Raw genomic sequence first — 71817 nt, 5'->3', positions numbered from 1 at the left:
GAAATGTCAGAATAATAGTAGAGTGATTTATTTCAGCTTTTATTTCTTTCATCACATTCCCAGTGGGTCAGAAGTTTACATACACTCAATTAGTATTTGGTAGCATTGCCTTTAAATGCTGTAACTTGGGTCAAACGTTTCGGGTAGCCTTCCACAAGCTTCCCACAATAAGTTGGGGTGAATTTTGCCCATTCCTCCTAACAGAGCTGGTGTAACTGAGTCAGGTTGTAGGCCTCTTGCTCGCACACACTTTTTCTATAGGATTTAGGTCAGGGCTTTGTGATGGCCACTCCAATACCTTGACTTTGTTGTCCTTAAGCCATTTTGCCACAACTTTGGAAGTATGCTTGGGGTCATTGTCCACTTGGAAGACCATTTGCGACCAAGCTTTAACTTCCTGACTGAAGTCTTGAAGATGTTGCTTCAATATATCCACACAATTTTCCTCCCCTCATGATGCCATCTATTTTGTGAAGTGCACCAGTTCCTCCTGCAGCAAAGCACACCCACAACATGATGCTGCCACACTCGTGCTTCACGGTTGGGATGGTGATCTTCAGCTTGCAAGCCTCCCCCTTTTTCCTCCAAACATAACGATGGTCATTATGGCCAAACAGTTCTATTTTTGTTTCATCAGACCAGAGGACATTTCTCCAAAACGTACGATCTTTGTCCCCATGTGCAGTTGCAAACCGTAGTCTGGCTTTTTTATGGTGGTTTTGGAGCAGTGGCTTCTTCCTTGCTGAGCGGCCTCTCAGCTTATGTAGATAGGACTCGTGTTACTGTGGATATAGATACTTTTGTACCTGTTTCCTCCATCTTCACAAGATCCTTTGCTGTTGTTCTGGGATTGATTTGCACTTTTCGCACCGAAGTACGTTCATCTCTAGGAGACAGAACGCGTCTCCTTCCTGAGCGGTATGACGGCTGCATGGTCTCATGGTGTTTATATTTGCGTACTATTGATTGTATAGATGAACTTGGTACCTTCAGGCGTTTGGAAATTGCTCCCAAGGATGAACCAGACTTGTGGAGGTCTACTATTTTTTTTTCTGAGGTCTGGGCTGATTTCTTTTGATTTCACCATGATGTCAAACAGAGGCACTGCGTTTGAAGGTAGACCTTGAAATACATCCACAGGTACACCTCCAATTGACTCAAATTATGTCAATTAGCCTATCAGAAGCTTCTAAAGCCATGACGTCATTTTCGGGAATTTTCCAAGCTGTTTAAAGGCACAGTCAAATGAGTGTATGTAGACTTCTGACCCACTGAAATTGTGATACAGTGAGTTATAAGTGAAATAATCTGTCTGTTAACAATTGTTGGAAAAATTACTTGTCATGCACAAAGTAGATGTCCTAACTGACTTGCCAAAACTATAGTTTGTGAACCAGAAGTTTGTGGAGTGGTTGAAAAACGAGTTTTAATGACTCCAACCTAAGTGTATGTAAACTTCCGACTTCAACTGTAGCGAACACTGCAATGCAGTGCTTTAGACCGCTGTGCCACTCGGGGTTTCCTGAGTTGTCTCAACTCTGATCCACTGATTACCTTTGTGTGACCATGCATGTCCATGCCTTAGTGTCTGTCTGTTTTCCTCAGGTGCATCAAGCCCAACGATAAGAAGGTAGCCCACATCTTCACCGACTCGCTGGTGTGTCATCAGGTGCGTTACCTGGGCCTGGTGGAGAATGTGCGCGTGAGGAGGGCTGGCTACGCCTTCCGCCAGCCCTACGAGTCCTGTCTGGAGCGATACAAGATGCTCTGCAAGAAGACCTGGCCCCAGTGGAGAGGACCCGCCAGGTAGGACCTCTGCTCTGCCTGAACAGAAATGCTGTATTTATTATCTGCCTGTTCAGAATATTGTATTTACCATATGATAAACCTAGAGCAAATATATTTACCTCACTCTTCCTCATTCAAATCAAGGAAATAACACCCTTTTTTAATCAGCAGTTGTCACAAAGTGATATTACAATAAAGATCTGAAGATCTGTCATTCTATGTTTCTCGAAGTTGTGGATGAGCAAGGACATGGATAATATACATCTCAGTTTTTTTTCACCATGTATCGTCAAGACTGGACTGTAGCATCGGGTAAGACAAAGGAGGGAGGGGTGTGTCTTTGTAAACTGCAGCTTGTGTGCTATCTCTGTTAGAATACCACATGATAAGCTGCAGACCATAATGTTAACCAAGAGTTTTCATCTATATTTTTCGTAGCTGTCTATTTACCACAACAAACTAATGCTTGCACGAAGACCTCACTCAATGAGTGCGTCGCTTCTCGTGGACGGTGATTTTAGTGCAAGGAAACTGCATTATCTCATTTTTACCAGCATGTCACCTGTGTAACTAGAGGTGACAAAACTCTATCACTTTTACTTCACACACAGAAATGCATACAAGGCTCTCCCTCGCCCTCCCTTTGGCAAATCTGACCATGACTCTATCCTCCTAATTTCTGCTTAAAGCGAAAACTCAAACAGGAAGTACCGGTGACGCGCTCAATACGGAAGTGGTCTGATGAAGCAGATGCTAAGCTACAGAACTGTTTCGCTAGCGCAGACTAGAATATGTTTCGGGATTCATCTGATAACATTGAGCAGTTTACCACATCAGTAACCGGCTTCATTAATAAGTGAATTGACAACATCGTACATACATATCCCATCCAGAAGCCATGGATTACAGGCAACAAATGCACTAAGCTAAAGGCTAGAGCTGCCGCTTTCAAGGAGAGGGACACTAATTCGTACGCTTATAAGAAATCCCACTACGACCTCCAAGCCATCCAACAGGCAAAGCGGCAATACAGGACTAAGATCAAATCCAACTACGCCGACTCTGATGCTCGTCGGATTTGGCAGGGTTTACAAACTATCACGGATTGCAAAGGGAAACCCAGCCACGAGCTGCCCAGTGATGCGAGTAAGGCTGTTGCGGTGACCTTATTACTGCCACACCAGTAGTCATGAGTCATGACCGCAGTCAAATTCCATGTGACCGCTGAGTCACACTAATCTCCTTTTGTGCACTCTGGACACGGGTTGGTAGTACCCAACTCACTAACGAGCGCCTAGTGGCCTGGTACTCAGAGCTCTATTGTCGCTCTAACCACTCTGATATCAATGCAAATGCAATCGAAAATCATATCAAACACTTATCATGAAAAGAGTGTCATGCTTTTAAAACTAACCATTAAGGTACATTTTTTGACCTCACTGTGATGATCAATTTGAAGAAAAGTTTATCAACAGGTTGAAACTGAGTGGAAAACATGGTCATTGTGCATTTTGTTACAAAGCCAAACAATGAAATGGACAGCACTTTCTAAGGTGATGATTAATTCACAGCATTTAAGACGTTGCACGTAGAACACCCATATGCATATTACAGCTTATGGATAGGCACATATATGAGCCCAAGCCCTTCTTTTTCAAACAGTAAATAGCCTATAGTCGCATCATGCAGCCCATATACATTTTGATTTCTAAGACATTGTAAGGTTTATCATTCACAACTGAATGAGTCAAATAACTCTAAATCTAGTGTATAGGACCTGTTTCAAATGATCACTTTTACACTCAATATAGGCACTTCATATGTGCACTCGCTCTGGAATGGGAAAAATATCCTTTATTTTTTTCAGCTAAGTTCAATTATAGTATTCTTACTATGAAATCATATAATATAAAATAATGGTATGAGACTTAGTGGTTTGTCCTTTAAAAGTTGCAGCGCACTGCGGCGCAGCTTGCATGGTGCCGCAGAATTCAATGGCATGTTATTTAAGTTTAACCACTGGTACCATTTAATGCTAGTTAGTGCTAGTTTGACCACCAGAGGGCATCTTTGAGAAGCATTTGATAGCCTTCAATAGCGGCTGTACTAGAGAATTGAATACCTTTTTTTGTAAGAACATAGTATATGAGACTGATTTTAAGAAAAGTTTCTATTCCAAGAAAAATGATAAGCCCTCTTGGTTTCCGTTAGAATGGAACGGAAAATATGGTTACACTATGAGCATAACATTTCTACACCCTAATTTTCTAATTCTAGTCTAACTAATACCCAAATGGAGATTCAGTGAAAATAAAAAATCTCATTGAATTATCAAGACCAGTCCCTGTGCTTGTCTCAGAGCAGCGTGAAACTGTGCTAAAATAGTTGTAGGCTATTGCTTAAAATCCTATTGCTTCTAACTTCAATATGCTCTTTAAATAAATAACACCTACACCACTTTAAACAGCACATTACTCAACACTAGTGAGACTCATGTCGCCTACGGTAGGCCTACAGTATATTGAAAAATATGGCATGACTCTCTGCCAATAATTACATATAGAGGATTGGAGGATATTTCTGTAATTCAGTGATATTTATTCCATAGTAATTCATTATGGATCCATAACTAAATAAACATCAGCATTTTGAAAGAGTATTTTTATTATTATTTTATTAACGAAAGCATAAACATGCCATTATTAGTTACATTGTTTTAGTTTGAACATGCAGATTGGCACTAAGACCAGAACAGCGGGAACGTTTCTCTAGTCAGCTCCATTATTAGTGCAATGCCCCTTAAAGTGTTGTCCACCCCCCTCCTCCTCCTCCCTTCCCCATGGACTAGGACGGTCTTCTGTGCGTGGCTCTGCGGCCCATCCCATGCCCCCTGTCCTCGTGCCTTGAACCTCGCGCACTTTCAGTGGATTCAGCTGGAGAACTGCAAGGCAATCCCATTGTGCGCCACTTGGGAGCAATGACCAATATACAGTGGGGCAAAAAAGTATTTAGTCAGCCACCAATTGTGCAACAGACAAAATGAGGGGAAAAAATCCAGAAAATCACATTTTAGGATTTTTTATGAATTTATTTGCAAATTATGGTGGAAAATAAGTATTTGGTCACCTACAAACAAGCAAGATTTCTGTCTCTCACAGACCTGTAACTTCTTTAACCTCTAACGAGTCACAAACCCGGATCCGGGATCCCCCCCATCAAAAAAGCTGACTAGAATAGCCTAGCCTAAAGCCACAGGGATATCATATAATCAAATGTTCATGAAATCACAAGTCCAAGACACCAAATGAAAGATACAGATCTTGTGAATCCAGCCATCATTTCCGATTTYTTTAATGTTTTACAGGGAAGACACAATATGTAAATCTATTAGCTAACCACGATAGCAAAAGACACAACTTTTTTTTCTCCACCATTTTTTTCCTGCATGGGCAGCTATCACAATTTCGATTAAATAAAGATATACAGTGGGGAGAACAAGTATTTGATACACTGCCGATTTTGCAGGTTTTCCTACTTACAAAGCATGTAGAGGTCTGTAATTTCTATCATAGGTACACTTCAACTGTGAGAGACGGAATCTAAAACAAAAATCCAGAAAATCACATTGTATGATTTTTAAATAATTAATTTGCATTTTATTGCATGACATAAAGTATTTGATCACCTACCAACCAGTAAGAATCCGGCTCTCACAGACCTGTTAGTTTTCTTTAAGAAGCCCTCCTGTTCTCCACTCATTACCTGTATTAACTGCACCTGTTTGAACTCGTTACCTGTATAAAAGACACCTGTCCACACACTCAATCAAACAGACTCCAACCTCTCCACAATGGCCAAGACCAGAGAGTTGGTAAGGACATCAGGGATAAATTGAGACCTGTACAAGGCTGGATGGGCTACAGGACAATAGGCAAGCAACTTGGTGAGAAAGCAACAACTGTTGGCACAATTATTAGAAAATGGAAGAAGTTCAAGATACGGTCAATCACCCTCGGTCTGGGGCTCCATGCAAGATCTCACCTCGTGGGGCATCAATGATCATGAGGAATGTGAGGGATCAGCCCAGAACTACACGGCAGGACCTGGTCAATGACCTGAAGAGAGCTGGGACCACAGTCTCAAAGAAAACCATTAGTAACACACTACGCCGTCATGGATTAAAATCCTGCAGCGCACGCAAAGGTCCCCCTGCTCAAGCCAGCGCATGTCCAGGCCCGTCTGAAGTTTGCCAATGACCAAGAAACAACTTCATAAGATGACAGTCTGATAACATATTATGGTATAGCATATGTTTTTTTTAGAAAAATGTGCATTTTCAGGTAAATCACAGTTCTACATTGCAGACTGCAATCTGAATAGCGTTGGAAGCAGCCGGAATAATTAGAGACCGACGTCAATTACCAAAATACTCATCCTAAAACATTTCTGAAAAAATACACAGCATACAGCAAATGAAAGCCCAACATCTTGAATCCAGCCATCATTTCTGATTTTTAAAATGTTTTACAGGGAAGACACTATGTAAATCTATTAGCAACCACGTTAGCAAAAAGACACCACTTTTTTTACTCCACCAGTTTTTTACTCCATCAGTAGCTATCACTAATTCGACTAAATAAAGATATATATAGCCACTAACCAAAAAACAACTTCACAAGATGACAGTCTGATAACATATTTATGGTATAGCATATGTTTTTTTAGAAAATGGCATTTTTTCAGGTATAAATCACAGTTTACCATTGCAGCCACTATCACAAAACTCACCCAAAGCGACTAGAATAACTACAGAGAGCAACGTGTATTACCTAATTACTCATCTTAAAACATTTCTGAAAAATACACAGCGTACAGCAAATGAAAGCCCAACATCTTGTGAATCCAGACAATATTTCAGATTTTCTAAGTGTTTTACAGCGAAAACACAATATATCGTTATATTAGCATACCACATGAGCTAACATCACCCAGCATTGATTCGAGGCAAAAAACGCGATAACGTTATCACCACCAAAATATATTAGTTTTTTCACTAACCTTCTCAGAATTCTTCAGATGACAGTCCTGTAACATCATATTACACAATGCATATAGAGTTTGTTCGAAAATGTGCATATTAGCATCACAAATCGTGGTTATGCTATGTAATCAGTCAAAACATGGCATGCATTCTGGCCGGCGCCATCTTGGGAGCACCTAAGTTTACGATTATTTATCGATTAGATTGACAAAAAAAATACAGTTGGACAGCTAATGAAAGATGCATTGTTATTAATGCAACTGCTGATTTAGATTTTTAAAATTAACGTTACTAGACATACAGTGTGCGTTACAGCCAGACTAGTGCCGCAATATTGTCCGAAAAATGCGTTTACATTTTTCCACATAAATACGGAATAAAATCATAAATAGTTCTTACTTGGACGAGCTTCCATCAGAATCTTGGGCAAGGTGTCCTTTTGTCCAAAAGAATCTTTGCTTGTTTGTAAAACGTCCACTTCAACTTCGGAACTAGCAGCTAACAGTAGCTACCCGGCACACACATGTCCAAATCCTCAAACGCAATACTACGAAAATTCCGAAAAAGCAATATACTCGCGATAAACTGATATAAATCGGTTTCAAATAACTTCGTTATGATGTTTCTAACACCTATTTCGAATTAAATCACAGACGGATATATCTTAGCCCGATAACAAGAGCTATTCAACATGCCATTCTGATGTCCCCTCTTGCGCCTTGGCGAGCGTCCAAAAGAACGTACATGTCACTCCATTGCCTTTTATAAACTCTGAGAAATACGTAGAGATTCCATTCCACTTCTCATTGGTTACTGACATCCAGGGGAAGGCGGTGCAGTTCATTTTGATCCATAGGGCACACACAGAGTTTTAAACTGATCCGAGATCAGAGCCTAGTTTCAGACCTTCGCATGTCCTGTCATGATTTTCGCTGTAGAAAGATTCTGGTTCACCCACAGACATAATTCAAAACGGTTTTAGAAACTAGAATTGTTTTCTATCCAATATAATAATAATATGCATATTGTACGAGCAGAATTGAGTACGAGGCAGTTTAATTTGGAGACGCAAAATGTCGAAGTTGAAACAGCACCCCCTGTAGTGACAAGTTAAAGAGGCTCCTCTGTCCTCCACTCGTTACCTGTATTAATGGCACCTGTTTGAACTTGTTATCAGTATAAAAGACACCTGTCCACAACCTCAAACAGTCACACTCCAAACTCCACTATGGCCAAGACCAAAGAGCTGTCAAAGGACACCAGAAACAAAATTGTAGACCTGCACCAGGCTGGGAAGACTGAATCTGCAATAGGTAAGCAGCTTGGTTTGAAGAAATCAACTGTGGAGCAATTATTAGGAAATGGAAGACATACAAGACCACTGATAATCTCCCTCGATCTGGGGCTCCACGCAAAGATCTCACCCCGTGGGTCAAATGATACACAAGAACGGTGAGCAAAAATCCCAGAACCACACGGGGGGACCTAGTGAATGACCTGCAGAGAGCTGGGACCAAAGTAACAAAGCCTACCATCAGTAACACACTACGCCGCCAGGGACTCAAATCCTGCAGTGCCAGACGTGTCCCCCTGTTTAAGCCAGTACATGGCCAGGCTCGTCTGAAGTTTGCTAGAGAGCATTTGGATGATCCAGAAGAAGAAGATTGGGAGAATGTCATATGGTCAGATGAAACCAAAATATAACTTTTTGGTAAAAACTCAACTCGTCGTGTTTTGAGGACAAAGAATGCTGAGTTGCATCTAAAGAACACCATACCTACTGTGAAGCATCGGGGTGAAACATCATGCTTTGGGGCTTTTTTTCTGCAAAGGGACCAGGACGACTGATCCGTGTAAAGAAAGAATGAATGGGGCCATTATCGTGAGATTGAGTGTGAACCTCCTTCCATCAGCAAGGGCATTGAAGATGAAACTGGCTGGGTCTTCAGCATAACAATGATCCCAAACACACCGCCCGGGCAACGAGGGGCTTCGTAAGAAGCATTCAAGGTCCTGGAGTGGCCTAGCCAGTCTCCAGATCTCAACCCCATAGAAAATCTTTGGAGGGAGTTGAAAGTCCGTGTTGCCCAGCAACAGCTGGCGATAACGATGTACCAAGTCTGGTACCAGTACCAAGTCTTTTGCAGTTATGTTAGCACAGCTGGACACTGTTGTTCTGATTTTAAAAAAGGCAATAAAACTAACTTTCTTCTGAAACTCGTCAGTCTATTCTTGTTCTGAGAAATGAAGGCTATTCCATACGAGAAATTACCAAGAAACTGAAGCGGCGACTCCAGGATTCTTATTTTTCTATTATTTTTCTCTCTGCGTTGTTGGGAAGGGCCAGTAAGTAAGCATTTCACTGTTTAGTCTACACCTGTTGTTTACAAAGCATGTGCTGTAAGTCGCTCTGGATAAGTGTCTGCTAAATTACTTAAATGTATTTAAAGGTATAACATCGATTCATATCTGATGTGGATTATATAAACAACAGCATGTGTGTGTGCCTACTATCCTCCTTATAAGGTGTGTAAGTGGTTCATGAGGTTACATGTTCATCCCACATGTTATTTCAGATATGGACTTTTATCATCTTAGAATGGCATTCTTTCTGAGAGTCTGCCCGTCTCTCCCTGCCTTAATTCATCTACTTCGTCCTCTCTGTGTCTCTCTCTCTCTCTGTGTCTCTCTCTCTCTCTGTGTCTCCGTCTGTCCATTTTTCTTATTCCCCTATCGTTTGTCCTTTCCCCTTCATCTGAACTATTCCCATCTTGTCCCTTTAATCATGTACATGTCAAAGTCCCACCATGTCTAATTAGTTAAGAGAAGGGTCGTAACAAAATAGTGAAGAATTGTACCTCTGTCTCCTGTAGGGACGGAGTGGTGGTGCTGCTGACAGATTGTTCTGTTCCAACTGAGGAGTTTGCCTACGGACGCTCCAAGATCTTCATCAGGAACCCCAGAACGGTAGAATAACATAACATTGCATAAGCATGCACAGTTGACCTGGAACCTGTCACTGTCTCTGATATTATAAATGGTACTACTTGATGTTTTTTTTAGTTTAGGGAGGTTTAGGGAGGAGGAGGGTTACTGCCAAGGATGTGACACAACTTTGAAAAAAGCAGCATGCTCTGTTATGGAAGTCGTAGATTTAGCCATAGATCATAGATGTGAGGATTTTTGGATGTTTATTTATTTTATTTAACCTTTATTTAACCAGGTAGGCTAGTTGAGAACAAGTTCTCATTTGCAACTGCGACCTGGCCAAGATAAAGCAAAGCAGTTCGACACATACAACAACAGAGTTACACATGGAATAAACAAACATACAATCAATAATACAGTAGAAAAATCTATATACAGCATGTGCAAATGAGGTAGGATAAGAGAGGTAAGGCAATAAATAGGCCATGGTGGCAAAGTAATTACAATATAGCAATTAAACACTGGAATGGTAGGATGTGCAGAAGATGAATGTGCCAGTTGTGATACTGGGGTGCAAAGGAGCAAGATAAATAAATACAGTATGGGGATGAGGTAGATTGGATGGGCTATTTACAGATAAACTATGTACAGGTGCAGTAATCTGCGAGCTGCTTAAAGCTAGTGAGGGAGGTAAGAGTCTCCAGCTTCAGAGATTTTTGCAGTTCGTTCCAGTCATTGGCAGCAGAGAACTGGAAGGAGAGGCGGCCAAAGGAAGATTTGGCTTTGGGGGTAACCAGTGAGATATACCTGCTGGAGCGCGTGCTACGGGTGGGTGCTGCTATGGTGACTAGTGAGCTGAGATAAGGCGGGGCTTTACCTAGCAGAGACTTGTAGATGACCTGGAGCCAGTGGGTTTGGCAACGAGTATGAAGCGAGGGCCAGCCAACGAGAGGCTTTTTTGTAAATGACATCGTCGAGGATCGGTAGGATGGTCAGTTTTACGAGGGTATGTTTGCAAGCATGAGTGAAGGAGGCTTTGTTGCGAAATAGGAAGCCAATTCTAGATTTAATTTTGGATTGGAGATGTTTGATGTGAGTCTGGAAGGAGAGTTTACAGTCTAACCAGACACCTAGGTATTTGTAGTTGTCCACATATTCTAAGTCGGAACCGTCCAGAGTAGTGATGCTGACGGGTGGGCAGGTGCGTGCAGCGATTGGTTGAAGAGCATACATTTAGTTATACTTGCATTTAAGAGCAGTTGGAGGCCACGGAAGAAGAGTTGTATGGCATTGAAGCTCGTCTGGAGGTTAGTTAACACAGTGTCCAAAGAAGGGCCAGAGGTATACAGAATGGTGTCGTCTGCGTAGAGGTGGATCARAGAATCACCAGCAGCGAGAGCGACATCATTGATGTATACAGAGAAGAGAGTCGGCCCGAGAATTGAACCCTGTGGCACCTCCATAGGGACTGCCAGAGGTCCGGATAACAGGCCCTCCGATTTGACATACTGAACTCTATCGGAGAAGTAGTTGGTGAACCAAGCTAGGCAATCTTATTAGAAACCAAGGCTGTTGAGTCTGCCAATAAGAATGTTGTGATTGACGGAGTCGAAAGCCTTAGCCAGGTCGATGAAGACGGCTGCACAGTAATGTCTCTTATCGATGGCGGTTATGATATCGTTTAGGACCTTGAGCGTGGCTGAGGTGCACCCATGACCAGCTCTGAAACCAGATTGCATAACGGAGAAGGTACGGTGAGATTCGAAATGGTCGGTAATCTGTTTGTTAACTTGGCTTTCAAAGACCTTAGAAAGGCAGGGTAGAATAGATATAGGTCTGTAGCAGTTTGGGTCTAGAGTGTTTCCCCCTTTGAAGAGGGGGATGACCGTGGCTGCTTTCCAATCTGTGGGAATCTCAGACGATACGAAAGAGAGGTTGAACAGGCTAGTAATAGGGGTCGGCACATGATTTTAGAAAGAGAGGGTCCAGATTGTCTAGCCCGGCTGATTTGTAGGGGTCCAGATTTTGCTGCTCTTTCAGAACATCAGCTATCTGGATTTGGGTGAAGGAGAAGTGGGGGAGGTTTGGGTGAGTTGCTGTGGGGAGCGTATGGCTGTTGACCGAGGTAGGGGTAGCCAGGTGGAAAGCATGGCCAGCTGTAGAAAAATGCTTATTGAATTTCTCAATTATTGTGGATTTATCGGTAGAGACAGTGTTTCCTAGCCTCAGTGCAGTGGGCAGCTGGGAGGAGGTGCTCTTATTCTCCATGGACTTTACAGTGTCCCAGAACTTTTTTGAGTTTGTACTACAGGATGCAAATTTCTGTTTGAAAAAGCTAGCCTTAGCTTTCCTAACTGCCTGTGTATATTGGTTCCTAACTTCCCTAAAAAGTTGCATATCACGGGGGCTATTCGATGCTAATGCAGAACGCCACAGGATGTTTTTGTGCTGGTCAAGGGCAGACAGGTCTGGAGTGAACCAAGGGCTATATCTATTCCTAGTTCTACATTTTTTGAATGGAGCATGCTTATTTAAGATGGTGAGGAAGGCACTTTTAAAGAATAACCAGGCATCCTCTACTGATGGGATGAGGTCAATGTCATTCCAGGATACCCCGGCCAGGTCAATTAGAAAGGCCTGTTCGCAGAATTGTTTTGGGGAGCGTTTGACAGTGATGAGGGGTGGTCGTTTGACCGCAGACCCATTACGGATGCAGGCAATGAGGCAGTGATCGCTGAGATCTTGGTTGAAAACAGCAGAGGTGTATTTGGAGGGCGAGTTAGTTAGGATGATATCTATGAGGGTGCCCGTGTTTATGGATTTGGGGTTGTACCTGGTAGGTTCAATGATAATTTGTGTGAGATTGAGGGCATCAAGCTTAGATTGTAGGATGGCCGGGGTGTTAAGCATGTCCCAGTTTAGGTCACCTAGCAGCATGAGCTCAGAAGATACACATTGATTGCCCCCCATCAGTCATATACAGTATGTAGTCATATACAGTATGTAGTCATATACAGTATGGCTAATCCAGTGGGCTCATGCTCTCATGTTTGACTGCATTAAAAGGCATCTGAGAGCAGGAAGTCATGCTCTGCTGAGGCCCTCTATACTAATTACAACACTTAACCAACATTCTGAGCACACATGGTTTCATTTATCAATTCTAGGGCTTACCTCGTTTAGTTGACTGGTCGATTGTTTGGTCGATAGGCTGTTGGTGGAACAGTGGCAAATATATACAAATAAAAAAAATATGGCACGAGACACCTGTCTGATTCATGCCTGTCTGAGTGGGCTAATCCATTGCGGAGGCTGCGGTGATGGCACACCAGCATCACCAGTAGTACATTTACCGTTAATTACCATAATTTCTAATATACAATGTTTGTTTGGTTATGATAATTTTTGTTCATGCGTTCAATATTTTATTACAGTCTTACTGTTGTCATTGTAGGAGTGGACATGTTGTTTGCAGAGTGCACAATCTAGGCTAAAAAGTTTTGGTTTATTTCATTCCATTTACGAGTTGTCAATTTATTCATTGTCTTTTGTTTGGAGTACTCCTGTCAGTCTTGAGTAAGAACACGCGTCTGATTACGCATAGAAGTAGACCTAGTCTACCTGCCCTACACGCAAATGTAGGCCTATAAATGTGCCCATTTACTCACAATCACTGTGGAGCTTTTCAAAGTAATTTCTTTCTTCGCATCAAACAGCTAGTAAAATAAGTCTGTTTTTACATCCGTTGATAATGACAGTAGTTCCTCAACGTAGCCTATTTGAAATATCTTTCCAATGCTCTACCTTTCGATAACCACTCGGCATGAAGGGGGAAAAAATGTCATGCTCGGATCCGGTGGAAATGTCATAAAATAGGCCTACCTGATTACTTCTTATCCCTTACACAAATAGCCTACCCCAATGTCTGTCTGTCCAAAGCTCGAGCAAGAGCTTTGGGCGGAACAAGTTGATACAATGTTTTAAGTTCCTGGCAGACAGGCCATGCGTAGCCAATGTGATTCATAGGATATTTATTTTTAAAAGGATATTTTCTACCTGCGTGCTGCAATGTTTTTATCTTTACATATTGGCAATGGCAAAGGAAGGCTCTTTTTCATTTATATAAAATTTTGATTAACCACATGACATTGATTTTGAAACATGAATACTTTATTGTACAGTACCAGTTGAAAGTTTGGACACCTACTCATTCCAGGGTTTTTCTTTATTTTGACTATTTCTACATTGTAGAATAATAATGAAGACGTCAAAACTATGAAATAACACACATGGAATCATGTAGTAACCTAAAAAGTGTTAAACAAATCAAAATATATTTTATATTTTTGGTTCTTCAAAGTAGCCACCCTTTGCCTTAATGAGAGCGTTACACACTCTTGGCATTCTCTCAACCAGCTTCCAGTCGCCTGGAATGCATTTCAATTAACTGGTGTGCCAATCAGTTGCGTTGTGACACGGTAGGGGTGGTATACAGAAGATACCCCTATTTGGTAAAATACCAAATCCATATTATGGCAAGAACAGCTCAAATAAGCAAAGAGAAACGACAGTCCATTACTTTAAGACATGAATGTCAATCAATATGGAACATTTCAAGAACGTTTCTTCAAGTGCAGTCACAAACACCATCAAGCGCTATGATGAAACTGGCTCTCGTGAGGACCGCCACAGGAAAGGAAGACCCAGAGTTACCTCTGCTGCAGAGGATAAGTTCATTAGAGTTAGCAGCCTTAGAAATTGCAGCCCAAATAAATGCTTCACAGAGTTCAAGTAACAGACACATCTCAACATCAACTGTTCAGAGGAGACTGAATTAGGGCTTCATGGTCGAATTGCTGCAAAGAAACCACTACTAAAGGACACCAATAAGAATAACAGACTTGCTTGGGGCAAGAAACACGAGCAATGGACATTAGACTGGTGGAAATCCGTCCTTTGGCCTGATGAATCCAAATGTGAGATTTTTGGTTCAAACCGCTGTCTTTTTGAGACGCAGAGTAGGTGAACAGATGATCGCATGTGTGGTTCCCACCATGAATAGTTGAGGAGGAGGTGTGAGGGTGTTGGGGTGCTTTGCTGGTGACACTGTCTGTGATTTTTTTAGATTTCAAGGCACACTTAACCAGCATAGCTACCACAGCATTCTGCAGGAATGTGCCATCCCATCTGGTTTGCGCTTAGTGGGACTATCATTTGTTTTTCAAACAGATAATGACCCAACACACCTCCCAGGCTGTGTAAAGGCTATTAGACCAAGAAGGAGAGTGATGGTGTGCTGCATCAGATTACCTGGCCTCCACAATCCCCCCCACCTCAACCCAATTGAGATGGTTTGGGATGAGTTGGACCTCAGAGTGAAGGAAAAGCAGCCAACAAGTGCTCAGCATATGTGAGAACTCCTTCAAGACTGTTGGAAAAGCATTCCAGGTGAAGCTGGTTGAGAGAATGCAAAGAGTGTGCAAAGGGTGCCTACTTTGTAGATTGTCAAATATAAGATATGTTTTGATTTGTTTAACACTTTTTTTTGGTTACTACATGATTCCATATACGTTATTTCATAGTTTTGATGTCTTCACTATTATTCAACAATGTGTAACATGGTAAAAATAAAGTAGGTGTGCCCAAACTTTTGACTGGGAAATGAAATTAAACTGTTCCACAAAAATGTGCATTTGAAAATCATAATTGGGACGCAGATCAGTAAAAACTGTACGATAACATGGCACTCTAAATGGAAAAGGTTGCCGAACGCTGGTGTAGCCTATTACCCGCAACTTCAGGAGCGTGAAGGCAGAATCTGAGAAGCCAGCAGCAGCGAGAGGAGGAGGAGGAGGAGGGTTGGGTCGGGAACAGTTTTTTTTTGTTCTGGTTAGGCTATATTGATTTCTGGCTTACCCTCTTTAGTAATTTGTCTGAATTTATTTTTATTTACAGTGCTTAAAGCATCAGACAAGCTCAGTAGCCTACATATTAGAGGTCGAGATTGATTTTTCAACGCCGATACTGATTATTGGAGGACCAAAAAAGCCTATACCGATTAATCGGCCTTATTTGAAATAATGACAGTTACTGAATGAACAATGAACACTTTTATTTTAACTTAATATAATACCTAAATAAAATATATTTAGTCTCAAATAAATAATGAAACATGCTCAATTTGGTTTAAATAATGCCAAAACCCAGTGTTGGAGAAGAAAGTAAAAGTGCAAATGTGCCATGTAAAAAAGCTAACGTTTAAGTTCCTTGCTCAGAACATATGAAAGCTGGTGGTTCAATATTCCCAGGTCTTCAATATTCCCAGTAAAGAAAAATTTGGTTGCAGTTATCATAGGAATTATGAGGCGTCGACTATTTCTCTCTATCATTTGTATTTCATATACCTTTGACTATTAGATGTTCTTATAGGCACTTTAGTAYTGCCAGCCTAATCTCAGGAGTTGAYAGGCTTGAAGTCATAAACAGCGCTGTGATCAAGCATTGCTAAGAGCTGCGGGCAAACGCAGTAAGGTTTGAATGAATGCTTACGAGCCTGCTGCTGCCTACCATCGCTCAGTCAGACTGCTCTATCAAATCATAGACATAATTATAGTATAATAACACACAGAAATACGAGCCTTAGGTCATTAATATGGTTAAATCCGGAAACTATCATTTCGAAAACAAAACGTTTGTTCTTTCAGTGAAATATGGAACCGTTACGTATTTTATCGAACGGGTTTCAACCCTAAGTCTAAATATTACTGTTACATTGCACAACCTTCAATGTTATGACATAATTACGTAAAATGTTGGCAAATTAGTTCGCAACGAGCCAGGCGGCCCAAACTGTTGCATATACCCTGACTCTGCGTGCAATGAACGCAAGATACAATGTTGCAAGAGAAGTGACACAGTTTCCCTAGTTAATATTGCCTGCTAACATGAATTTCTTTTAACTAAATATGCAGGTTTTAAAAAATATATACTTCTGTGTATTGATTTTAAGAAAGGCATTGATGTTTGTGGCAGGTACATTCGTGCAACGATTGTGCTTTTTTCGCGAATGTGCCTTTGTTACATCATCACCCGTTTGGCGAATTAGGCTGTGATTCGATGATAAATTAACAGGCACCGCATTGATTATATGCAACGCAGGACAAGCTAATTAACCTAGTAATATCATCAACTATGTGTATAACTAGTGATTATGTGAAGATTGATTGTTTTTTATAAGATAAGTTTAATGCAAGCTAGCAACTTACCTTGGCTCCTTGCTGCACTCGCGTAACAGGTAGTCAGCCTGCCATGCAGTCTCCTCGTGGAATGCAATGTAATCGGCCATGATCAGTGTCCAAAAATGCCAATTACCGATTGTTTTGAAAATTTGAAATTGCCCCTAATTAATCGGCCATGCCAATTAATCGGTCGACCTCTACTACATATAGTTGATTTTATTCAAACATATGGTGAGTCTATATAAAAATTTACACCAAACGATTGGTCGAAAGACCAGACAACTCTATTGACCAATTTTTTTGTCGTGGACAGCCCTAATCAATTCTATCCATTCTATGGCGACTCGGCCAGTAGCATGGGAAAAAAGGAACATTTAGGCCTATTTTCCATGGTAGCATGGGCTTTTAAGAACATGCAGTGGTGGGTGCAACAACGAAACCATGTCAGTCCAGGAGCCAGTCTAAACAAAGCTAGTAAAGCCTGATCTCATAGGGTTGTGTCCTTATCCTTGATCTACTGTACCTTCTTACCAGGTTAGCTAAGTATCTCCGACTCTGTTATAGTGAAGCTACAGTTCAGTCATGGTGGTGGTAGGATGGGGCCTAGTCAAGGTCACTAAACTCTCACCCGATAGGTCTCTGTCTGCAAAGGTATTTGAGGTGGAGAATGTGTTTGGGCAGCTATAGAAGCCCCTTATCATTCTAAAGATCTTGTGCTGTCTGCAAAACCACACAATAATGTCCCAAAATGACATCCTGTCTCAATGAAACAGGTTTTCTCATTCCTAAATTGTACAGACTATGCTGGTGTTCTTAGTATTCTAGTAGATGTTCATGTTCCTATCATCTTCTTGATGCCTTCTTCCTGTGTCCCCAGCTGTTCACTCTGGAGGAGAGGAGGAGGGCGTGTCTGGAGGACCTGGCCACCCTGATCCAGAAGATCTACCGGGGGTGGAAGTCTCGTACTCACTTTCTGCTGCTGAAGAAGAGCCAGGTGGTGGTGGCAGCCTGGTACCGCAGATATGCGGTGAGTTAGCTTGTCTCTACTATGCACACACAAACACATACAGAACGTCATGCCGGTTCAAATGTGTAAGATATGAGTGCATCCGTTTGTGGGAGCACAATCTGAACCAAATATAGCATGCATCGGTCAGAAAATAGATTTGAATGTTACAGATCGGCGGTTCACTAAAATGTTTTGCTCAAATTACTTCAGAAAATAGCATCTTTTGTGACAACTGCGTCCTCTCTCATGTAACCATGTTGACAGTCATTGATCTACAAGTCATTTTGCATGCCGAACAACCCTTGGTAATATCAGTAGCCTAGTCAAACTGCTCGCTGTGAACAGCTTCGTGCACTGACCAACAGGAGGTAGGCCTATTCTTGATCAGCGTTCAAATGTTTGTAAAATGGCTTGTGCAATATTAGGCTTTATTAGTTGAGTGGCAACCAATGTTATTTGCTTGGTTATTTTGTTCAAATGCACTGTTGAAAATTGTGTTTTATCGGAATAAAGGTAGCCTAAGCTATCGCCATGGACACAACTCTCATCTGGCTATAGGTAGGCTACATGCTGATCGGGGTTTAGGCTAAATTCAATTTTATTTTGATTGTTCAGGTTCACCATCAGCAGTAGTTTTGCTTGAAACAATCAGTGTATATGGTCATTTTTAGATATACAGCGTACAGATGACAATTTCATAAGGACAGAAATTGCTTTTGCTGCCCGCACTGCATGATCGAAGAAGAGAAGCTCACTCCAACTGAGTTGTCAAAACCATTCGATTATGAGACTGGGTGAAATCCAAAGTTCTGCTATATATTCATTGGCTATGTCAATGGCTATAACTGGTAGTGGGGTGGTAGAGGCCCAGTTTCCCTTATGGCTCCGCTCACTACCGTTCAAAAGTTTGGGGTCACTTAGGAATGTCCTTGTTTTTGAAAAATAAGCACATTTTTTGTCCATTTAAAATAACATCAAATTGATGAGAAATACAGTGTAGACATTGTTAATGTTGTAAATGACTATTGTAGCTGGAAACGGCTGATTGTTAATGGAATATCTACATAGGCGTACAGGGGCCCATTTTATAAGCAACCATCACTCCTGTGTTCCAATGACACGTTGTGTTAGCTAATCCAAGTTTATAATTTTAAAAGGCTAATTGATCATTAGAAAACCCTTTTGCAGTTATGTTAGCACAGCTGAAAAGTGTTGTTCTGATTTAAAGAAGCATTAAAACTTCCCTTCTTTAGACTGGTTGAGCGTCTGGAGCATCAGCATTTGTGGATTTGATTACAGGCTCAAAATGGCCAAAAACAAATAACTTTCTTCTGAAACTCGTCAGTCTATTCTTGTTCTGAGAAATTAAGGTTATTCCATGCTAGAAATTGCCAAGAAACTGAAGATCTCGCACAACGCTGTGTACTGCAAACTGTCTCTAACAAGAATAGAAAGAGGAGTGGGAGACCCCGGTGCACAACTGAGCAAGAGGACAAGTACATTATGGTGTCTAGTTTGAGAAGCAGATGCCTCACAAGTCCTCAACTGGCAGCTTCATTAAATAGTACCCGCAAAACACCAGTCTCAACGTCAACAGTGAAGAGGCGACTCCGGGATGCTGGCCTTCTAGGCAGAGTTCCTCTGTCCAGTGCCTGTGTTATTTTGCCCATCTTAATCTTTTATTTTTATTGGCCAGTCTGAGATATGGCGTTTTCTCTGCAACTCTGCCTAGAAGGCCAGCATCCCGGAGCGGCTCTTCACTGTTGATGTTTTTACTGGTGTTCCAGCTACAATAGTAATTTACAACATTAACAATGTCTACACCCTCTTTCTGATCAACTTGATGTTATTTTAATGGACAAGAAAAATTTGCTTTTCTTTCAAAAACAAGGACATTTCTAAGTGACCCCAAACGTTTGAACGGTAGTGTACATATTTTACACACACACGCACACGCACACACACAAGTCAGTACAGACAGATCCAGCACAGACAGGCCCAGCTCATGAGCTCCATCAGCAGCAGATTTTATTTAAAAATTGAAATTAATTCAACCAAATCGCACTGAATCGTTTGATACTAAAACGTTTCTTTCCTGTATCGTATCGGAGCCCATGTATCTAGATGCGTATCGAATCATCTTGAAATGAAAAAGATGTGCATCCCTAATATGGTGGCTATAGAACTTAGATGCCTGTAGTTCGAACTTACTTGTCAGTTGAGCTCAGTGTTTTTTTCCTTCCCCTGTTGCAGCAACAAAATAAATATCAGAAGATCAAGAGTGCTACACTAGTGATGCAGTCCTTCATCAGAGGGTGGAAGGTATGTCCATGTCCACATACCAGTCAAACACTATAAGAAAGCATGTTTTCCTGTGATAATGCTGTAGTAAAGGCATGTTTAAAAACTATGTTTTTTCTCCAGGCCCGCAACATCTTGCGGCAACTGAAATACGAGAAGAGATGCAAGGAGGCTGTGACTACCATTGCAGCGTACTGGCACGGGACTCAGGTACTGGCTCAAACACTACCTGATTTCAACATAATGATTAGACAATGTAAAGACAAGTATAGAATGATATTGGGAGGAAATGGATGAGCTGCTGATTATGGACATCCATTGCCTTTTGCTTTTACAAGGTTTATCTGCCATAAAGCCAGGTAAGGAAATACAGTATTATAAGACATGGCTCTGCTCAGGTCTCCCAGCTATACTGAGAGCTAAACTAGAGCAATTTCACAGCTTTTTCCTTCTGGTCTTCTACTGTCGCTGATCTTACCACCGCTGCTTTTCTCACACTCTTTTTCACTCTCTTCCTCCCCTCTCTCTTATTCTTCCCTCCTAACCTCTACTCTCCTCCCTCCATCCTCCCACCATCCCGGCCACCCCCAGGCTCGGATGGAGCTGCGGCGCCTAAAGACGGAGGCGCGGAATAAGCGTGCCGTGTCTGTCATATGGGCATACTGGCAGGGGACCAAGGTATTTAAGCCGGTTGCCGTTGTCGTGTTTTGCCATCCCAGCTGTCCGTCATACCCCATGTCCCACCCCTCTTGAAACTGACCAATTGAATAGCTCGTCATCGTCCCATTGGTCCACTAGCGTCCCTTACCAGTGTCTGGTGTTTGACTCATCTGTTTTATTGTCCCTTTAATAGGTGTCATTTGAGGGATATTGAGCGGCTAACCTTATACCACTAACATCTATTTAAACGTCTGTTTACTAGTCCTCTGTTACTGTTATGTAGCCTCCCTTACATTCTCCCTTTAGGAACAACTGCAAGTCCCACAACACAATACTCCTTTCCATTCCCATGTCTATGTCTGTTGTTTTCTTGATGTTTGTCATTGCATTCCTCTGTAATCTGTTTTTATGAGAGACATGACGGATAGTACATGATAATGGACGTACAGTATCCAATCAGAATGAATATCATGTGTTCACTTTGATGTAATAATTCTGAGGACTGTGCTGAGAATAGACTGTATTCCATGTGCCACTACAGAAACACAAAGAGCAGGGTTAGGGTCATTTCCACTTAAATTCCAGTCAATTCAGGAAGTACACTGAAATTCCAATTCTCTTCAATGCTTTTCAATGAGGAACATTTGGAATTTGGTTTATTTACTGAATTGATTTGAATTTAAATGGAATTGACCCCAATCCTGCTAGGGATCCTCAGATCATATAGCCTAATGGTCATAGCACATACCACCATTACCACTTTATGGACTTTTAAAGTGCTATATGTTTTAGAGGCAACATATAATCCTTTAAAACAGTCCATGCACAACATGTCATGTTTTATGGACATTTAACAACAAGGGATGCAGATCAACTCAGTCCTGCTATCCATTGAAAAACAACCTTTACAACTATTTTGTAACTGCATGATCTTATCTAAAGGCTTTACAGCCATACTCACCAGATAATCGTCAAAGACCATGTATTGCCACATGTTGCATGACCAAAGCAGTCGCGTGTGGCTTCATTTATCGACTAATCGTCCCATCTGATTGGTGGATCTAGTCTAGTTTCTTAGTCTGGGCAAAGCCCACTGTACTGGCACTGAATTGGAGTGGTGTCAGTGAGTTATGTGAGCTGTTGTACTAAAACAGACCATGCCAAGTAGTCACAAAGTTTAATGAATATAATCGATCAGATACTACACTGCTCAAAAAAATAAAGGGAACACTAAAATAACACATCCTAGATCTGAATGAATGAACTATTCTTATTAAATACTTTTTTCTTTACATAGTTGAATGTGCTGACAACAAAATCACACAAAAATTATCAATGGAAATCAAATTTATCAACCTGGCGGTCTGGATTTGGAGTCACACTCAAAATTAAAGTGGAAAACCACACTACAGGCTGATCCAACTTTGATGTAATGTCCTTAAAACAAGTCAAAATGAGGCTCAGTAGTGTGTGTGGCCTCCACGTGCCTGTATGACCTCCCTACAACGCCTGGGCATGCTCCTGATGAGGTGGCGGATGGTCCCTGAGGGATCTCCTCCCAGACCTGGACTAAAGCATCCGCCAACTCCTGGACAGTCTGTGGTGCAACGTGGCGTTGGTGGATGGAGTGAGACATGATGTCCCAGATGTGCTCAATTGGATTCAGGTCTGGGGAACGGGTGGGCCATTCCATAGCATCAATGCCTTCCTCTTGCAGGAACTGCTGACACACTCCAGCCACATGAGGTCTAGCATTGTCTTGCATTAGGAGAACCCAGGGCCAACCGCACCAGCATATGGTCTCACAAGGGGTCTGAGGATCTCATCTCGGTACCTAATGGCAGTCAGGCTACCTCTGGCGAGCCCATGGAGGGCTGTGCGGCCCCCCAAAGAACTGCCACCCCACACCATGACTGACCCACCGCCAAACCGGTCATGCTGGAGGATGTTGCAGGCAGCAGAACGTTCTCTACAGCGTCTCCAGACTGTCACGTTTGTCACATGTGCTCAGTGTGAACCTGCTTTCATCTGTGAAGAGCACAGGGCGCCCAGTGGCGAATTTGCCAATCTTGGTGTTCTCTGGCAAATGCCAAACGTCCTGCGCGGTGTTGGGCTGTAAGCACAACCCCCACCTGTGGACGTCGGGCCCACATACCACCCTCATGGAGTCTGTTTCTGACCGTTTGAGCAGACACATGCACATTTGTGGCCTGCTGGAGGTCATTTTGCAGGGCTCTGGCAGTGCTCCTCCTGGTCCTCCTTGCACAAAGGCGGAGGTAGCGGTCCTGCTGCTGGGTTGTTGCCCTCCTACGGCCTCCTCCACGTCTCCTGATGTACTGGCCTGTCTCCTGGTAGCGCCTCCATGCTCTGGACACTACGCTGACAGACACAGCAAACCTTCTTCGCCGGCTCGCATTGATGTGCCATTCTGGATGAGCTGCACTACCTGAGCCACTTGTGTGGGTTGTAGACTCCGTCTCATGCTACCACTAGAGTGAAAGCACCGCCAGCATTCAAAAGTGACCAAAACATCAGCCAGGAAGCATAGGAACTGAGAAGTGGTCTGTGGTCACCACCTCAAACCACTCCTTTATTGGGGGTGTCTTGCTAATTGCCTATAATTTCCACCTGTTGTCTATTCCATTTGCACAACAGCATGTGAAATTTATTGTCAATCAGTGTTACTTCCTAAGTGGACAGTTTGATTTCACAGAAGTGTGATTGACTTGGAGTTACATTGTGTTGTTTAAGTGTTCCCTTTATTTTTTTGAGCAGTGTATATCGGATACAATTAATTTCGGTGTACTTCAGGAAAACCTGGACTTTTGTACTAATGTTGCTAGTTCATCAAATCAAGCTTTATTTATACAGCACATTTCAGACATGGAATGCAACGCGTCACAGGAAAAATTAATAAAAACAATGAAAATAAAAACAAATATTTACTACACAACAAACATAAGAGGATAAAAAACTAAATAATATCAAAAATTGAACGACTAAAAAGCACCCTAAGGAAAAGCAAAGCTAAAAAGTGTGTTTTAAGATCTCTTTTACATTTTCCAGTTTTGTCCCCCCTCAGGATCTCTGGCAGGCTGTTCCAGAGGCTAGGGGCATAATAACTAAAGGCTGCCGCCATGCCTCTTGGTCCTAGGCTTTGGGTTAGGTAAAAGGCCAGTGCCAGACGTCCTGAGGGTTACATAACTTAAAAGCATGTCTGACATGTATTCGGGTGCACAATTGTGTATTGATTTTTTTTAAACAATAGAAGAATCTTAAAATTAATTCAAAACGCACAGGCAGCCAGTGCAGAGACCTTAAAACCTGTGTAATGTGTGCTCTCCGTTTGGTCTTGGTCAGTACCCGTGCTGCAGTATTCTGTATGTTTTGCAGTTGACCAGTGGCTTTCTTGGAGAGCATTACAGTAGTCAAGCCTGCTTGTAATACAAGCATGGATGAGTCTCTCTGTATCAGCCTGAGAGAGAAACGGCTGCATCTTGGCAATGTTCCTCAGGTGGTAAAAAGCTATTTTGGTCACATTGCTAATGTGTGATTCAAAATTGTGTTCAGAATCTAAAATATCACCTAGGTTTTTTTACCTGTTTTCTCTTTATTGACCGTGAATTAAAATGTGTGGCCAGAATTCTCTCTCTGCTTTAGCGCCAACAATAAGTACCTCAGTCTTGTCTTGATTTAGCTGGAGGAAGTTGTGAGCCATCCAAGTATTTAAATCACTAATACAGTCTAATAATGTATCTGTGGTGCTAAAATCCTCTGGTGACACAGAAATGTAAAGTTGTGTATTGTCTGTGTAGCAGGGAATGTCAATGCTGTGCTTTCTGATAACGCTGCCAAGGGTTGACGTATATAAACTGAACAGTACCAGACCCAAAATTGAACCTTGTAAAATGCCATGTGATATGTATTTTCTCTGAATTATGTTCACCAAGGGTGACAAACTCTTGACCGGTTAAATAGGTCCTAAACCAATTTAGAACTTGACTGGAGAAGCCAACCCACCTGTCCAGAAGGACATCATTTTCAACAGGGTTGAATGCAGCACTTAAATCCAAGAGCACAAGGAGAGCTGTTTGACATCTGTGGTGGCTCATTTACCACTTTAACTAAGGCAGTCTCTGTGCTGTGGTGGGCACAAAAAAACAGAAATTTGAAGAAAAAAATGTATCTGTTTGAAAACCAATTTCTCCATAATTTTGCTTAAGAATGGAAGGTTGGAGATTGGCTGAAAATTGCTGAGAGCTGAAGAATCTGGACACTTTTTCTTCAGAAGGGGTTTTACCGTAGCAGTTTTTAGTGCAGTGGGTAAAGTGCCAATGGACAGGGAGTGATTAACAATAGCTTGTACTTCTTCTGATATGCAATTAAATGTGGATTTGAAGAAGGTGGTGGGATAGGATCCAGAAGGCAGGTATTAGGCCTTAAGTTGTGATATCATTTTCATGAGCATGTCTGTCTGTGTCAAGCAGGGAAAATAAATCCGTAGTGCCTTTGTGTGGTAGGCTAGGAAACATATCATCAAACTTCTCATCAGGTCTTGACTGATACCCAGCCTAATGTTTATCTTATCTCTGAAATATGCTGCAAATTCATCTGATTTAGATAGGTTTGCAGGGGTAGGATTTATCAGGCCATCAATGGTCGAAGAGCACTCTCAAGTTATTCTGATTATTAGTGATCACTCAGTCATAAGCTCCAAATGGTATCTAATGTTTCCTCCATTGTCTTAATCTTTTAATCGTTATGCTACTTCATTGCCGGGTAGGCTACATATTTCTGTCCGTCTGCTTCTTATTTATACCAACACCTATCCCAATGGGTATATTCCTCCCAAAACACAATAAATCCAACCCCACCACTTCCCCAGGCTCGGAGAGAACTGCGGCATCTAAAGGAGGCGGCGCGAGAAAAGCACGCCGTGTCTGTCATTTGGGCCGGCTGGCAGGGGACCAAGGTATTTGGGAAGCAGCCTGTTAACAATATCCATCCATATCCCGCCGTCCGCCTGCCATTTCTCCATCAGATCCAACCAGACAGATGCCAGACCCCTGCATTAGCTAAACAATAGTCTGGAGAGACTGCGAATGTCTCTCTAGCTATCCTCCCCATTACCACCACCCATCCCATTTATATTGCATGACAAGGTGCCATACGAACCCCTCATCCAATGTCCCATTGCATGTTAAAACAGAATTGCGAGGGGGGTCACTTAGCCTACTGGACTGGAGCAAGACCCCTAAACACCCATGCCGGCTCTCTCAGCCAAGCTAGCTGCTGTTTAGTCTTTAATGGGTTAATGGAAGAGATCTAGAGATAGATGACTGGAGTTCTGGTGGCCCTTGGCTCTGGTAGTTAATGGACAGGCCTGAGCGCAAGGGCTACGGATGGGGGAGGGTTGGGGTAAGGGTAAAGATACAGTCACTTAAGCCTCTTTGCCACGCAGTCTGATGGATTATAGCTGATCCAGACTGACACCGGGAGGGGGGTGAGGAAGGCGGGGGGATGTTGACACGCACTAGACTGGCATCACACACAGTGTCTGGAACCTTGGATAAACTCTGCCTGCCCTACCCCAAACCACACACACACTCATACTCCGCTATCCTGGCTTTGAGTTCTTCTCCCTTGTTACCAAAGGTCAGGATGTTTGGGTGTGTTTCGGTTCCTCCCTGAGGCCCATGCCTCACCTTTTGCAACCTCTATCTGCAGGATGTCTGCTCTCTTTCTTTCTTTCTGCATGCTGTTCTCATCATAAATTGCATGCTACGCCTCCTTGCTTGCTGATTCCTTGAGGCTTGCAGTGATTTCTTTTTTTTTTTCAGTGTGCAGTGCAGTGTATGGAACGTTGGAGAGACCTGACGGACTTGTTACCTTGAGCTTTGTACTTTGCTCTTAGCCAACAGAGCCATGTCTGTTTCAATCAAAAATACTCTAGTTGATGTACAGTACATAATCAAACTACAGCATTATTATAATGTCTATTTCATGATAATTGCATTCTTCCCATGGTGGGTTAAATTGTCTTCAGGATCTTGGTAACTAGACAGGGCTCTTGTGTGACGTGTGTCCTCACACAGGGCAGTGTCTTCCTCCATATCAGTCTATTATTCCCTCCTTTCAATCGTCCGTTCCTTCCCTCTCTTTCCTCCGTTCTTCCCTCTCTTTCCTCCCTTCTTCCCTCTCTTTCCTCCCTTCTTCCCAAAAGGCACGCAGGGAGCTGAGGCGCCTGAAGGAGGAGGCCAGGCGTAAGCACGCCGTCGCCATCATTTGGGCCTACTGGCTGGGACTCCAGGTATACCTGCCCACTGCCCAGCCTTCTCTACCCTCCAGCCACCCTTCTACCCTAACCAACCACCCCTTACCCTCTCAGCCACTCCCCGGTCTTTGGTGTTGGAGGGGTAGACACACTTCACAGAACCAGCATGCAGTCAGCCTCAGCCTATCATACCTCGGGACCAACCACACAGTGATGACACAGTTCATGCAACTCCAGAGTGACTGTTTTGCTATCTGGACAGTCCAGTACCAAAGGATATGCCCTCCTTCCCTCCCGTCCTGTATCCCTGCAGTGACACACATTACGTTATTAAGATGTACAATGAGGTGTAATGTACGTCTATCCCGCTCTCTCCATGAGTCCAGCAGGGCTTTAGATAAGCTGGCTATGGCTGGTTATAATTCTTTCACAGATGCTCTTTTTTTTGTTTCTTTTTTTTGTTCTTTGCTCGTTCCTGAAGACTGCAGCCTCTTAACAGAGAGGTCAAAGGCACTACTGACCCTGACTGACATGGATGGATGTCTGTCTGTCTCTCTCTAGCAATTGTTGTATGTCCTGTCTGCATGATAAGCTGTGTAACCCTCAACATGTCTAACCCTCTATAGGTCTTGTTGTCTGATGCTATAGCTACTCCATTCTCCAGTCCTTTTCTCATGTATTACTGTAGTCTGAGTGGCCCCAATTCTCTCATCACATTAATCGACTGCACAATGTGCACGTCACCTTTGCACATCAGAGCAGCTCTCAGAACCTGTTAACCTGTCGACTCCAATCAGTGTGATTTTAAATTGACCACCTCATTATCAATTAACTATGTAACATCTCATTTTCAGAAAAAAACATTTAGGAGAAAATCCCATTCTGATTTGAGTTGAGTGCTCAACAGATTTTCCCTCCCTTTGTTTGTATGATGTTGCCTGGATTCATTGTAACTAACCACGTCTGCCTGTTGCTATAGTCATCACCACTGTAATCTTTTCTCTATTGGCCCCATGCCTCAAATCAGATCACTATGGGGATGGATGATTGACGGCCAGTTGTCTCCTTGGTTACAGGTCCGCCGGGAGTACAGGAAGTTCTTTAGGGCCAACGCTGGCAAGAAGATCTACGACTTCACCATCCAGAGAATCGTAAGTAGAAGCGTGAATGTAGCCTGGTGCCAGATCTATTTATGCGGTCTTGCCGAGTTGGCAAGTCCACACAATCAGATCTGGGACAAGGCTAGAATGAATTAGTCGTGTATCCCTTTAAGCACTGATGGGTAGTGTCCATTTGAATCACTAAGGGATGGTTTCCCGGACACAGATTAAGCTTAGTCCTGGAGTAAAAATCTCATTAAATGGAGAATCTCCATTGCACATGCTTCTCGGATTAGGCTTAAACTTTGTCCAGGAAACCAGAGTTGTATGTTCCTGAATGTCAACAGTAATCCAAGTCTGAAAGGGAGGTATTGAATATATGCCTGTCTCCCTCTCCCTCCAGATGCAGAAGTACTTCCTTGGTCTGAAGACCACTACAATGTCCCCTATGGACAACACCTGGCCGGCAAAGCCTTATGGCTTCCTGGAGGGAGCTCACACTCAGCTCAGGAGGATCTTCCACCTCTGGAGGGTTAGTTTGTTATTATCTTTGGCTGTTCTTTCAAGGGGTCATCACTGATCTTACAGGTTAAAGGGTCAAGTAGTTGTATATGCCACTACCCAGCAGGCACATCTGGTTGCTAGGATGTCATTATTAACAGATTACAACCTTGTTGTAAACTGGAACCAGCTTTGCCCACTGGCTTTATAGTTTATAGTTTGAGGGACATCAATACAACAAACTTCCCAGGGATTGATGTATCTTTTTAATTATCAGTGCAAGAAATACCGGGGCCAGTTCACAGAGGAGAAGAAGGCTGTGTATGAGGAGAAACTTGAGGCCAGTGAGATCTTCAAGGACAAGAAGGCTCTGTACCCCAGCAGGTATAACATATTTCCCTCCGTGATTCACACATTACATAATGTTTGACGTGAAGCTAATGTTGCAAGCAAATTTTACTAGCAGCCATTTTAGCTCCTTTTTCCTGAGTATAATCAATGCATTGCTGTGAGTTCCTCTCTGTTGCATCCTTGTATCCGTTAAAAGCGCTATATAAAATGCATTATTATTGTTTAGTGTCAGCCAGCCTTTCAAAGGAGACTATCTGGAGATCCAGAAGAACCCCAAGTACCAGAAGCTGAACAGTGCTGTGGAGGAGGTGCTACTGGCTGACTTGGTGAACAAGATCAACAGGGCCAACGGCAAGGCAAGTACCTTTCTCAAAGTACCTTACCTCAGCAAAATCTGTTCATGTAACTGTACTGAAGCCTGAGGGAGTCAACAGTCTAACAGGCCTGAACACAGTTCATATGGACCAAACTCTTCAGAGTCATAGCTTTATTATTAGAGGATATCTGTAACTATGCTGTACAGTAGTCAAAGGAAAACTAATGTTTTATATTTGACAGATTCAGCCTACATATGTTTTTATACCACTATCACCGTATAAATGCTCTGTTTTTGCTATTAATGAGTTTATACATGTATAGGTTATTGCTTTTATAATTAAAATTTTGCCATGGACTTTCTATTTCTCTACCGAAAATAGTGTTACCAAATTCTTGGCGTATTAAACCTAGTCTGTCCTTGTTACAGGGGTCGCCGAGGCTCTTCCTGCTGACCAAAAGCAACTTTGTCCTGGCTGACCAGAAGACGGGCCAGGTGAAGGCCAGCGTGCCGCTGCCAGACCTCGCCAGCGTGTCGGTCAGCACCCAGAGTGACGGCTTCTTCGCCCTCAAGCTCAAAGAGGTGATGGAGGGAGGGAGCCTCACTCCAGCTCCACTGTGATGCACTTACATATGGACATCATCCAGCTATCGAAAACGCAGTGGCCAAAGCTGGTTGAAATGAACCTGCTTTGCTTGCTGCATAAATCCACTGGTTGCAAACTGGTTCTAATGATGGAATTTCAACCAGTTTAGCCCCGCTGTGTATCTAATTATATTAGTAATGTCCTGATTCATAACTTTTAGTGTAACGTTAAGGGCTGACCATAGAAAGATTGGGTAGGCATATTGAGATTGAAATGACTAACACCCCTCTGTGTTTTTTACCCATAGGGCTCTGCTTCAGCTTCCAAAGGTGACTTCCTGCTGAGCAGTGAGCATCTTATAGAGATCATCACCAAGCTCCACCACATAGGGACCACTGCTGCAGACAGGGACCAGATCAACATTGACATCTCAGACGAGTAAGAACCGGAGACACGTCGCCGTATTGACTTTATGTTGCAATGCTGCTGTTGTTTCTCTTAGTCAAATCCTGGCCTGGTCCCAGATGTGTTTGTAATGTATTGCCAACTGCCTCTACTCATTGTTACGTTTACAAAAACAGATCTGAGATCAGGGTAATTAAATCCCATGATGTGATGTCAGATGGTTTCTTATCCTACTTCCTCTTTGTCTCTCTGGCAGGTTCCTGGTGCAGTTCAAGCAGGACAAGGTGTGTGTGAAGTTCATCCAGGGGGGGCCTAAGAACGGAAACAGTGCTGCCTGCAAACGCAAGAACAACCGCCTACTGGAGGTGTCTGTGCCATCACCATAGAGATGACATAGTCTCCTATAATACTTAGTTGTCATGACAGTTCACAATCAGGCCTAAACTCCAGCCCCCGCCCCCAATGACTGTGCAATTACTCTGCTTTTTGGTATTTGTTGTTATTTCCTATATTCAGAATCCTTGCATCACTGTAATATTTAACTGCGCTGACACTTTTGGTAGAGAGTGAAAGACCCATAGGATTGCATGGCGATAGGGTTATAAGAGAGAAAGATGGGGGAAAAGACTTTGTTTTACTAGTTTTAAAAGATGTGGGTGAAAGAAAGAAGTGCTTTCCTCTTGTCAATGGAGCACAAGATATCTCCAGTCAGATGATACTGATTGTTGAGCTTGGGAAAGCTAATATGCAGGCTGTGTGGTGTGGTATCAAGCCGTACCCATATTCAGAGATCTGTAAAGGGCAAAGAAAGAAAGTGCTGACAAGACACAGCCCTGCACTAGATTTGGGTCCTCATCGGTTTATCTGTTTGAGCTCTGAAATGGCAACTCAATAGACCAACGATGACCAGAGAGCTTTTAGGATTGCTCTAAAGTTTTCTCTGAAAGTTAAACTATGACTGCACTTGTAATGTTCACCTGGGTGAGTTAAAATTTGAAAAGATAGTGATTAATAGTCAAAATATTGTCTGGGTTGTTTTTGTTTTCCTTTGCTGACACCTACACAACTGACTACAGTGGGTGGTCAAGTACAAGAATCACACTTGTCAAATGTAATTTGCCAAGTGATCGATTGTCAACCACTTAGTATCCATAATAACTCCCGTGTGCCATTCAGCCGGCCCCTACTCTGTGAGGTGCCATGGCGTGCTGCATGTATCCATGTGTAGTCATCTAGTCAGGTCTTGGACGCTAACAAAAAAACAAAAAGTTGAATGGTCCCTACTCAGTTTATAAGTAAATGCCCCAAAAAAGTTGAAAGGGGGCCTCAATCAACCAGGACCAAGACTTTATTTGAAAACACTGCACACTTTTCTCACTCTCCAGTTGTCCTCAAAGTACTTTACATCTCTAAACTTTACCACAGGAATTGAGATGGACCCCAGGGTTCCCAAGTCTACCTTGACAACTATCCCAGATTCAATGCTGATCAGTCTTTTTAGAGCCACAAGGCTGCTTGTTTTCAATGGTCCTCTTGTTTGAAATTGAAGGGAAATGGAACTCTTTGCCTACAACGCTGCCTAGGCTAGGCTACACCATCTCAAGCATCCTTCCACCCTTTGGCATGAGAGTAATAAAATAGTAAGAGGATGCAGCATGGCAACAGATAGGACACAAGATTGAGTCCTACATTCTGTGACTGACATTTCTCAAACGTATGCTGTAGAGATAAACACTCACTCACTGACTGTATCATACACATCAACTGTAAATGCTCAAACAGACCCAGCATGGATGGAGTATGTACGGATAAATTATAGTATCCTCATGCTAGTTCTCTTATTCCTGTGCTGCAGAAATATCTATATGTATTTGCCATTGCAATGTGGGCTGTTATATATATTTTTTGTAGCCCCACTCTGGCTAATAATAAATGCAGTGTTTTTCTTGGGAGTGTGCGTATGGCCATGTAGTATATTCTTGGGAAGTTTTTTCAGAAATCTAGCAATCACAGCTTCACTGTCTGCTCTGCCTGTGTATGAATGTGATATACTTTACACACACACACACGCCAATGTCACTTAAGTGATTGCTCTATTTGGAGGTATATTTAATGATATTCTTTATCGGGATGTTTTAGTGGGGGGGTTTGTACTGTTGACTTCAAGGTTAAATCAATGGGTTCTCTGGTGGTGGCAATGTGGAGGTGGAAGCTCAGCCAAACTGCTCTAGATCACATACCTATAGATTACTGGTGTACCTTAAAATAAATAACTTTTTTACATGTTTTTGTAATTCCACAGGTGGACTTGAGGAATGATTGTTGTTTTTTCCTTCCACGGGGGAAGATGTTGAACTGAGTCAATGCATGTTTGTGCTTCTCAGTTCTGTACAGTTTGAGATTTCAATGCAGTTTGCTATAACCACCTCTCTGTGGTTGTATTTGAAGTAAAATAAGAAAATAAACTCAATGATGTATGCATTCTTGTTGTGTGCCTAATGTAACCTGCGCTACGAGATGGAGAACGTGGAAGTGTTTCAGTCCTCAATGTAACAAATTTACAAGTAATGCTTTTCAAATTAAAAAAGCAATAAATTGACTACTTTGTGATTTTGTTGGTTTTGAATGCATATGCGCATCAGTTCAGTTTATGATCTCTCAAGACAGATGTTTCCCAGTCAGCATTACCAGTCATTGGACCGTTGGAGGGGGGATACACAAACAAACAACATGTTAACTATCTTATATCCATCAAACTCAAGTAATACACTCTTTCAGAACTTTCGAGCTTATTCTAAACTCCTGTTATGCGTGTATTTTCACATATGTCCATCCACAATAGGCTATAGTACTTAAAGTGAACAGGACACTCACTGTAAACTCCACCACTTCATCCATTAGATCAAACTGAGATTACATGTATCACTAGTGTAAAAGGTGAGCAGCTCACCTGGTACACTGATAGCAAGGGGTGGGTGGACTAGACCAGGCAGCTACCCAAATGTTTTCCAACACATCTGGAGAGTTGTCCCTGGTTAAATTCTGCGGCTTGGGGAGACTGCCATCAGCAGTACCCTGGGAGCAGCCCTTGACAGATAATGCACAGATATAAATAGCCCACAATTATGGGCTGTTCTGGACCAAGTTCCCATCGTCTTGTAGTCTTCTACAGGCTGGGAAATGATGGTGTGGCCTATCCTTCTGTTGAGAAGACAACCAGCCCTCTGTGAGCAGGGCTAAGGGCAGACAGAACTGACAAAGCATCACATTGTGTCGACACATGTAGGCTACATGTGATCGACAGTGGATAAGAAATCAGAGCTCTCAATATAGAAATATAATCTATGAACACCATTGCAATAATTTGATTCATCCTCTTGTGTTTGAGTTTGGTGGTCTCTAAAATACATTTGGAACTAAATACCTGCATAATAGTATCACATCAGTGACGCTAATAAATAGACTTATGGGGCCCTCGGGGGTTTTCTGGGTTTCAGAGTTAAGCCTCTGGCGCCACTTAGTGGCATTCCAGTCAAGCAACCAGCTGAGATCGGCTACTGGTATTCTGTCTCTCCCTACTGGTGGGAAATATATCATTATCAAAAAAATCTATCTGGGGTAGATAGAGAGACGTGCTAGTTCAGAAGTAATCATGGCAACACGGTGGGGAATCTGCAGTGCAGGGAAAATCAGCCACGACTTTACAGTTGCTCTGAGGACCCTACCTCACGACGACCACCAGGTAAACGTTATTTGTGATTGGGAATGAGGAGGAATCCTAAAGCTCTTGCGCGATTAGGCTACTCGCTTATAAGCAAGGGTGAAGTGTATTTTTGAGAAGACATTTGGTATTATTGCAGAATAATTTAATGAATGTTTTACTCGTTAGTGACATCAGTGAGAAGAAAACATATTTTTTGTAAATAACTTCCATGTTTCCATGTTCTGTGGTTGCGTAATTGTCCATTGATTTCATGTTGTGTAAATCTTTACCGTAATTCTCCTAATACTGGGCCAATCAAATATGAATGTATGTTAAGTAAGGCACAATGTGTAATTTCAACTGCCTGACCCTGCCAAATTGAGGAATGTGGTGGAGAAAAAGCTAACACAAATGTTGATGGGATTCAAGTAAGAAATTAAAGGTTATTTAAAACGCTATTATCACTCTAAATACTATTACCATCTATGACCACTTTAGAAATAAGCGTTTTAAGTGTTATCCCCTAGGAATACATCTTGTTGTATATATTTTTTACAAAATAAATTATATTCAATTGACCTGTAATTGAAACAATGAAAATGGTTATCTTTTTCAGATTGTGGCTGTTGCTGCTCGGAATCTCCAGCATGCACAAGAGTTTGCCAAAAAGCACAACATCCCAAGAGTCTATGGGAGCTATGAGGAGCTAGCAAAAGACTCAGACATAGGTGGGTTCTATCATGAACTCCCTTACCCTGGTACAGATCTGGTTAAAAAATGTTACCTTGACTCATGCTTTTGACAAGAGATACTGTATAGCCAAGGTGTTTGACCATTTCAGGCCACAAATCATCTGTAACCTTGGGATAAAACCTGATAACCTATGTGGTATAGGCTTGTTGCTTTAAATTGACTGGAGCTGTAAACCCATGCTCGTACCCCTATCTTTCTTTGCAGATGTGGTGTATGTGGGAACCATCCACTCTCACCACCTGAGCACAGGTAAGCTCTTCTTGACCTCCCATAAGAACGTGCTCATAGAGAAACCCCTGGCCATGAATCTAAGAGAGGTACTGGAGCTCACCAACACAGCCAAGGAGAATGATGTCTTTCTGATGGAGGTACTGTACAGGGGGACACCTGACACTTTAAACATGTTCATACACGTTTACTCTAAAGCTCCTTCTGATCATATACTTCCACATACAGTACATCAACACTGACATATTTATACTGCGGTATGGTTTGTCCTGAATAATATATGTTAGGCTGACGTTCAGTACCAGTCAAAAGTTTGGACACACCTACTCATTCAAGGGTTTTTCTTTATTTGTACTATTTTCTACGTTGTAGAATAATAGTGAAGACATCAACACTATGAAATAACACATATGGACTCATGTAGTAACCAAGAAAGTGTATATCCCCCTTCATACACACCAGATAGCCTCTATCGTAGAGCACTATGGCAGTAGTGAAGCATTCCTCCTATATCCCCTTTCATACACACCAGATAGCCTCTATCGTAGAGCAGTATGGCAGTAGTGAAGCATTCCTCCTATATCCCCCTTCATACACACCAGATAGCCTGTATCGTAGAGCGGTATTGCAGTAGTAAGACATCCCTCTTATATTTACAGTGGCAAGAAAAAGTATGTGAACCCTTTGGAATTACATGGATTACTGCATAAATTGGTCATAACATTTTATCTGATCTTCATCTAAGTCACAACAATAGACAAACACAGTCTGCTTAAATGAATAAAACTCAATATTGTATTTTTCTTGTCTATATTGAATACACCATTTAAGCATTCACAGTGTAGGTTGGAAAAAGTATGTGAACCCCTAGGCTAATGACTTCTCCAAAAGATAATTGGAGTCAGGAGTCAGCTAACCTGGAGTCCAATCAATGAGGCAAGATTGGAGATATTGGTTAGAGATGCCCTGCCCTATACAAAACACTCACAAAAATGTTGTTTGCTATTCACAAGAACCATTGCCTGATGTGAACCATGCCTCGAACAAAAAAGATCTCAGAAGACCTAAGATTAAGAATTGTTGACTTGCATAAAGCTGGAAAGGGTTACAAAAGTGTCTCTAAAAGCCTTCATCAGTCCACGGTAAGACAAATTGTCTATAAATGGAGAAAGTTCAGCACTGTTGCTACTCTCCCTAGGAATGGCCGTCCTAAAGATCACTTCAAGAGCACAGCGCAGAATGCTCAATGAGGTTAAGAAGAATCCTAGAGTGTCACCTAAAGACTTACAGAAATCTCTGGAACATGCTTACATCTCTGTTGACCAGTCTACGATACGTAAAACACTAAACAAGAATGATGTTCATGGGAGGACACCATCGAAGCAATTGCTTCTTCAATGCAGCACGTCTGAAGATCGCAAAAAAGCACCTGGATGTTCCACAGCGCTACTGGCWAAATATTCTGTGGACAGATTAAACTAAAGTTGAGTTGTTTGGAAGGAACACACAACACTATGTGTGGAAGAAAAAAAGCACAGCATACCAACATCAAAACTTCATCCCAACTGTAAGGTATGGTGGAGGGAACATCATGGTTTGGGGCTGCCTCAGGGCCTGGACAGCTTGCTATTATTGATGGAAAAATGAAGTCCCAAGTTTATCAAGATATTTTGCAGGAGAATGTAAGGCTATCCCTCCGCCAATTGAAGCTCAACAGGAGTTTGGTGATGCAACAGGACAATGACCCAAAACGCAGAAGTAAAGCAACAACAGAATGGCTTCAACAGAAAACAAATACGCCTTCTGGAGTGACCCAGTCAGAGTCCTGACCTCAACCCGATTGAGATGCTGTGGCATAACGTCGTGAGCGGTTCACACCAGACATCACAAGAATATTGCTGAACTGAAACAGTTTTGTAAAGAGGAATGGTCCAAAATTCCTCCTGACCGTTGTGCACGTCTGATCCGCAACTACAGAAAATGTTTGGTTGAGGTTATTCCTGCCAAAGGACAGTAAACCAGTTATTCAATTCAAGGGTTCACATACTTTTTCCACCCTGCACTAGAGGTCGACTGATTAATCGGCATGGCATGGCCAATTAATTAGGGCCGATTTCAATAACAATCGGTAATCTGCCTTTTTGGACGCCGATTATTACATTGCAATCCACGAGGAGACTGCGAAGCAGGCTGACCACCTGTTACGCGAGTGCAGCATCAAAAGGACCTTGTTGCTGCAAGGAGTCAAGGTAAGTTGCTAGCTAGCATTAAACTTATCTTATAAAAAAACTATCAATCTTCACATAATCACTACACATGGTTGATGATATTACTAGGTTAACTAGCTTGTCCTGCGTTGCATAAAAATCTATGTGGTGCCTGTTAATTTATCATTGAATTACAGGCTACTTAAACTTCAACAAACGGGTGATGATTTAACAAAAGTGCATTCGCGAAAAAAGCACATTCATTGCACAAATGTACCTAACCATAAACATCAATGCCTTTCTTAAAATCAATACACAGAAGTATATTTTTTGGAAACCTGCAAATTCATTAGCAGGCAATATTAACTAGGGAAACTGTGTCACTTCTCTTGCGTTCAGTGCAAGCAGTCAGGGAATATGCTGCAGTTTGGGCCGCCTGACTCGTTGTGAACTGTGTGAAGACCATTTCTTCCTAACAAAAGACCGTAATTAATTTGCCAGAATTTTACATAATAATGACATAACATTGAAGGTTGTGCAATGTAAGAGCAATATTTAGACTTAGGTTTGCCACCCGTTCGATAAAATACGTAACGGTTCCGTATTTCACTGAAAGAATAAATGTTTTGTTTTCAAAATTATATTTTCCAGATTTGACCATATTAATGACCAAAGGCTCGTATTTCTATGTTTTCTATGTAAGTCTATGATTTGATATTTGATAGAGCAGTCTGACTGAGCGGTGGTAGGCAGCAGCAGGGTCGTAAGCATTCATTCAAAAAGCACTTTAATGCATTTGCCAGCAGCTCTTAGCAATGCTTGAATCACAGCGCTGTTAATGACTTCAAGCCTATCAACTCCTGAGATTAGGCTGGCAATACTAAAGTGCCAATAAGAACATCCAATAGTCAAAGGTATATGAAATACAAATGGTATAGAGAGAAATAGTCAACGCATCATAATTCCTATAATAACTACAACCTAAAACTTCTTACCTGGGAATATTGAAGACTCATGTTAAAAGGAACCACCAGCTTTCATATGTTCTCATGTTCTGAGCAAGGAACTTAAAAGTTAGCTTTTTTACATGGCACATATTGCACTTTTACTTTCTTCTCCAACACTGTGTTTTGGCATTATTTAAACCAAATTGAACATGTTTCATTATTTATTTGAGACTAAATTGATTTTATTTATGTATTATATTAAGTTAAAATAAAAGTGTTCATTGTTCAATCAGTATTGTTGTAATTGTCATTATTACACATATATATATAAAATTGTCCGACTAATCGGTATCGGCTTTTTTGGTCCTCCAATAATCGGTATCGGCGTTGAAAAATCATAATCGGTCGACCGCTACCCTGCACTGTGAATGTTTACACGGTGTGTTCACTAAAGACATGAAAACGTATACTTGTTTGTGTGTTATTAGTTTAAGCAGACTGTGTTTGTCTATTGTTGTGACTTAGATGGAGATCAGATCCATTTTATTCTGAAATCAAGGTCATTCCAAAGGCTTCACATACTTTCTCTTTCCACTGTATCTCCGTTATATCTCCCAGGCCATCTGGACTCGTTTCTTCCCTGTGTCTGTAGAGGTGGGCAGGCTGCTGGGCCAGGGTGAGGTGGGAGAGGTCCAGATGGTAAGGGCCGACCTGGGAGCCCCCCTCACACACATCCCTCGCCTGACTCATAGAGAGCTGGGTGGAGGGGCACTACTGGACCTGGGGATCTACTGCCTGCAGTTTGTCTTCATGGTGTTCAATGGGGAGAGACCGGAGTCCATCCAAGCCATGGGATACTGTATTGACACAGGTAATTGGTGGTATTCTGACTTGAGATCCACTTGCTTAACTTACATACCAGAGTCTCCCTTTTCAAGTCTCCAACTGAAATAAAGAAATTGTTTTGCTATTTCTAATGCTTTGTATTTGCACCTCCAGGAGTGGATGGAACAGTAGTTTTGGTCTTAAAGTTCTCTGGGAACAGAATGGCTGTGTGCACGTGCTCCATCACGATGATGCTGACAAATGATGCTGTTATCACTGGGACCAAGGGGACCATCAAGGTAGGAATTAGCAGACACACACAGAGGAAATACATTATTCTAACAAGTCACAGCCAGAGGAGGGTAGGGGAAGAAGTGCACACTATAGTTATTGATCTAATGATGAAGATTCTGAATAAATTAAACAAGTTTATGATTCATTGAAGAGCTGATTTTTAATGAACATTTCCATAGCCTCCTGAACAACTTCAATAACCTACTTATACTGAACGCGGACAGCTGATGAAACTGTGGGTTTGCACAACTGAAGATTTTCTGCACCAACAGTCAGAAACCGTCTCAGGGAAGCTCATCTGCATGCTCGTCGTCCTCAGCAGGGTCTTGACCTGACTGCAGTTCGGTGTCATAACCGACTTCAGTGGGCAACTGATCACCTTCAATGGCCACTGGCACGCTGGACAAGTGTGCTCTTCACGGATGAATCCGGGTGTCAACTGTACTGGGCAGATGGCAGACACCGTGTACAGCGTTGTGTGGGCGAGAGGTTTGCTGATGTGAACGTTGTGAACAGAGTGCCTCATGGTGGCAGTGGGGTTATGGTATGGGCAGGCATAAGCTACAGACAACAAACACAATTGCATGTTATCGATGGCCATTTTAATGCACAGAGATTCCGTGACGAGATCCTGAGGCCCATTGTCGTCCCATTCATCCACCACCATCCCCTCATGTTTCAGCATGATAATGCATGGCCCAATGTCGCAAGGATCTGTACACAATTCCTGGAAGCTGAAAATGTCCCAGTTCTTCCATGACCTGCATACTTTTGTCACCCATTGAGCATGTTTGGGATGCTTTGGCTCAACGTTTACGACAGCGTGTTCCAGTTCCCGCCAATATCCAGCAACATCGCACAGCCATTGAAGAGGAGTGGGACAACATTTCACAGGCCACAATCAACAGCCTTATCAACTCTATGTGAAGGAAATGTTGGTCACACTAGATACTGATTGGTTTTCTGATCTACTCCCCTTCTTTTTTTTGGTATCTGTGACAATCAAATGCATACGTATATTTATTCCCAGTCATGTGAAATCCATAGACTAGGGCCTAATTAATTCATTTCAATTGACTGATTTCCTTATATGAACTGTAACTCAGAAAAAATCTTTGAAATTGTTGCATGCTGCGTTTATTTTTTTGCTCAGTGTGGTTCAGTTGATAAGTTTGAGAGATTATTATTCAGAGTACCATAGTGTTTATCAAAACTTGTTTTTGATTAAGCACACCACCGTTTATTAGTATCATCAAACAAGCCTCTCTCTTCAATTCCCTATTGAGATCAACAAAGTGTGACATTAATGGCATATCAATGGCTTCAGAGAAAATATCATATTAGGTGTTGTTTCTATCTGAGGTCCCCAACCACATGTGGTGTCCTACGAGCCTGGAGGTGAATGGAGAGGTGACGCAATACCCTCTCCCTGAGCCCAGCCTTCCCCTCAACTTCATCCACAGTACTGGGCTGCGCTACGAAGCAGAGGAGGTCAGGCAGTGTCTGCTTAAAGGTATACTTTACACAAAGCAACGTGAACCATTGAATATTACAACACACCTTACTAAAATGAAAATAGAGTTTGCACCAAAAACAGCCCAAGCCGATAGGGGAAATGGTATGGGAATCTGCAGGTTTGAGACCGACTACATTGCAGTCAGAATTACTAATTTACAAATCATCTTGCATCCCAAATAACTGGTCATTATGTGATCAAGATTAGCGATTATGCACTTTGCCTTGCTCAAACACGCTGATTGTCTCCATCAGAGCTGAAGGAGAGCTCTGGAATGCCTTGGTCACACTCACACCTTCTCGCCGAGGTCATGGATGAAGCCAGAAGACAAGTGGGAGTGACATATAATCAAGACAGCATCCAATGAGAAATCATGCAACCCAAGTCCCCCTTTCTCAGTCATGGATGAACTCTCTACCGATGCTAGTCAGCAGGTGACTTCGGTCCAATGAATGCTATAGGTTATGTTGTTATGATGGTTAAACTAAGGGGGTGTGCTTGAGGCAGCTCCCTCTGATCTGCCTGGTAATAATGGGCTGTGTCCCAAATGACACCATATTCCCTTTATGGTGCACACCAGTGCATGAGTCCTGGTCAAAGTAGTGAACAGGGTGCCATTTGGGATGCAGACATGGTCTCAGGAGGTTTTAATAACTTATGAGGCTAATCGACCTATGATGTTTATTTCATGAGTACCAACCCATTCATGGTGAATTTTTTTTATGGATATGTGCCAGTTATGTTCAGCTTGTCAGCATCCATCCTACTGAGTTTGCTGTTTTACTTGTTTGACCTCAAGCGATTGGCCAGTCACTTAGTAGGTAATAGGTTACAACAGAACAGACTACGTGTTACCTTGCTAGTAAGAAAGAACATTGATCCCCAGATTGGAGTTGAGTGCGATACTCCTCATTCTGCTAATGTAACATAGGCTACCACCACTGCAGGGGAGATGATCAGCAGGCCTATTGCTTATTTCCTTATTTTTCTATAATTTTGGAAAGTGACTAACTATGGCCACAACATGGTCAAGGTCATCCAAGGTCACACAGAGGTTCTTAGCAGTCTGGGAGGTTGTGTCACAAACCGAGTCTCCGTGCCATAGAAATTCAGACATAAAACCAGACGTTTATTGAAGTTGTGTATTGATTGCATTGATGAGGACGCTCATTAAATAATTGTAAAGATATCCTCATTTGTTCACCTGTAAAAGAGAGATATGCATGTTTAGTGCTTCTACACCTGCATTGCTTGCTGTTTGGGGTTTTAGGCTGGGTTTCTGTACAGCACTTTGATATATCAGCTGATGTAAGAAGGGTTATATAAATAAATTCGATTTTTAAAATAAATTTTAGTCGGAACGTTGGTAATTGGTTTTGGAGCGTGGATGTTAATATAAGGATGTTGTTTTAAAGCTAGAACTAGCGACTACTAATGTAATGAAATGAGATCACCATTTATATGGATAAATAAATGTTTTACAATTAACGTTATTGAAAGAGCTGTTAGTTCCTGGTGCGTCTCCCACAAAGGTGTCAAATGTGCGAAAGGTTTATCCTGTGACGTGAGTACGGCAAAGTTGTAACGACCGGGGTGTAGTGGGTGAGAAGTCAGGCGCAGAAGCAGAGAGTTCAGGTTAGTGCTATACATAAGCCAACCCCACAAAACAAAGGGCGCACACCAAAACAAATGCCCCAAACACGGGGAACTTAAACAGTCCAGCAAAACCCAGAAAAATGGGAAACCCGTAACACACAGACGTGTACACACGTACATCAAACAATCCCGCACAACCAGTAGGCGGGCCTGCTGGTAAATAAAGCATGACTAATCAGCCTAAAACACAAACAGGTGAAACCAATAAACAGAAAGGGGAAAAAGGGATCAGTGGCAGCTAGTAGGCCGGTGACGACGACCGCCGAGCGCCACCCGAACAGGAAGGGGAGCCACCTTCGGTAGGAGTCGTGACAAAAGTTAGCTAATTCCCGGGGAAGACATGGTTGTATCACTGTGTTATTTATGCTTAAAGAATGGTTTAAACCACTTATTAATGTGTGGATACACAGGCATATTTAAAGCCTAAGTTATGTTTTGAATGACCTCGATTTGTGATTTAATTCAGTTCCCTTTGAATCAGCTGTTGTTTTCTCTAAGGAGAAAAGCATGCACACATTTAAAAACTATACGTTACTTATCCTTTTATCTATAAAATGTCTTGCACAACTAGCTAATTTTGGTTTGATTACTTTGCACATTTATTTTGGGATTCCACCCCTGTAAATGTGATTTGCCTGATGAGGCACGAGTGGTGTAATTTCATTGAAGTGCATTTGTCTCCACGTTTCCTCACCTCTGCTTCTCAATTACCTTTGACCTTTTTCAAAAGCAGGACAGGACTGAGGAGCATCGAGCAAAACCAATTGAGATTCTCCCAATAATTGTGCACTTGCTCCCCTGTAAGCAAAATCCATGAGTGGGGCGTGTACAAGTGCCATAGAATTAGGAGCAAGGTACATGCCTGCCAGGAGCAGAGCCCGAGACATATAAATACATTGAACTTATTAGTGCCAAAGAATTAGGAATTAGAACAATTTAATAGGATCTCTACTCTTGACTTTGCAGAATCTCTGCACACGACAGATTCTAGTGGAGCATGGCAACTGTCCGAAATGGGGAGAAAGAGGCTACCATGTGTAAGATTTAGCTGAACTTACTGGATATAAATTCAGAATAATCATTCATAATATTTTAATTGGGATTATTTTATCCTTTGCTATGTAATATTTCAACATTAGATAATTTTATGGTATTAATTCATGTTTTTCTCCAACCCTGTTCCCTCCCGGTGAAGTGTGAAAGGGATCCACATCATATCAACCATAGCAACCTACTGGGACATGGGGTGTTTCATCCTGCAAAAGGGTTGCTACAAGCATGTTGGGAACATAAGCAAGGATGGAACATGAGCTTTGGGTGGTTAGGTATACCCAGTTGAGGGAGTTGGGACTGTATGGAAGGGAGGTAAGCCCCAGTGTAGCTATTGTTGTAAACACAACATAGCTACTCCTGCCTCTAGTAGTAGAAGTGTTGGAGAGACTACTCAAAGATAGGGACGGGTTTGATTCAAATAAAATGTTATTGGTCACAGTGAAATGCTTACTTCCGAACCCATTCCCAACAATGCAGAGTTAAAAAGTAAGGCAAATATTTGCTGAATAAAAAAGGAAATAGTAACACAATAAAAACAGTAAGACTATATACAAAGAGTACCAGTACTGAGTCAATGTGCAGGCGTACGAGGTAGTTGAGGTAATTGAGGTAATGCAGTATGTACATGTGGGTAGGGGTAAAAGTGACTAGACCATCAGGATATGCAGTATAATAAACAGAGTAGTAGCATTGTGTGTGTGTTGGAGTGTCAGTGTAGTATGTGTGAGTGTTTGGGTAGAGTCTAAGCAGTGCAAGGGAGTCAGAGCCAAACTGTAAATAATAAAGGGGATCAATGTAAATTGTCCAGGTAGCCATTTGATTAACTGTTCAGCAGTCTTATGGCTTTGGGGTAGAAGCTGTTCAGGTACCTTTTGGTCCCAGACTTTTCGCTCCGGTACCACTTGCCATGCGGTGGCAGAGAGAACAATCTATGACTTGGGTGGCTGACACCGCCTGGTATAGAGGTCCTAACTAATTTTGTTTTGATCACTTTGCACATTTATTTTGGGATTCCACCCCTGTAAATGTCATTTGCATGATGAGGCATGAGTGGAGTAATTTCTTTGAAGTGCATCTGGGAGTTCTGCCTCAGTGATGTACTGGACTGTACGCAGTAGCACCTTGCTGATTTGTTTAAAGGTCCAATGCAGCCGTTTTTATCTCAAAATCAAATAATTTCTGGGTAACAATTAAGTGCCTTACTGTGAATGTTTTCAATTAAAATGGTCAAAAAGAAACTAAAATAGCTTCTTAGCTAAATGCAATTTCTCGAGCAAGAATTTAGCTGGGACTGTTTGGGAGTGGAATGAGAGAAGGGCCTCATTTGAAAAGCCTAATGGGAAGGATGTGTAACCTGAAAATTAGCTGTTATTGGCAACCTCGTAGTGTGGAAATATATATGAAACACAGGAAATTAAATGTTTTGACTGCACTGGACCTTTTAATAGACGTCTGGATACTGATGCAGATGGTTCAAAATACTGCACCGTAGAAATTTCCTACTGGGTCAGCATTTGTAGTGCAGGAATGTGGGGTTGCAGTCAGGAAATATATTATAGACAACCTGGCATGACAGAGCTGATGGCTGTACTGTTGGCCTTGGAGTTGGTGGAGGAAGTCAAGCCAGACAGAGTAGTTATTTGGTCTGACCAGTGGCGTGTATTCATGGATGCCAAGGTAAGCCAGGCTTCTCCCCCCAAAAAAGAAAAAAACATAAAATAATGTATCTTTCGTCTCTGTTTCATAATTTTCCATCAATTCACAAGAGGCTGAATGTATCTCACCGGAGAAAGCATCCTAGTGAGCGAAACAGCGGCCCCTTGTCCCTGTATGTGTAGGCCATCTATCTGATGCTGTCTGGTCCAAAAGAGTATGACATTATTGTCGCACGTTGCATTGAATGCAAGGGAAGCCAGCGAACATTTGGCCTCCCTTGATAAAAAAGTATAAAATAATAGCCAAACTGAGTGAGCTCAACTGTGAATGGTCCTGGTGCACCAAAAAAAAGTGTCAAGGGAAGCCCGTTTGGATTTGGTGTCATTCCTATCGCATTGAGAGCATATGTCATTGACAGAAACAACTTGAATTGTTGCATCTCATTGTGTTGTTGTCCTCCAGTGGCTAGCTAGCTAAAATGGGCCCTTTCGTAAATTAGCCATGGGTGGAGATTGGGATTTGGACTTGGGATTTTACTTAATTCTCCATACTGGCCAATGATTATAACGGCGATTCTGATCCAGCCATCAATTCATACATTGTGCCCCTGGCCTGAGAGGATGGAAGTTCAAAATGTAGCTAGATGTAGAAGGCTAATGTTAACTAGCTAACGTTGCCCATGAAAGGAAGTTAAGCTAGCAAGCAAGCATTTTAGCCAAGTAGCCTAGGACAACAAAAAAATACAAGCGTGTACTGTATGAGAGTGTGATAGACCATTTCGTCAACATGAAAGACTGGAGGATGGCATTGGCATTTCTCTACAAGTAGGGTGACTCAACATGTTTTTTCTACTTGCACAAACGCGCACACACACACAGAAATCAGAACCATGGACTGCCATCATATTTAGCTTATGTTGATTGGACTAAATTGTTTTTGGTATCTTTTAGTTGTCACTGTATTAGAATAAGCGTAGGTGATTTTATGATGTTGAAGTTGAAATAGTGCTGGAATAGTGGAGATAGCTCCTGTTTTCTTTGTGACTTGCGGTAACTCTCCGTGGTTCTAAAGCAATAGTTATTTAGTAGTCCCGGAAATGTCTGAAAACATTAACTTGCTTGACCTTGCAGTAGGTCATGTAACTGTTAGTTACATGCAATATGCTTTGTGGACTTCTCTGGACAGAGGTTGCTCTCAGGTTTTGTGATGAAACGAAGATGTGGTTTAATTTATTCTGACACTGTGTCTTGTTATTGTCTCAGCCTTTAGGCCTATATATCATGGTCGCAAGGCATATGAACTAACAGGTTATAGAGCAAACAACACAGGTTGTAATATGGCTTTTTTTTCTGGCTTCCCAGTGATTTTACCCACGCACCACTACTGGCTCTGACTCATGTGCGGTATTGATGAGTCTGCAGTCCTTTAGCTCACGTAGCAGACAAGACCTGCTGTATGAGGTACTACAAACCCATGGCCGGGTGAGACAGATGGACATACAGAGATTTACTTGGGTCCCAGCCCATGTGGGGTTGGAGGGAAATAAAGCAGCTGATGTACTGGCTAAATAGGCTGTTAGCGGTGGGGAGGTGAACGTTGAAGTTTCAATGAGCAAGGCAGAGGCAAAAGGCCTGATATGAACATTGGTGGTGCAGAATGGCAGGGGCAGTGGAATAGAGACAATAAGGGAAGGCATCTCTTCCAAATACAGAGAAGGGGAGGGTACAATTGTAGGATGAGACCGAAAAGAAGAGGCCATCTTCACTAGGCTTAGTAGGGTAGGACACAGCCAGCTGAACAAGTCATTACATCTAATAGGAAGGCATCCATCAGGAAGATGTGATTACTAACAGGAAATTGAAACAGTTGGACATGTGTTGGTACAGTGTGGGCAATATGAGAGGGAGATTGAGAGATGGAGAAGCTGTATGAGAGAAAGGGGGATACAGGATTTGAGTAGAAAATCAATAGATAGTTTCCAATTTTTTGTTTTATTTTTTAAGAGAAACCGGGCTGGCAGTGCTTTGCAATCGAGGGTGGTGCATTTGCCATACCAAGCATTGGTGCATCCAGTCAAGATGCTCTCAATGGTGCAGCTGTATAACTTTTTGAGGATCCGAGGATCCGAGGACCATTTTTTCAGCCTCCTGAGCGGGAAGAGGCGGGTGTGTGTGGACCATGTTAAGTCCTTCATGATGTGAACACCAAGTAACTTGAAGCTCTCGACCCACTCCACTACAGCCCTGTCTCCTGTCTATGTGGATGGGGGCGTGCTCTCCCCTCTTTCTCCGGTAGTCCATGATCAGCTCCTTGGTCTTACTGATGTTGAGGGAGAGGTTGTTGTCATAGCACCACACTGTCAACTCTTTGGCCTCCCTGTAGGCTGTTGGTGTTGGAGTGAACAGGGAGTACAGGAGGGGCCTAAGCACACACCCTTGAGGGGCCCTACGTGTCGAGGGTCAGCATGGCGAAGGTGTTGTTGCCTACTCTCAACACCTGGGTCCGTACCGTCATGAAGTCCAGGATCCAGTTACAGAGGGAGGTGTTCAGACCCAGGGTCCCTAGCTTGATGATGAGCTTGGAGGGGACTATGGTGTTGAACGCTGAGCTGTAGTCTATGAACAGCATTCACACATAGTTATTTCCCCTCTTGTCCAGGTGGGAGAGGGCAGTGTGAAGTGCAACTGAGATTGTGTAATCTGTGGATCTGTTGGGGCGGTATGCGAATTGGAGTGGGCCAAGGGTGTCTGGGATGATGGTGTTGATGTGTAGCATGACCAGCCTTTCAAATCACTTCATAATTACAGATGTGAGTGCTATAGGGTGATAGTAATTTAGCCAGGTTACCTTGGAGTTCTTGGGAACAGGGACAATGGTGGTCAGTTTTAAACATGTTAGGATTACAGGCTGGAACAAGGAGAGATTGAAAATGTCTGTGAAGACACTTGCCAGCTGGTCTGCGCATGCTTTGATAACGTGTGTTGGTCTGGCCCAGCGGCCTTGCGAGTGATAACCTGTTTAAAAGTTTTACTCACATTGGCACAGACACAGTCATCTGGAACAACAGGGGCTTTCATGCCAGAGTCAGTGTTGTATTCCTCGAAGTGAGCATAAAATGCATTTAGCTCGTTTGGGTGTTCTTCATCACTGGGCATCTTACGGCTGGGTTTCCCTTTGCAATCCGTTATTGTCTGCGAGCCCTGCCACATACGACATGCACCCTCTTCTTATTCTCAACAATTAGGTTAAGGTCAGGGTTAGCTAAAATGCACACACAAAAAAAATCTACTTTTGAAGTCAATTTGACAAAAGCTGTATCACATCTAGACACTAGGCAGGTAGCCTAGTGGTTAGAGTGTTGAGCCAGTAACCGAAAGGTTGCTTGATTGAATCCCTGAGCTGACAATGTAAAAATATGTTGTTCTACCCGTGAACGAGGCAGTTAACTCACTGTTCCCTGGTAGGCCGTCATTGTAAATAAGAATTTGTGCTTAACTGACTTGCCTAGTTAAATAAAGGTTACATTTAAAAATATATATATAATAATGGCTGTCAAGTAGGATTTAGTTCCTTCCTGTCGCTAGCCCACACTCCAGCACAGTAGGTGGCGTTAATGCACCTTTAATGAATGGATGCCAACCGCCCTTAAATTCCAAAAAAGAAGAAGAAGATTGCGCAGCCGCTTCACAGCCAGAGAATTCAGTTCAGTTCTGTCGCAGTAACGTTCGTTGTTTTTATTCGACTGTTTTTGAGAGTAAATTTGATTTCGGTAAGTAGTTTATAACAGTAATGTTAATTAACTGGCATGCTTTAGATAGTACCTAGCTAAATCAATCAGGTTTATTAGACGCCTGCGCACGTTTGCTAACGTGTTAGCAGCCATGCTCGCTAACGTTAGCCTGCTTACTCTGGCTAGCCACGTCGTTAGCTTCTCTGGCTAGCTAATTGTCAAGCATGCATGGCATGTAACGTTAGGTCTTTATAGTAGTAGTAACTAGTTAACCTTACAATATGTTACAGATGGTCTGTATTTGTTGATTTTTCAGGCCGATTATCAGTTAACTTTGTCAGTTACTTGCTAGCTAGCGAACTGGCCATAAATGGATTGTATTTCCGAGACCTGGGGACATAGCCAGCCGGCAGGCCTTACGCTTGATAACTAGCTAGCTAAGTAACGCGTTAACTACTTTTTCAACAGTTATCATTGCTGTCATTGCATGATCAGCCTATGATATCTATATATCTATTTGACTATCTAGCTAGGTAGTTACTTGTAACAAGCCATAATGTAGCCAACGTTAGCTAGCTAACTAGCTGATTATGTAAATTTAGCTAGCTAAAGTTAGTTGACTGCGGAGCCATATGGCTCTAAACTGGTTAACAGCAGTTGCCAACATTGTGTGCTATGGATCACATTGCCATGGGGGTTCTGACTTGTCAATTATTACACTTATTTCCCAAACCAACACCTGTCAATCCTACTTGTACATATATTGTGGTGTTAGTTGATTTACAGACAACTAGCTTATCTTTCAGCTATAATAATAATGTCCTCTTCTCATTCTCATTCAGGGTGTCTTTTATGAGTAATCAAAAGATTCAGAAGCCAACGCTTACAGGCCAGCGTTTTAAAACTAGGAAGAGAGGTGGGTGTAAACTGAATGTATTACTATCATGACTGGCAAAATTCTGTTATGATTTGTTTCCCTAATGAATGCATCGATCTTTCAACAGATGAAAAGAAGGTGTTTGACCCTACTCAGTTTCAGGAAACCATTGTACAAGGTCTGAACCAAACTGGCAGTGATCTCGACGCTGTTGCGAAATTTCTTGATGCCTCTGGTGCCAAGCTTGACTACCGCCGCTATGCTGAGACACTCTTTGACATCCTGGTGGCTGGCGGAATGCTGGGTAAGGATAGAATTGAATGCTGGGGAAGGATAGAATGGAAGAGAATGTTAGTGTAAGGTGCTGGCAAAATAAGGATAAAATGGAATGCTAGGTAAAGAGAAAATTGAATAGAATGGGGGGAAAATGTGTGTTTGTGTGAAAGTCTATAATAAGGGAGTGAACGTTATTTATATTGAGGGATACTTGGAGATAATCGGACCTCTGAAATGAAAGTGGATGGCCCTCCCCCTGAGGAAAATATTAGTGATGCACCGATATTACATTTTTGCCCGATTCCGATATTTTCCTTGCCAAAAAAACGATATTGATATTTAACATTTTTGCGGCCTTTTATGCCTTCTAGTTCAGTTAAATAGTTAATACACACACATGTGGATGCAGCGGTCTAAGGCACTGCATCTCCGTGCAAGAGGCGTCACTACAGTTACTGGTTCGAATCCAGGCTGTATCACATCCGGCCGTGATTGGGAGTCCCATAGGGCGGCGCACAATTGGCACAGCGTCGTCCGGCTTTGGCCTGGGGTATGCCGCCATTGTAAATAAGAATTTGTTCTTAACTGACTTGCCTAGTTATATATAGTTAGCTGTATGTTTTTGGGGAAGAACATTATTTGCATCCATGAGCTAGCTAGCTTTTTTTTAATGACCAGCACTGTAGGTGCGCGAGACAACTTTACCAGCATCATAGCATACGTATCGATGAATAGTTGTGACATCTGAAATACAAGCGATAGTGTAATCGATGTGTAATAACTATGTAAAAAATGTATGAACGCGTTAAATTATTATGTGAAGTGCAGTCATATTCAGGTCCTGATTGGTCAACAAGCTTATTTGACATGCATCTTTTTTGACATGCAAGACCCAAACGGCGTTCCATAGAAATCCTGGTTGAGAATGAAACAACTGAACAAATGAAGAGCGAAAGAAATAGGTTTTGATTATGTTTTACTGGTAATGGGGACATACGTAAATGCCAACAAAATAACATTTTGGTTAGTGTGGTGTGTGTAACCTTTATATAATTAGGTGTCATCATCTAAAATAAAATATCCCTAATTAGACAGTTGCTATTTGATTAATGGTGGTCGGACCCATCTATGTGAAGCTAGCCACAATAAGGATTAGCCACAATAGTGTACTTTGCGGTTAGCCTTTCAAATAAAAGTATGGCATAATTATACTATTTGTATTCATTTGCATCACTGTCAATGACTTACTTTTATTTTGATAGCAACCCGCAAATTCCACTATTGTGTCTAAGCCTTATTGTGGCTAGCTTCACAACACAGAACTCGGTCTGGTCGCGCCTCACTAAGCTGGCTGCTTATGTTAGCTTTGGGCAACAGGGTTAATTAGCTGGCTAGATATTTATTTTCATGAACTGAAGATCAATTTCAATAGGCAAACATGTGGCTACCTAGCTAATACTTACACACATAGATTCCTAAATCTTTTCTTAGAATAGTGAAAATGACTGCAGTTTCTACTGGTCATTGTTTTCAGGCAGGTTCTATTGGTGCTAGCTAGGTACCAAGCTAAAGCTAGCTACCCTAGAAGTTGCGGTCGAACAAATCATGCATTATTACCAACGCTTGTTTGCAGACTTTTTTTGTATAGCTTTGACAGTGCTACTGTATCATTTTTGACACGCAAAGACCCAAACGGCGTTCCATAGTATCAAGCTAATAGCAGTCACGCTATTACTGTGTAACTCCGGTAGGACCACATCTGAAAAATAGCGCCCTTGGTAGTGTGTATCAGTACTCGGCCAGTCGGCGAAAGCCAACATCACACACGACAGAGAACGGTTGATTGTCAAGGGCAATGAATTCCATTATCTTGGCTTTAATGGATTTCGCCTTTGAGTTGTCTCGCTGAAATTTTCTTACTCTTTCAAATGACTGCTCAGTTTGTTGACTGCTCGATCCACACAGTAGACTTTGTGGGCGTCGTCATGTCGGTGAACATATTGCGTTATATAGGTATGCACGGAAGCTTTGACATCGTTTTTTAACATTGAAACTAGACATCGGGCCGATACCGATGTCATTTTTAGCTAATATCAGACGATTTCCAATATGTTCACCGATATATCGTGCATCCCTAGAAAATATATTACCTGACCCTCTCCGAGCGTTGGGGGAAAAAATAAAACGTGTAACCCTCCCCCTCCAAAATGATGATTAAAACAAAATAGCAGGGAATTTTAAATCCCATAGTAGGCTATCAATTTTGCAGTCGTGATTTCTATCAAATCAAATTGTTGTTGAGAACTACAGCTGTATCCATACCATATTCATGTTATCCGCTAAAGGGCGGCATTTACCAGTTTAAGCGTTAAGGGCGTCCACACAACGATAACGATAAATTATCGTTGTGTGGACCAACTAGAGGAAGATTTATCGTTCTACAGTAGGCTTCACCTGTCAATCAAGTGATCAAAGCATCCTACTGCACGATGTAGGCCTTTTAATATGGTGGGAAAACCAACCATTCGGTGCTTCAGCTTGTGTTCGTTGTCATAGTGACGACTGCAAATGATACCAGCGGAATTTTTTTTAAATAGAAACTTGTATTTAAATTAAATGTAGAAATTCAACAACATATGCTGTTTACCCTGCGTGTCTATTACATGTCATTGCTTGCCTCGTTGCTCAATGGATGTCAATTCGTTGGGCTCTTTTTCGCTGCTCATCACTGTCTCCAGAGTATAAGAAAGACAAGCATTTCACTACACCCGCAATAACATCTGCTAAACACATGTATGTGACCAATACAATTTTATTTGATCTGTCCTGTGCAACAATGTTATCATCACTGGCCACTCTCTGCAACTTTCCCGGACAGCTAAATTGGCGTAGGTCTATTTTACATTCAGCAATTAGCAAGAGCAGGCATGCTTCTCTCCACAAAACGTCTATTAGGCCTAGTTTAAAAAGATTGCTCCACTCCACACTGCCCTTCCTGGACAAGAGGATGTGAGAATGCTGTTCATTGACTACAACTCAGCGTTCAACACCATATTGCCCACGAAGCTCATCACTAAGCTAAGGACCCTGGGATTAAAACACCTCCCTCTGCAACTGGATCCTGGACTTAATGACGGGCTATCCCAAGGTGGTGAGGGAAGGTAGCAATACATCTGCCATGCTGATCCTCAACACTGGAGCTCCCCAGGGGTGCGTGCTCAGTCCCCTCCTGTACTCCCTGTTAACCCACTACTGCATGGCCAGGCACGACTCCAACACCATCATTAAGTTTGCAGACGACACAGCAGTGGTAGGCCTGATCACCGACAACGACGAGACAGCCTATAGGGAGGTAAGAGACCTGGCCAGGTGGTGCCAGAATAACAACCTATCCCTCAACGTAACCAAGACTAAAGAGATGATTGTGGACTACAAGAATAGGAGGACCGAGCACACCCCAATTCTCATCGACAGGGGCTTTAGTGGAGCAGGTTGAGAGCTTCAAGTTCCTTGGTGTCCACATCAACAACAAACTAGAATGGTCCAAACACACCAAGACAGTCGTGAAGAGGGAAAGTTGGTAGAACTGATTTAAGTTTCCCTGCATTAAAGTCTCCGGCCACTAGGAGCGCCGTCTCTAGGTGAGCGGTTTGCTTATAAAGCTGACTGAGTGCGGTCTTAGTGCCAGCATCTGTCTGTGGTGGTAAATAAACAGCCACAAAAAGTATAGCTGAAAACTCTAGGCAGGTAGTGTGGCCTGCAATTTATCACAATATACTCTACTTCAGGCGAGCAAAATCTCGAGATTTCGTGCACCAGCTGTGGTGCTAGGACAACAACCTCTACCTCAACGTGAGCAAGACAAAGGAGATGATCGTGGACTACAGGAAAAGGAGGGTCGACCACTCCCCCATTCACGTCAACGGGGCTGTAGTGGAGCGGGTCGAGAGTTTCAAGTTCCTTTGTGTCCACATCACCAACAAACTATCATGGTCCAAACACACCAAGAATCGTGAAGAGGGCACAACAACGCCTTTTCCCCCTCAGGAGACTGAAAAGATTTGGCATGGGTCCCCAGATCCTCAGTTATACAGCTGCACCATCGAGAGCATCCTGACTGGTTGCATTTCCGCCTGGTATGGCAACTGCTCGGTTATCACAGTACATCACTGGGTCAAAGCTTCCTGCCATCCAGAACCTATATACTAGGCGGTGTCAGAGGAAGGCCCAATTTTTTTTTTTTATACTCAAGTCACCAAAGTCAGGCTGTTCTCTCTGCTAACGCATGGCAAGCGCTACCGGAACGCCAAGTCTAGGTCCAAAAGGCTCCTTAACAGCTTCTAACCCCCCAAGGCGTAAGACTGCTGAACAGTTAATCAAATGGCCACCCGGACTATTTACATTAACCCCACCCCCCATGTTTTTACGCTGCTACTAACTGTTTATTATCTATGCATAGTCGCTTTACCCCTACCTACATGTACAAATGACCTCAACCAACCTGTAACCCTGCACATTGACTCGGTACTGGTACTCCCTGTATTTAGCCTCGTTATTGTCCTTTTATTTCATTTTTTATTTTATTTAGTAAATGTTTAGGAAACAACTTCAAATCATAACGTCAGCCATCTTCATGCCAGAAAGCCAGAGCTCTAGAAAAGAGGCCTGATTTTAGTTTCCGGTTTTGAATTCCGAGTTTATAAACTGTTCAAAAAGATGTAACCTTTATTTAACTTGGCAAGTCAGTTAAGAACAAATGATTATTTACAATGATAGCCTACACCGGCCAAACCTGGACGACACTGGGCCAATTGTGCACAGCCTTATGGGACTCCCAATCACAGCTGGTTGTGATACAGCCTGGATTCGAACCAGGGTGTCTGTAGTGACACCTCTTGCACTGAGATGCAGTGCCTTAGACCGCTGCACCACGGGGGCCCCAAAGATTTTCCTAGTCGGAGCTCGTTTTTCTTGAACACACTGAAGTCATTAGTCGGAGATTTCCGAGTTCCCCGTTTTGGTTGCAGCATTTCTACCACTGTTCTTGTTGCGCATTACATGCGCTATTTACCAGATACTCTACACACCCGCGTTCTAGATATGCCAAGCACAGAGAGACTGATCGAACAGCCAATGGAAAGGTAAAACCGAAATGCCCACCCAGCTGGGCTCAGCGAGGAGAATGAGCGAGAACAGCGTTGTACACCAAAGTTGCATGTGTCAAATTCAATACCAGTATTCCCAAATGCTGACCAATACTGACATTTAATCGATTACAAATTACCCTCCCCTGGACTAAAAAAGTGTGTGTGTTTTTATATAAATAAATAACCCTCCCCCTGACTGAAATTGAAAAAGCATTTTCCTCAGGGTAACAATTGCGTTAATTTCAACTGGTCCCTAACCTTCACTTTTGTTTTCTTCTTTTTCAGCCCCAGGGGGTACCTTATCAGATGACTTGACCCGTACAGAGTTCTGTCTCTTTACAGCCCAAGAAGACCTGGAGACCATGCAAGCTTATGCTCAGGTACACTTGTGCAAATGGAGTTTATTGGTTTAGCAATAGAGCTGAATATGATGATGCTTTCTGTTTTTTTTTCTTTACCACATAGGTAGCTGTGGTTCAAAACCCTTTTCTACTGAAGGAAAAGGTTGATTATGATACAAGTGATTTCAGTTTTTGGATTAACATTGGCCTGTTATTTAGAGATCTGGGACAGGTCTCCCGATAGCAATGTAACTTTGGCTTACAAGTGTTTTAACGATGCATCTTTCCTACAACTTCTGAAGGTGTAACATTTGTTTTCCAAAACACAACTCTGAGAGAACTTTTTGCGTAGTGCGTTGTTGAGGCATGTGTCGATACTGATAGGATCGAAAGGCAGTGCTGCTCTCGGTTCAGCTTTCTCCATTCAAATCGTACCTCAACATTGTAATTATTCCACAAGACTAACACTGGATCAGGTCCTAAAGAGAGATTATCACCTATGGCTGCAAATATTGAGGCGGCTTATCCTAGTGCTTACCCTATAATAATGCACTAAATAAAGATTTTGCTCATCATTGCACACATGGTAGGCTAAACATGAAATATATTGAGGTGAAAATGAGACGGGAGCCAAATAGCAAAATAAAACTAAATTGAATTAACAGGATTATTGTTTTCAATATCATTGAAATACAGTATATAGGCCTATGTAACCTATGCTGTAGGTGGGCTATTTATCTTTTAATGCAGTCATCTCGGTTTTCATTTGAAGCATCTTTTTATCCTTCGCTTGTTTGTAACAATTGCAAAGATATTGGCAACTTTGTATTTGTAGTCAACTTCGTTGTGAAGTTATCGGTGGTCACAGACGGATAAACCATGTGTGAAGTGACGCGGGAGGGCTAAAAGCATCTAACGTAACACAGCTGTTCTACGGGTGGTGTAGTTAAGTGTGACAATGGTTTTGGGAAACAGCTCAGTTTAAATAAAACATTTTTTTAAATGTAACTAGGTAAGTCAGTTAAGAACAAATTCTTATTTACAATGGCGGCCTACACCGGCCAAACCCGGACAACGCTGGGCCAATTGTGCGCCGCTCTACGGGACTTCCGGTTGTGATACAGCCTGTAATTGAACCAGGGTGTCTGTAGTGACGCCTCAAGCACTGAGATGCAGTGCCTTAGACCGCTGCGCCACTCGGGAAAACCTCCTACGAAGGTTCCAACAATTAACTTCGCCATAAGATGCTTTTGGGAAACAGGCCCTGACTCTGTTTTCCCTGTCGTTACTTAGGTTTTCAACAAGCTTATCAGGCGCTACAAGTACCTGGAGAAAGGGTTCGAAGAGGAGATCAAGAAGGTAAATATGTTGTCTTGTTGTGCAACATTGTTCAATATGACGCATGCTTTTTTATCTGTTGGATCTTTCTGTTGTCACCATAGAGTTATTCAACTCATTGCTGCTTCCCAAATGACGCCCATAGGGCTTTGGTCAAAAATAGTGCACTATAAAGGGAATAGGGTGCCATTTGGGATACAGACGTGATAGACGTCGGGAAGGATTACATTATTGAGCCTGGCATTAGACATTTTGTTCTAGAATATGCAATTCTCTCAACTCTAGGCCTTATGTTCCATAGTGTTATACCAGCTTTCTATTGTATTCCATTCCATCCTTGTGCTAGCATTCTATTGTATTCTAAGTTTCAGTATTTGCATTTCCCTCTTATCTCCTGTGCAGTTGCTGCTGTTCCTAAAGGGGTTCACTGAGTCTGAGCGCAACAAGCTGGCCATGTTGACTGGCATCCTGCTAGCCAACGGCAACATCTCAGCCTCTATCCTCAATAGCCTCTACAACGAGAACCTCGTCAAAGAAGGTGTGCAGCAGTGCCAGCTCAATAGGGCAGGTTTCCTGGACAAAGAATAAACATAGTCCAGGACTAAAAATCACTTTCAATAGAGATTTTCCATTGAGTATTATTTTAAATCTAGGACTAGGCATAATCTGTGTCTGGAGAAACCAGACTATATACTTACAAGCTCATGTCCAGGTACTTGTAGGGACTTAAGTTAAATGAAAGTTGCAAACATTCACTGTAAGATGTGAATTTACTTAGGGCGTATTTATGGTTTTGTCTCATACAACAATCCGTGTGTGTGAAATTGCTTAATTTCTGTTTTTACTGGGCAGACTTGTAAAACTTCTGGAATCGTGTCTTGTGGAATCTGGCTTTTCACCTGGTAGGCTTAAAATAAATGGTTTCCCCTGTCTTTATTTTTTACACAGGTGTCTCTGCAGCCTTTGCTGTGAAACTTTTCAAATCCTGGATCCATGAGAAGGACATCAACTCTGTGGCCGGGAGTCTCCGGAAGGTTGGCATGGATAACAGGCTTCTGGTGAGTGAGACCACCAATCATGTGGGTGATGTCCAATCCGAAGCCATGCTAGCTTTCCTTGGCTCAGTGTAAAACAGTCATTGGGTCGCAGGGAAGTTAAGAAAAGGGTGTTCTCGGAATACAAAGGTTCTGTCTTTCCTTGATTCCTCGCATCCTCGCAATCCTATCTCCTCACCTTCTCAATTGTATCGGAGTTGGTCGATGGTCCCTACCCTCTGACCTCCCCTCTTTCCTAGGGGTTTTCATAATGAGGCGGTAAGTGGATGCAAGGAACTTAGGAAAGGTGAATTGAGAGAGCCAAGGAGAAGCCTTCTTAGTTGGACAGGGCTTAAGCATAAAGATGCAATATAGTTGCATGCGTTCTACTTAATTCTGTGTCGTTAGGCCTGTTTCTTCACCTTGTGTCTTGCAGGAGCTGTTTCCTGCCAACAAGCGGAGCTGTGAGCACTTCTCTAAGTACTTCACAGATGCTGGACTCAAGGAGCTGTCAGACTTTGCCAGGAACCAGCAGGCCATCGGGTCCCGTAAGGAGCTTCAGAAGGAGCTCCAGGAACAGATGGAGCGCGGGGATGCTTTCAAAGACGTGAGTCCAAAGCCTGGCTGTATGCAGATTGCTGGAGAAGCACTCCTCTGGTTGAGTTCCATTCCCTACCCTTAACCCTTCAAGGGTGCACTTGCTCTCATTGTCCCTAATTGATTTAGACTCATTGGATTGGTTTTAGCATGGGAAGTGAATTTGTGCACACGTGGATTAGAGAATCAGATCGCAGCCTCTGTGTTGAAGGATAGTTCTCGATTATGAATCCTCATTTTGTTAGCATGGGATGGACATGAAATGACCAATAACCAGAATCACTTCTTACTTACAAACTTACTTTCATACCCTTCTTTCCCTCCAGATCATTGTCTCAGCCAGGGAGGAGATGAAGAAGAACAACATCTCAGAGCAGACCATGATCGGCATCGTGTGGACCAGCGTTATGAGCTATGTGGAGTGGAACAAGAAAGAGGAGCTGGTTACAGAACAAGCCATCAAACACTTGAAGGTGAGCCACTTGGCTGATTGGCTTGCACTGATTTCAGAGCCATCACTTCCCCATCTTACCAAATATGAGTTGTGTGGAGAGAAACTTGAGTTCACCTTCTCTGCAGGATTCTCACAATCAGCCATGGAATCAGACAGCATAGGCACACGGTGCTCCAAAATGTGACTGAAACGAGGGTAATTTTGTGGCTTGTTTTTTGTGACTCATGGAAACACCCCCTGTCTCTCCACAGCAATACAGCCCACTGCTGAAGGCGTTCACATCCCAGGGAGCCTCTGAGATCCTGCTGCTGGTGAAGATGCAGGAGTACTGCTATGACAACATCCATTTCATGAACTCCTTCCAGAAGATTGTGGTCCTGCTCTACAAAGGTAAAAGTGATGCTTGGCACTCAGTGTTAAGGAGTTTGATTGGGGGTAAGGCCCTGCGACAGACTAGGTTCCTGTCCAGGGAGTGTACTTGTCTATCAAGCTGCCTTACACTACAGAAACCGGACATAGGCTCCTGCACCTATGGGTTGTTCTGGCTCAGACAAGGCTTGCTTACTTACAAAGGGAAGGAGAACAGTGTTGTCTGCATCCACCGTCCTTGTTTTCCCAATTCCTCTCAAAGCTCATTGGATGGTAATGTCCGAGGGAGGGACCTTGGATCTTTCTATCCAGTGAGCTTTGATTCCATCTTCTGACCTCGCATTGACCGTAGCCGCCAAAACCTTCCCGCTGTGCTAATCAAAGCGAGATCTGCGTTGACTACCATGAAAAATGGGCGTTCCTATTCCGCTTTGCCAAGTGGAGCAGAATCAATGGCCAAAGAGGTGGAAATACTGCTCTATTTTCTTCACTTACTGTTCTGCTTTGTTCAGCCAACCTGAGCCCACCTGAAAATGTTCGAGGGTCAGTGGTCTGTTTTAGAATGATTTTATATTCTTCCAAATATGAGAGATGACATTATATGCACCAGGGCTGACCCCATTTAAGTCGATTGTTTAGTCGAAAGGCTGTTGGTTGACCGATAATTGTTAAGTCAATCAGTAGCAAAAAATAATAATGTTTCATGGTGTACAAGACATCTGTTTGATTTGCGCCTGTTTGAGTGGACTGATCCATTGAGGCCGTGGGGATGGCTCAGTCCATCACTCTAAGACATGTGCTACTTAAATTGTATATGGTTAAGGACAATGGTGCAACACTAATACAATTCATATTATCTTATAACAAATGCTCTTTCTCCCGCGTTTAATAGCAGTCGCTGTCTGCGGTTCTGAAACATAAGTGCACTGTTGAATTGGCGAGTCTTTCTAGACCATGTTGCTATGTGTATAATAGCAAAGTTAACAAGCATATTGGTGTTGAGGACAATGTGGCAGAGTCAGCAGCGGAGTTAGGAGACGATAAAATAGCCCTTGCCTTAATTGACTAAGGAAAGTGAGGAGAGAGGAAACACCAACTGAACTCGGCTATAGATTATAGACAACTGTTAAATGTGCCTGGCTTTATAACATCCATATAAACTATATATACAGAAGTATGTGGACACCCCTTCAAATGAGTGGATTCAGCTATTTCAGCCACACTCGTTGCTGAGAGGTGTATAGACTTGAGCACACAGTCATGCAATCGCCATAGACAAACATTGGCAGTAGAATGGCCTTACTGAAGAGCTCAGTGACTTTCAACGTTGCACCGTCATAGGATGCCACCTTTCCAACAAATTATTTAGTCAAATTTCTGCCCTGCTAGAGCTGCCCGTCAACTGTAAGTGCTGTTATTGTGAAGTGGAAACGTCTAGGAGCAACAACGGCTGTCGCAAAGTGGTAGGCCACACAAGCTCACAGAACGTGACCACTGAAGCGTGTAATGCATAAACAATTGTCTGTCCTCGGTTGCAATACCCACTACCGAGTTCCAAACTGCCTCTGGAAGCATCGGCTGGAGCATCGGCAACGCATTATCTGTAGTGATGAATCACGCGTCACCAGTTGGCAGTCCGGCGGACGAATCTGGGTTTGGTGGATGCGAGTAGCACACTACCTGCCTGAATACATAGTGCCCACTGTAATGTTTGGTAGAGGAGGAATAATGGTCTGGGGCTGTTTTTCATGGTTCGGCCTACGCTACAGCATAGGACATTAGAGATTTCTGTGCTTCCAACTTTGTGGCAACAGTTTGGGGAAGGCACTTTCTTCTTTCAGCATGACAATGCCCCTGTGCACAATGCGTGGTCCATACAGAAAGTTTGTTGAGATCGGTGTAGAAGAGCATGACTGGCCTGCACAGAGCCCTGACCTCAACTCCATCAAACACCTTTGGGATGATTTGGACGCCAACTGCGAGCCAGGCCTAGACCAACTGCGAGCCAGACCTCCGTAATGCTCTTGTGGCTAAATGTAAGCAAGTCCCTGCAGCAATATCTAGTGGGAAGCCTTCCCAGAAGAGTTTTACAGCAGCAGAGGGGTGACCAACTCCATATTAATGCCCATAATTTTGTAATGAGATGTTCAGAGAGCAGGTGTCCACATACTTTTGGTCATGTAGTGTGTGTGTATATATCTACAGAAATAAGACAGATCCTGCTTCTGTTGACTGTTTGAGTGTTTGTTTAATAGCCGCACGCAACCACATGTCGGATAAACAATTTCACAAATTCGGCTGTTTTATCATCTTTGCTTTGTTGTTATGAAGGCTTTATCATTTTTTTGTGTGTGTTAGAACAGCCTTCCTGATATTACTTACAATTTATTTAGTATTTACGCTGTTCCAAATTGTCAAATTATTTTTAATAACCCTCCTTTTTCTTGATCGCATTATTATGATTATTATCATTTAGTAGACTTAGTATAGCAGCCTTGTATAACCACCATCGAGATTTAGGCCTTAGAGCGCATCCTGTTTAGTCTTAATACTGTATCTTACTTAGGCCTATATTTCGATACTTTCTATAGACTACTGTATCAGTCATTCGTTTGTCATCACAAAGCATACGACTCATTCATGCTTTGAAATGCAATCAAGCATTTTAGTTTTAAAATAAAGCCACCCTTGAATAATTAGCGTACACAATAAATAAACCATTCCATTTCGGCACTTGCGTTCACGAATGCATGCAAGTGTTTTTAATCTTTACTGTAATGAAGGCTTTACAAACAATGTTACAACCAACTCTCTGGTACGCTTATTTATTTAGTGTTTACAGAGTTCTATTGTAATCTAACCATACCTGTTTGGCACTCATAATATGCACGCATTTCTTGCTTCTTACATACTTTTTCTTGATCTCCACTATTTTCCACAACTAGGCAAATTTATTCCACATGTCTGACTTCACCTTTACCTCCTGAGCAACCAGTAAACATTCCCCCGTTTCTAGTTTGTCATTTCCTCAGCATCCATTTTGATGTCACTTGTTACTGTCTTCTGAGTTCATGACTAATTTGTTGTGATTTTATGATATGCTATACATCAGGCCCTATTGGTCACGTACATGTGACGCATACTTGTCACTTAAAGAGAGCAAGGATTGAGGGAATAGGGAATGTTTTTCCTAAACAAATGGGGGATTTTGTTAACCGATCATATGTCAGATTGCTGTAATTATGTTGAAGCTTCAGCAACACGGACAGTGCGATAAACATTGTTGATGTTCTGTGGTGGTCACTGCAGCAGGGAGGAGAGCGAACCAACGGATGCTAGCCACAGTCACTCGCTGTCATTTTATTTTTTACACTGCGCAGCAAGTCTGAGCCCGGCCCAGCACAATCAGCAGTCGGACTTAATTATTTCATGAGACCGTGTGCTTATGGTATCAGACATGCTCGGTGCATATAGTTGATTTGAATAAAACACAGGGTGTCTATGGAAAAATACAACTTCTAACATTTCGACCAATCAAAGCAAATTTTTGCGTTAGTGTTTTGAAGCAAGGTTGCCTAGCAGATTCACATCAGCACTTTTTAGTTGGGCATAATTGTCTTTGTCAAGTGGCCATAATGGCATCTTTATCCTGGGATGACTGCTGGTTTGTAATGATCATGTTGATTTATTTTTCCCAGCGGATGTTTTGAGTGAGGAGGCCATTCTGAAGTGGTACACCGAGGCCCACGTTGCCAAAGGAAGAAGTGTTTTCCTGGAACAGATGAAAAAGTTTGTGGAGTGGCTCAAGAACGCGGAGGAAGGTGAGCGTGGCTTACGTTTTACATTAGAGTTGAGTAATTTAGCAGACGCCTATCCAGAGCGACTGAAAATCAGTTCAACTATAGTAGGTACAATAACCACCTCGCCTTCAAAATAGGCGATAGTCCCATTGTCTGATGTGACTGAGCATGTAGTTTTGTCTGTATTCACCATAGCACATTTGTCTGTGCATGCAGTTGACTTAAATCTTATTTGTTTTTTCAGAATCTGAGTCCGAGGAGGAAGAGGCTGACTAAAAGACCTCAAGCCAAATCCAAGGCTCGTTTTCTTTTTTAGAATAACGTAATAACGTCTTTTTTTCTATTCTACCTCCTCAACAACCATAATGTCTAGATGTAATTTAAGGGCTTTTACATCATGTTCATTTTTTTAAACTTCTGGATAGTAAGAATCATGAATAGATTTCCCCTTGACACACTTAATAATTCCTCATTTGAAGGGAAAGACATGTTGCCACATTTTAAAACCGCCCCCCCTTAACTCACCCAGCCCCTTCTGTTGCTATGTATCTGTGTTTTATGAAAGAATGTTCCCTTTAAAATTGACTATTCATTCCGCTGGCATGATTCATAGCGTTCTTTTACTGCAGTTGGACTCTTATTTGCCAGTGGTTGATACATAAATGCTCACTATTTAACTCCTTTTTGTATTTTTATTTAGTCAGTGTGACATGTCCAGATAATCAGATTTTAAATTGAATGGCCGGGCTAGAAATCTCTTGTCCACACTATATGAAGTTCTAGCTACCAGTCTACTGAAAAGGTGCTGGTGGTGTAAACTGTAATCGCTCTCTGACATCTTCTGTAACACTGTGCCAGATTCTAGATTTAATTTTGGTTATTGTTGTAATTTCTTTACCCTGATATCAATTTGACTTTTTAAAATAAAGTTCAGTACTAGTTTTCAGTGTTTGTGTAATTACTCTCTGAGCTTGTCATTCTGAATAGTGTTTTCTCATTTGGCTTCTTAAATGATCCTCTGCAGCAGTTATGGAAAGTTGGGGAATAGAATTCTTGTCGATGGAACTGCAAAATATGAGGGATAAAAATATATATATGGCTTGTTACATATAGACATAGTGTACACATGTCGAGTTAACCTAACCTTCACATAATCCAAAATACCTGACAAGAGTAACATTACTCCCGGTGTGGAAGGTACAAAACGACAATCCAACTCGGAGGTCGTCATCGCTCCTCGCTTTAAATGGTAATTATGGCTCTGTCATGCATGAGGAAGAGCAGGGGTGAGACTGTAATTCAAGGTGCAAAACACCTGAATATCACTGAGGTAGGGAATAACAGGTAATTCAGTGCAGGGCAATGAGACTGCGGGGTTGTCAGATATCTCAATTAGCAAGAGACTTTATTTCAGGTCACTGAGTAAGGTGACTTACAGTTTTGATTGATTGAATTAATTAAACAAATGGTCTACTCTGGTGCATTGAACAAGCAGGGAACCTCACCCTGTGGACCTGGAACTGGCCATCCTCAACATGTCTTTTAGCCTACAGAACATTATGAATTATATGTTTGAAGCCCCATGCATGCATATACCTCATCACAAAAAGGCTGCAACAAAGTAAAGATGGCAGCAAACAGATTCGTTCTACTGCTTTTGAGTCCATAGTTAGTAAAATTAGAGAATAAGATTAGTGCAATACATTTTTACTCCTCACCAATAGATGGCAGTATGAGAATGTTTAAAGCCGTGTTCCTCCAGTGAAACCTATTGGACAAAAGAAACCCAGTAAATTGGCTATAGCTTGAAAGCGTTATCAAAAGTAGGAAGTATTACTCTGCTACTTTTCGTGTGGCATGCTTGTACAGGGAAGGCACTGTTCTTAGAGGGCTGTGTGTAATAATTTGGTGGGTGCTTATAATTGTCATATTTCACACGTGTATTAATACGCATGTGTTAATTGAAAATGTATTTTTTTGGTGTATCCCAATTCCATCTGAGACACCTTTGGGGAGAGAGATCATGGCCAGGATCGGCTATTATCAACGGTGGACCCTGGAGCAATTAGGGTTAAGTGGGCTTGGGGATTCAAACTAGCAACCTTTCTGTTACTGGCCCAACACTCTAAACACTAGGCTACCTGCTGTGTGTGTGTGTACGCTTTTGTTTGTGTGTGACAGGAGCAGAGCAGAGAGCCATGTGGGTGGCTGTGATGTCCTCCCATCTCCCTATACTGTAAACAACACCAGAGGCACTATGGCCGTGGGATTTTGCTGTGCCTGTTACGCTGCTGCTGCCTGCCGTAGTCTTGGTAAGATGTCACAGTGCACTCCTCTCTTCTCCTCCCTGAATGTCAGTAGATGCTCAGGTAGTAGTGTAATCCAAAGGCATGTGCTGCCGTGAAGGGCTCATGCTGCTGCTACTGTACATTCCCTGCGTTCCTCAGTTTGTCTAATTAAGGAGCTTTTTTTCCTACTCTACCCTAGTAACTGAGTATACATTTTCCATTACGAGCCGAGATGGAGGCTACGTACTATGTACATTCTCACCTGTTGCCAACCTTGACTCTTTCTTCTGATAATAGTTGAGCCTGAGATGAGGGCATTCTGTTGGTATGTTGGTGAATCTTGTTCTTTGGACACTGATCTGTCTCCCATGGCATTGCTTGATATTTGATCTCTCTGCCAGGCTTCTAAGATTCTACTAGTTAGGCGGGTGTAGTGTGAATGCAACAATATGCATTACTTATCAATATTGACTATAAATCACTAATAGATAACTATAATTTCTGACTATAAACATAAACAACTGCTATATATTGGGTATTTTGGTTTTTGATAGGAAATATTGAAAACGTCACGATACAGAAATTGTTTCCCTCATTCTCTCTGTTGGACTTGCAGCGTGAACTGAATAGAACTTATTGTGCCAAGGGACTTGTGGCAACAATTATTCTGGATTTCACACTGCTGCTTTGGTCAATAAACAGGGCTCAGACTGCAATGCAGAACTCATCTAAATAATACCGTCAGAAAACAGGGAGAGAGAAAGACAGCCAGGACAGGACACTGAATTCTCTGAATGGAGAAAAGAGGCTTTGATATATTTGCTGGATTGTCCCCTGAAAGGCCTGTACCTGTGTACTGAAGAAGCTTTGAGAGCAAAAGGCACACTGTTTTTGTTTACCACAAATTATCAGTGACATCTATGCTTTGAATTTCCAGCAGTTTACAACAGAATATGATAGGCAAGCATAAGTTGCACCATCTCCTCCTCTTCCGCTGTGGCAAGAGGGTGCTCATCTGCCGTTTTATTACACTGATTAGCTTTATGAAATAATAGAGCGGACATTGATAAACAGTTCAATTAAGGCCAATTCTGCCCACAGCAGCCAAGGACATTCATTTACCAGCTGAGTTTCCTAAAGCAATGTAACCACAATCGTGAACATGGCTGAACAGGGGTGCCGCCAGGGATTTTGGGCTCCATGAAAATATATCACATTTGGCCCCACCACCACAGGCCACACCAACCCTGCGCAATTGCTGTAACCACACACCTCCAGAACCCAATCGACCCATTCAAAGCTTTAAATAACTCTACCTTTGCAGGCTTGCAACTCTCTTGTTGTCCAATATTTACTGTATGATATTTACTGACGGTGAGCTGTGAAAATATAACACTGTGCAGACATGCATGCAAGATTCTGCATACAGTGGAATTTACTATTTGACTATAAGACTGATACCCTCTATAAGAAATGTGCTAAGGGCCATCTTTTACAGTCTAAATGTAATTTTAATGGTAAAATACAGAGCCTCTCTGGATGTTTACTTTTTGCCAAAAACAAGAAAAGAAAAATAAACCGTTAGCTTTATTAGTACATTGTAAATATAATATTTGATTAATGATGACAGGTTAATCATTTAATATTGAAAAATGTTTACCTAATGCTATAATAATTTTTTAGGGCCCCTGTCAGTCACAGGCCCTTAGAATCGTCCTACGGCGCCCCTGTGGCTCAACTACTAATAACACAGCATCTCTGTAATGATAACTGTTTGGTATGCTCTTAAAACCAAAAAGATTTGGGGTGCTTGGAGAAGATATGGGGAGGCGAGCTCTGTTGCCTGTCAAATCTCTCAACTCTATCTCTCTCTCTTGGTTAACCATACTCTGCCTTCCCTATTGGATTTGTATTGTGTGAGCAGAAATTGTGTGCTTGCTTATGGAGGCACAATGCGCTGAATGATGGCTTGCCATAACTGATAACTGATCTGTCCTTCATGGAAGCTGCAAGGTCCTCCGTTGTGAGACCAGTGTCTCGGCAGATGTGAACAGACAGTCAATAATGTGAAAAGAACCCTCAGTTCTAATTGATGTGAACCATTCAAATGCAGTTGAACATGTTTTTGCAACTTCCACGAAGGCTCCAGGATGCAAGCCTGAAATCCAAAATGAATATTGCTGTTTCACATGATATTCAGTTTGGATTCCAGGCTACATGAAAACCGTCCTCTACTACCAATGTTCTAATCTAGCTCATGTAAGAGTCAATCAGGTCAGACAGCAGCTCTGTGTGTCTCTGTGTATGGGAATCTGGGGAGAATGGCTGTAATCATCTTGGCAGTGTAGTGTCTGCTTCGTATCGTACCAGGCTTCTGTGCCTGCCCTGGAATTGCAATGGCTTGCATGATGAGATAAGATATATTTAGAGGCAGTCTAGTGAAAACAGCTGGTAGTGGTACAACAGGCAGCATTCAATCTACTCAGATTCCAACTCAATAGGCCCTTCTAACTCAACTGTGGACCTTGAATCCAGTTCCACTGCATTTCTTTATTGTTGCGATCTAACCAGGGACTGATTTAGACCTGGGACACCAGGTGGGTGCAATTAATTATCAGGTAGAACAGAAAACCAGCATGATCTGGACCTCATAGGGTGTGTTGAATACCCCATCAATAGGCTAACCCGGAGATCAGAGTGAAGAGGACTATAATATCCAAGAAGGCCAGCATCCCAGAGTCGCCTCTTCACTGTTGACGTTGAGACTGGTGTTTTGCGGGTACTAATTAATGAAGCTGCCAGTTGAGGACTTGTGAGGCGTCTGTTTCTCAAACTAGACAATCTAATGTACTTGTCCTCTTGCTCAGTTGAGCACGGGGGCCTCCCACTCCTCTTTCTATTCTGGTTAGTGCCAGTTTGCGCTGTTCTGTGAAGGGAGTAGTACATAGCGTTGTACAAGATCTTCAGTTTCTTGGCAATTTCTTGCATGGAATAGCCATAATTTCTCAGAACAAGAATAAACTGACGAGTTTCAGAAGAAATGTCTTTGTTTCTGGCCATTTTGAGCCTGTAATCGAACCCACAAATGCTTATGCTCCAGACACTCAACACTCAACTAAAGAAGGCCAGTTTTATTTCTTCTTTAATTAGCACAACAGTTTTCAGCTGTGCTAACATAAATGCAAAAGGGTTTTCTAATGATCAATTAGCCTTTTAAAATGATAAACTTGGATTAGCTAACACAACATGCCATTGGAACACAGGAGTGATGGTTGCTGATAACGGGCCTCTGTAGATATTCCATAAAAAAATGTCCCGTTTCCAGCTACAATAGTCATTTACAACATTAACAGTGTCTGCACTGTATTTCTGATTAATTTGATATTATTTTAATGGACAATTGTTTTTGATTTTCTTTCAAAAGCAAGGACATTTCTAAGCGACCCCAAACTTTTGATTGGTAGTGTATATATTTCCTGACCTTTCTTATATCTCCTAGATATAGGACAAACACTTTGAAACCTTGTTTCATTCTTTTTTGATTGTCTTTGTCTTTTTTGCTCCCCCCCAACAGCTCTTAGACAACAAATAACAGTATCACTAGGACAGTATGCCAAGGAGAGAGGGTATAATTCGAATTTCTAAACAGTATTCTACGGACAGAATAAGGTCAGAATGTGGAGAGGAAAGAGTAGTAGTCTGGATAGGAATAGCTCCTTTAACAGAGCGTCTCCACTCATGGCTCAAGCTCCTTCTGCCGGCTTATGAAACCCAGAATACCCTAGTGGTGGTGTATAATCGCTTGGCTGAGAGAGTTAAGGGATTAAACACATAACCCTGAGTCAACACTGAAAGTCATCAGAAATGAAATCATTACTGAGGCCCAGATTGCCATCCCTCCATTCCTCCTTCCCTTCCCTCCCAAGAGTGTGCAAAGCTGTCATCAAGGCAAAGGGTGACTACTTTGAAGAATCTCAAATATAAAATATATTTTGATTTGCTTAACACTTTTTTTGGTTACTACATGATTCCATGTGTTATTTCACAGTTTTGATGTCTTCACTATTATTCTACAATGTCAGTCACAGGCCCTTAGAATCGTCCTCCCCCCCCCCCCCCCCCCATACGGCTCCCCTGTGGCTGAACTACTAATAACTCAGCATCTCTATAATGAGAACAGTTTGGTATGCTCTTAAAACCAATAGAGTTGGGGTGCTTGGAGAGGATATGGGGAGGCGAGCACTGTTGCCTGTCACATCTCTCAACTCTATCTCTCTCTTGGTTAACCATAACCTGCCTTCCCTATTGGATTTGTATTGTGTGAGCAGAAATTGTGTGCTTGCTTATGGACAATGCGCTGAATGATGGCATGCCATAACTGATAGCTCTCTGTCCTTCATGGAAGCTGCAAGGTCCTGGTTCTGTCCGTAGTGGCCTCATTAACCTGGGCACAGTGGCCAGGCAAAGTTGACCCCCTCCCTCCCGATTTCCTTTGTAAATATTACTAGTAATATTTTGTTTTAATTATTCCCAGCTCACAAGGCCCCTTGATGATGTGAGGCCTGAGGCAATTGCCTCTTCTGCCTAATGATAATTCTGCCACTGCATACAGTACAGTATGGATGTCACATGCTTGTGAGGAAATGCAATCTAAGGTGAGAGGATGATAGAACTTTATCCCCTTGCAAAAAGGCAACTGTAAGGGTGACTAGCCTAATCACCTCATCACCATGGCACCGGCTCAATGTGATGTGCTGTTCTCTAATGAATAACTGGTTGTTGTTAGTTTCAGGGACTTTTCATCAGCCCCCTAAAGAAAATATGCTAACAAAGGGCCCTGTCTGAGTAATGAAATGTCAGTGTGTTTTGTCCCAAATGGCATTATATTCTCTATATGGTGCACCCTATCCCCTATGGGCCCTGGTTAAAAGTAGTGCACTATGTAGGGAATAGCGTGCCATTTGGGACATATCCTGTTTCTCACTCTTACAGTCCTGACTGTTTTTACAGACTCTGAATCATCCCTATGGCATCCCTGGACTACACAGGGTGCATTGTGGGAGCCTGCGGTCCAGACCTCATCGACATGCCTGAACCCCACTAACCAAGATGGAGCGCCTGCCCTGTCAACTATGTGAAATTTAGTCGGCATCCCAAATGGCACCCTATTCCCTATATAGTGCACTACTTTAGACCAGATACCTAAGGGCCATGGTCAAAAGATGTGCACTCTATAGGGAATATTGTGCCATTTAGGACGCAGTTTTACTAATTTACTGTACAGTCACTGGCATCCTCTGAGTACAGACGTCAATTCAACGGGCCAGATTGATTTCAGGTCTGAAATTCTAACTTGTCAGTCGGGTCCGAGTCGGGTATCGGGTCTATGTACAGTGCCTTCAGAAAGTATTCATACCGCTTGACGTATTCCACATTTTTTGGTGTTACGGCCTGAAGTTAAAATGGTTTAAGATTTTTTTTCTCACCCATCTAAACACAATACCCGATAATGACAAAGTGAAAACATGTTTTTAGAAATTTGCGCAAATTTATTGAAAATGAAATGCAGAAATATCTCATTTAAAGATGCACTATGCAAAAAGCGCTCCGCTATTTCCTGGTTGCTAAAATTTTGAATAGTACGCCTAATTTCAGTTTATGTGACAAAACAAGCAAGTATAGTGTAGAGATTCATTGTACCATCTAAACTGCTGTGAAATATATTTTAGATATCCACAAATTATAGTATTTTCAGCTGTTTGAAGCTGGTGTACAAAACCGAAAGTAAGAGACCCAAAAGCAAAACTTTAAAACAAGAAGCATAGAAATAGCACACATAGAACATATCTACCGCTTCTTAGACTTGCTCTCAATGAGCATGACATATCTATAACTTACATTTCTATGTGGATTTAAATAAGTATACACACCCCGGAGTCAATACATGTTAGAATCACCTTTACAGCTATGAGTCTTTCTGGGTAAGTCTTTGAGCTTCGCACACCTGGATTGTACAATATTTGCACATTCTTAAAATCATTCTTCGAGCACTGTGAAGTTGGTTGTTTATCATTGCTAAACAGCCATGTTCAAGTCTTGCCATAGATTTTCAAGCCGATTTAAGTCAAAACTGTAACTAGGCTACTCAGGAACATTCAATGTCGTATTGGTAAGCAACTCCAGTGTTGCTTACCAATACTGTATTTGGCCTTGTGTTTTAGGGTATTGTC

At 42.3% G+C, this 71817-nt stretch overlaps 3 protein-coding genes across 11 annotated transcripts in view; all 3 read left to right on the top strand.

Moving 5' to 3' along the window:
- Positions 1-31316, top strand: part of LOC111977383 (unconventional myosin-Ib) — a 139395-nt gene extending 108079 nt beyond the window's left edge. For 2 of the 9 annotated variants that reach the window (XM_024006792.2, XM_070448145.1), the window contains exons 18-32: positions 1606-1806; positions 9703-9796; positions 17873-18022; positions 20258-20326; positions 20429-20515; positions 20897-20983; positions 25851-25937; positions 27189-27275; positions 28316-28390; positions 28743-28871; positions 29118-29224; positions 29418-29547; positions 29937-30089; positions 30401-30531; positions 30755-31316. In XM_024006792.2, the coding sequence (XP_023862560.1) occupies positions 1606-1806; positions 9703-9796; positions 17873-18022; positions 20258-20326; positions 20429-20515; positions 20897-20983; positions 25851-25937; positions 27189-27275; positions 28316-28390; positions 28743-28871; positions 29118-29224; positions 29418-29547; positions 29937-30089; positions 30401-30531; positions 30755-30884 (1717 nt within the window). In that variant the 3' untranslated portion in view covers positions 30885-31316. The remainder of the gene's footprint in view (positions 1-1605; positions 1807-9702; positions 9797-17872; positions 18023-20257; positions 20327-20428; positions 20516-20896; positions 20984-25850; positions 25938-27188; positions 27276-28315; positions 28391-28742; positions 28872-29117; positions 29225-29417; positions 29548-29936; positions 30090-30400; positions 30532-30754) is intronic. The other 7 variants (XM_070448147.1, XM_024006837.2, XM_024006822.2 and 4 more) reach the window with 4 other exon arrangements.
- Positions 31317-34061: 2745 nt separating this feature from the next.
- Positions 34062-42336, top strand: LOC111977378 (trans-1,2-dihydrobenzene-1,2-diol dehydrogenase). Its single transcript, XM_024006772.2, has 7 exons — positions 34062-34240; positions 34818-34929; positions 35159-35322; positions 38955-39207; positions 39336-39460; positions 40818-40968; positions 41226-42336. Exons 1-7 carry the CDS (start codon positions 34151-34153, stop codon positions 41336-41338), a joined length of 1008 nt encoding a protein of 335 aa, XP_023862540.1. The 5' UTR covers positions 34062-34150; the 3' UTR covers positions 41339-42336.
- Positions 42337-48934: 6598 nt separating this feature from the next.
- On the top strand, positions 48935-64241 carry LOC111977364 (eIF5-mimic protein 2-A). The gene is made up of 12 exons (XM_024006751.2): positions 48935-49105; positions 49909-49982; positions 50071-50247; positions 55652-55746; positions 57001-57066; positions 57448-57583; positions 57994-58103; positions 58516-58686; positions 59003-59149; positions 59382-59520; positions 63198-63320; positions 63544-64241. The coding sequence occupies exons 2-12, from the start codon at positions 49919-49921 to the stop codon at positions 63573-63575; spliced, it is 1260 nt and encodes a 419-aa protein (XP_023862519.1). The 5' UTR covers positions 48935-49105; positions 49909-49918; the 3' UTR covers positions 63576-64241.
- Positions 64242-71817: the final 7576 nt, after the last annotated feature.

The sequence above is a fragment of the Salvelinus sp. IW2-2015 genome, linkage group LG2, assembly GCF_002910315.2.
Source record: "Salvelinus sp. IW2-2015 linkage group LG2, ASM291031v2, whole genome shotgun sequence".
Lineage (NCBI taxonomy): Eukaryota > Metazoa > Chordata > Actinopteri > Salmoniformes > Salmonidae > Salvelinus > Salvelinus sp. IW2-2015.
The sequence above is the reverse complement of the archived record's forward strand: the minus strand, read 5'-3'. Positions and strand labels throughout refer to the sequence as shown.

What these genes read in the sequence shown, in the direction of transcription:
- LOC111977364 (XM_024006751.2), top strand. Translation starts at nt 49,919, where the DNA reads ATGAGTAATCAAAAGATTCAGAAGCCAACGCTTACAGGCCAGCGTTTT. An exon ending in GGTGGCTGGCGGAATGCTGG is followed by an intron (nt 50,248 to 55,651) that starts GTAAGGATAGAA and finishes CTTCTTTTTCAG; the next exon opens with CCCCAGGGGGTACCTTATCA. An exon ending in GCATGGATAACAGGCTTCTG is followed by an intron (nt 58,104 to 58,515) that starts GTGAGTGAGACC and finishes TGTGTCTTGCAG; the next exon opens with GAGCTGTTTCCTGCCAACAA.
- LOC111977378 (XM_024006772.2), top strand. Translation starts at nt 34,151, where the DNA reads ATGGCAACACGGTGGGGAATCTGCAGTGCAGGGAAAATCAGCCACGAC. An exon ending in TACCTCACGACGACCACCAG is followed by an intron (nt 34,241 to 34,817) that starts GTAAACGTTATT and finishes TATCTTTTTCAG; the next exon opens with ATTGTGGCTGTTGCTGCTCG. An exon ending in GGACCAAGGGGACCATCAAG is followed by an intron (nt 39,461 to 40,817) that starts GTAGGAATTAGC and finishes TTTCTATCTGAG; the next exon opens with GTCCCCAACCACATGTGGTG.